This window comes from Calypte anna, chromosome 13 (genome assembly GCF_003957555.1).
Source record: "Calypte anna isolate BGI_N300 chromosome 13, bCalAnn1_v1.p, whole genome shotgun sequence".
Classification (NCBI taxonomy): Eukaryota; Metazoa; Chordata; class Aves; order Apodiformes; family Trochilidae; genus Calypte; species Calypte anna.
In genome coordinates, this window is record NC_044259.1 from 2,160,922 (window position 1) to 2,229,846 (window position 68,925).

General features: G+C 57.7%; 1 protein-coding gene and 1 long non-coding RNA gene across 3 annotated transcripts; one reads left to right on the forward strand and one right to left on the reverse strand.

Moving 5' to 3' along the window:
• Positions 1–3,947: 3,947 nt before the first annotated feature.
• Positions 3,948–8,242, reverse strand: LOC115599066. Its single transcript, XR_003988125.1, has 3 exons — positions 8,191–8,242; positions 6,960–7,102; positions 3,948–4,345 (listed from the first exon to the last, which is right to left on the reverse strand). It is a non-coding gene; the product is annotated as an uncharacterized LOC115599066 (long non-coding RNA).
• A 2,008-nt stretch (positions 8,243–10,250) lies between these two features.
• Positions 10,251–47,995, forward strand: CXXC5 (CXXC finger protein 5). Of its 2 annotated transcripts, XM_030459361.1 has the most exons (3): positions 10,251–10,330; positions 39,420–40,499; positions 46,894–47,995. In XM_030459361.1, exons 2-3 carry the CDS (start codon positions 39,714–39,716, stop codon positions 46,936–46,938), a joined length of 831 nt encoding a protein of 276 aa, XP_030315221.1. In that variant the 5' UTR covers positions 10,251–10,330; positions 39,420–39,713; the 3' UTR covers positions 46,939–47,995. The 2 variants fall into 2 exon arrangements, with proteins under 2 accessions (XP_030315221.1, XP_030315222.1); XM_030459362.1 differs by lacking the exon at positions 10,251–10,330 and having other exon boundaries at positions 39,651–40,499; positions 46,897–47,995.
• The last annotated feature ends 20,930 nt before the right edge of the window (positions 47,996–68,925 follow it).

A 68,925-nucleotide genomic window follows, 5' to 3' on the forward strand; every position in this document is an offset into this window, starting at 1 on the left:
ATGTGCTCACCCCCTGTTTCAGACAGGAATCTGCTATTTTAGTCACTGTGACCTAATGCTCTGGAGGTGCCTTCAAAAATATCCAGAGGGAGGGTGGAGGGGCTGGGTTTCAGTGGGGCTCCCGTGTCTGAGCCACCACGGAGCAGCCCAACAGCCCAGCAAACCAGGGACAGTTTGACAGAGAATTCCAGAGGAACTGAAAGGTGAATGTGGAGCTGGAGGAAAACATTTGATCCAGCTCATTCCCAAACCCCAGGTCTTGGAGCTCCATGAGGGGAGGAAATGATGGCGAAGTCCAAAGGATCTCTGCTGAAGTCACCCGCAGGAAAAATGGCACCAAAATCAACCTTTTCCTGTGAAAAAAAAATTGCCTGGAATGAAACTGTTTTTCCAGTTCCTTCAGGGGTTAATGGTGGCCCTGTCTAGAGAACTGTAAAAGGTGTTTCCGAAATATTTCCACTGCCCCGGTTGTTTTTACAGCCAGGAAAGGCAGGGAAAGGCAGGGCAGGGCTGCCCAGGCAGGGGGGCTGCAGATGGAAACCAGGCTGGAGACAGCAAATGGGAATTTCAGGCCGGGCATTTGGAAACAATGCAGGGAGGGACCCCCCCATGACACCCCAGGGGGTGACAAATGGCCCTGCCTGGCTTGGGGGACAGAGTGAGGCTGCTGAGAGGAAGGGCTTGGGGGGGATCTCTGTCCAAGGGCTTTCAAACAGAGTCATGGAGGAACTGGAGAGCTCATGGTTGGGGTTGGTTTTTTGGGGCTTGGGGAGCCACAGGAAACCACATTTGGGGGTTCAGACAGCCACATTTTCCCACCTTAGCCAGGGATGAGAGCTTCAGGAGCTGCAAACAAGGGAGGGATGGAGAGGTAGCACAGTCTGCTGACGGGGGATTTGAAGTCTAAGAGGGTGAAGACCCAAAGGTTTGAGGCTCTGAAGGCCCCAGAAGGGGATGTGATGCTGCCAGGGTGCTTTCCTCCATGTGGCTTCATCCCTGTGCCCTTGGCTTGGAACACAGAGGGGGCAATAACCTGAGGGTTCTGGCCATTGGGATGCTGGAGACCCCAAAACTCCCCCCCAAAACCATTTGCTGACAGCATGGCCAGCAGCCAAGCTTTACCCTGGCCATCCCAAGCATCCAGGAGGTTCCCTCCTGCCTGATCCCTCCACCCCCTTGCTCTTGCTTCCTCCCTGGTGTTCAGCCCAGAGGAGTTTCCAAGAGCTTTACTCCAAACCTCAGGCCCAGAAATTGGTGTCCAGGTTGCTCCCAAAAGGCACAGCAGCCAAGGTGGATTTGGGCAAGAAGGGGAAGGAGTTCCCTGCCCCGTGCAAGGACCTGAAGTGAAGATGCTCCAAAGCCCCGCGGCTTTTGGGGTGGGGGGAACGAGTGGGACCCTGGGAAGGGGCGTGGGGTAAAGGAAAGGAAGAGGGAAGGTTTTGGGGATGGGATTTCTGCAGCCACGGGGCTACTGGCAGGACTGGGCTTGTAGCCCTGTGATCTGGTGGCCGTGCTCGCCCGGGCGAGTTGAGGGGGATTTTTTAAATTAATTTTTTATTATTATTTTGTTTTCTCTGTGCCATTTTTTTGCCTCGAGGAGTAATGAGATGCAGGAGCCGGCATTAATGCACCATTGAGAGGGCAAATTTCAGCAGGAGGCCGTCAGGAAATGCAAACAGTGGGGTCTGCTCTCAGCTCTGCCTCTGCCGGGGCAGCGCAGGAAGGGGCTGGCTCGGGGGTGACCTTTGCGACCGCGATGAAATCCCCGGGGACTCTCAGCCTCTGCCTCCCGACCCCTTCCCCTTCCCCCCATCCCCTCCCCCCGCCAGCCCTGGGGGGCACAGAGGGAAAGGGGGTGACACAAGGAGGGGGGGATGTGTTGGTGGCATCTGGACCTGTCACCTTGTTTCGAGACTCTGTGTCCGTATCTGTGGCTTTGGGTGCTCCTAGGGGAGTTTGGGGGGGGTCCCGGGGGAGGCAAGTTGGGTGCTGGGGTTATTCAGGGATGTGGCCATCCTCGGGACCCCAAAGAAGAGGAGGGAGGGTGGCAGAGGACGCTGCAGGAATCTTTTCTGCACCCAGCACCTCCTCTTCCCCCTCTCTGCTGCTCTCAGCTGGCAGGGAGCTGCTTTTCCATAAATTTGGGTGGAAGGGAGAGTTTGGCAGAGCCCTGGGCTGCAGGGAAGGATTTATGGCTGCTGTGGCTGCTCTGTGCTCTCTTCTCAGGGCTGGGGCTCCTGCAGAAATGCCCCGTGGGAGGAGGAGATGGAGGAGGAGAAGATGGAGGAGGGAGCTGGTGCTGGCAGCTACCCGGGGAGTGGGGTCCCAGCCCACAGTGGATCAGAGGAGCACGGGGGCTGGAGGAGGCAGGATGAGGAGGCACATCCTTGTCCCACCCGTAGGGCTGTGGGGATCATGGGGCTGGGACCCCCCAGTGCTGTGCTGGAGGTGGGTGATGGCACCCAGCATGGGCACAGCTGGATACTGCCTCTCCCAGCAATGGGAAGTGGTGAGGAGAGATCTCATCTGCCCTTGGGAAGCTGGTGAAATACCTCAGCTCCAGCTTGGCCTCAGGCTGTGGGTGCCTGGAGGATCTCAGGGCACCTGGGACACCTTGGGGCACCTGGAGCACTTCATCCCCTGGAGCACTTCGGGATGCCTAGAGCATCTCATCCCCTGAAGTACCCAGAGCATCTGATCCCCTGAAGCACCTGGAGGAGCACTTCATCCCCTGGAGCACTTCAGGGTACCTTGAGCATCTCATCCCCTGGAACATCTCACCCCCTGGCACACCTCAGGGCACCAGGAGATCCTCATCCCCTGGGGCACCTCATGCCCTGGAGCACCTCGGGCAAACCCAGTGGTTGGTGCAGGTCCCAGCAGCAGGCAGTGTCCTCCTCAAGCAGGCAACCGGATGCTTCTAGGAGCAGCTTTGCTGATAAATGATGGGTTCCCACCAGCAGCCCTTTGCCTCCTGCCTGGCTGGAAACCTCTGGATGGTCCTGGGTGCTCCCTCCAGCGTGGGCCATGCATGTCCAGGCATCCCTCCTGGAAGGCATCGAAGCCCAGGATGCACCCTGGGCTGGGTCATCAAGATGGAATCAGGCTCTGGGCTTCCATCTCATCCCTGGGTATCAGAGGTGACACGTTGGGCTGCCCCAGGCTCCTGGGGAAGGGCGTTTTCCCTCTTTCCACTGAGGTTGGAATTTTCCAGGCAGCCTGAAGCAGTGCTGGAGCTTTCTCAGAGGAGCCTGGTGGCTCTTTCTTCATGCTTCCCCTCTCTCCTCCTTGCTGTTTTTAAGTGGAAAAAAAGAGTCACCTAAGAAGGGAGACACATCTCAGGCATCCGTCCCTCCTCTCTCCTTCACAGCCAGTGTCAGGTAGGTATTGGACACGTTTCCAGATGGAAACGTGAGGCCTGGGGACACAGAAAGAGTTTTTCAAGGCTTTGGAGCAAGGTGTGGACAGCGCTGAGAATAGCATCGTGAAATCTCAACTGCCAAGCCCTTAGCCTCACCAGAAGGTTATTCTTCTTCCCTTCTGCTCATACATATCCATTAGGATGAGACCATATGTGTGAGATGTAGATGAATTTCTTTCCTCTTGACAAGTCCAGTTGGTCTTCCTAGGTAAGGAGATGGTGGTCTGTTCCCATCCAACTCTAGGCTGGCTCTTTGCCTTGATTTCTTGGGTTGTGTTGGCCCTGGAAGAAATGGAGCTTCAAGTTGGAGCTGCAGGCCTAGTTCTTCTTCACCCACCGATGGAGTTGTCTCCGGTGATGCCAGGCATCCCTGGGGAGCTGCAGAGGTCCTTTGTAAGCATGGGAAATAGGTGGGTACCAGGAGACCATCAGAGGAGGGAAGCAGCACAGTGGGGTGGTGGGAAGGGAAGGAGCTGCTGGCTGGGTCCCCAGGAAGGTCCTGTGTTCCCAGGCTGTTCACAGGGGGCTTTGTGGTGCAGAGGTGGCTTCTCTGACAGCAGGAACAACAGGGAAGCATCCCACTGCTCCTTCTTTTCAGGTGGCTTCACAAAGTGTCTCCCAAAACACTCCATTTGGACCTTTGGACATCACAGCTTGCCCAAGAACTTGGTGCAGGAAGGGTCTCTTGAAGCTGAAGCAAGGAGAGGTATCTGGGAGGATTTTTAGGTGGCTGAGGATGTGATGTGAGGGACATGAAGTTGCTGCTCAGCCTTTCAGCTCCCTTTCTGGTGGGAGAGCCATCTGGGTGGCATAATGGGTCCTTTTGACATCTTCCAATCCATTACAGGCTGCAGCTCAGTGCAGGGGTGGCATCAGCCTGGATGATGGATGAGGTGTTTAGGTGACCAAGGGAGGGACAGCTTCCTACACCCAAAGAATCAGAGCTGTCAGCTTCTTTCAATAACATCGATCACACCTTGCTGCTGACACCTTCCAGGGGTGGGAAATGGGAGCAGAGAGGAGTGAGGTGGGGCTGGGGCACTGCTGCAGTGTCACACTCAGGGGATTATTGCTCCTCAGGTCTAAGGCGGTGGGGATGGGCAAAGGAGACCAACACAAGTGGAGAAGGTGGCACCTGAGAATCCTTTCTGCTCATTTCCCTGGCTCCCTGGTCCAGGCCAAGCTGCAGCAGCATTGCTGGGAAGAGGGAATGTGAAATGGGGGGGAGATGTGTCCAGGAGGCATCTCAGAGGCTTTGTGACCATGAGGTCACAACCTACCTCTAGAGGGAAGTGATTGATGGATGATGAGGACTTTAATGGGGAGCCCCATAACCCTTGGGGTTCATCTCTGCTCTGAGGTCATGATATTTCTGGAGCTCCTGAGAGGTTCAGTGCTTCAGAGCTGGAATCCTCACTGGCAAAGGGCTCTGCTCCCAGGGCTCCTGGTGGGCCAGCTCCCCCAAACTGGGCCCTGCCCTGGTGCAAAGAGTTCCCTGAAAAATGGGGATAGGCCCCTGCTTAAGGCAACCCAGAGATCTTCTTCTCCTGTGCCCATGGAGCTCGCTGGCTGCTGGCCCAAGGGATGCTGCCATTAACCAGGTCTTACTCTGCAAGCTCCATGGGCTCTGGTGAAGCACAAACGTGCTCAGATGAGACTCACCATGGTCTTCAGAACCCCAGATCCCAGCTGCCTCTCTGCCAGGAAGGGGTGCAGGCAGGACCTGGGGTGCAGGCAGCCAGGGGGTTGCTGTGCTGGGCAGAAGGTGAGGTCCTGGCTCACCCCCATGGGTGAGGGGGAGGCCAGCGGAGTTTGCATGGTTGGTTGTCCCCAAGTTCTGGCTCAGGCATTCCCAGATTAGCTCTTGCCATAAGTGACTTCTGATATTTCCCAGGGAAATAATCTCATTTGCATGTCTTTTTATACTGGTGGTTGCCCTGACCCATCAGTGTTTGCTTTTTGGCTGGCCAGCTGCTGCAGGCAAGAAGGGGGTTGGGAAACCCTATCCCATGGAGGGGATTTGAGAGGAGGGACCACGCGGAGCAGGTGTCCCCTCAACCCTGAGCCCTCTCAGGCTGAGGGATCCTGTCCCTCCATGGGACAGGGTTTGAGGTGACAGCACAGGAGACAGGACATGAGGAGAGCAGGAATGATTTCCCCACAGAACCTGACTTGCTCCACGTCTCCACACCCACCCAGGGCTGAGAACGGCTGCTTTCGTGTCACTGGTGCCTTCCCAGACCCCAGCAGCTCGGGTTGAGCCAACAATCTGCGGGTGCTGGGAAAGCTCCTGCCTTCACATAACCCAGGATCGGTGTCCCCTGCCTGTCCCTTTCCATTGGTGGGGTTTGGGTGACGCTTCCCCAACTCCCCCCAGGAGCAGACCCCGTCAGCGGGAGCCACCACTGGGGAGGGATCCGAGCCGTGCCCCAGCCCCGCGGCTGCCGGCCCTGCCTGTGCAGGCAGATGGCTTTTCCAGGGCGCTCCGGATGTTGGAGCCAGGCTATTTTGGACCACGTGGGCGTTTGGATTCCAGGCGAATCCCCAGTTTAAAAAAAAAAATTAAAAATTAAAAAAATCCAACCCCCCCCCCCAAAAAAAATACCCCAAAAAACAACCCACACGAAAAAAACAAACAAACAAACAAAAAACCAAAACACAAACCACCCACCCCCCCCAAAAATAAAAAAAAAATAAAAATCCCAACACAGCCCTCAGGGTCTCCGGAGGTGGTAACGCTGCCGGTCCTGGCACCCAGCCCACCCACCCGTTCCCCAGCCCCGTGGCACCCTCTCTCCTTTCTCCCATCAGAAGCTGCGTGGTGGTGGCCGGGACACCTCGCTCCTTGGCACCCCGACAGCATCCCCCAAAAGGGCCGATTTCTGGGGGTCCGGCCCCGCCACCTCTTGCCGAGCCCTGCCGGCTCTCCACGCCGCGCTCCCCCCGCGCCGGGGTGGGAGAGGGCAGAGGGAAAGCCGCTTCCTGCCCTCCTGCCGGCCACGCCACCGCCTCTGTTTGCTTTGAGGCCCGGGTCCCTCCTGCCAGGACATTCCCGGGCAGCTCCTGCTGCCGTCTGCAGAACGCAGGGGACAAACGGGACCGCAGCCCCCCACTCCCCTCACCCCCTCGGGTTCCCCACAAGAGACGCGAATTATCCTGCCACGGGGGCTGTGTCCCCCCCTGCCCCTCGCAGGAAGGGTCCCGGTGTCACCCAGTGGCTGTGGAAGGTCCCCAGGGACGTGGGGGCAGTGCCCGCCGTGTGGGAGACAGCTGGGGTTAAAAATTAACAGGGACAGAGGATCAATTAATGGGTGGTGGGGGCTGGCAAGGGCTATGTGCTGCTCGGGGAGTCTGGTGGCTCTTGTCCCACCTCCTCCAGGGGAAAAGTGGGTGCTGTGTCCTCTGGGCTTGTGGCTCTTGTCCCACCTCATCCGTGGGATAAGTGGGTGCTGTGTCCTCTGGGATTGTGGCTCTTGTCCCACCTCCTCCAGGGGATAAGTGGGTGCTGTGTCCTCTGGGATTGTGGCTCTTGTCCCACCTCATCTGTGGGATAAGTGGGTGCCATGTCCTCTGGGCTCATCTGTGTCCATGGGGCAGCTGGCTGAGCACCCTGGTGGGTGACCCCAACCCTGGGCACGGGGTAGTCAGCACCCAAAAGATGTTGATGGCTCCAGCTGAGCTCTGCAGCACCGGGAAGAGACAAGGGGGAGCAAATTGGGTTCTTAAAAAACAAACAAACAAACAAAAAAAGGTTTTGTGCAAGCATGACCCCAACTTGTCAGGGTCAGGGGGGGTCTCTTGATGGAGCATCTGGAGGAGCTGGTCCAGCTTCCCAGTGCTAGATCCCACCAGGATCCTCCATCCCAGCTCGGGGTGGTTTTGTGGGGAAGCTCATTTCAAGAGCCTTGACATCCAGTCCCCCCCTTCCCCTTCCCCAAATCCTGGATGGCAACAAGGTCTGAGGCTCCTGGCACAGGCTCTGGCTCTCCTGCACCAGAAGCTGCCCCCACCCAAAGTGGAGGAGCTGACAGGCAGGTGCCAGCTCTGTAACCCACTTACATGGCACTGCTGAGGCTGGGGGGGGGTTGGATATTTGGGAGTGCACTGGTGCTCCAGAGGCTGTTTGTTGGGATGCATCTCCCTCTCCTACAGCCCTGGCAGCCCTCCAGCTGCTATCCCACAACACCCAGCTGCCACCCAGGGTGCCCAGCATCACCCTCGTGTCCCATGTCACCCCCCCCAAACCTTCCCACCTTCCCTTCTGTCCCTGTCCCTTTCACCCTCCATCCCTGTCCCCTCGCCCTCTCTCCTTGCCCCATTTTCCTCCACCCTGCAATCCTCCATCCCTGTCCCTGCCCCCTTCCATCCCTGTCCCCTTTGCTCTCCATCCCCCTGTCCCTCCCCCAAGCCCCCAGCACTCTGTAGGAAATGTCTCCAGTAGGATAGAGGGCTCTGTCCCCAGGAGGTCACTCTTGTCCCTTTGCCATGGAGATGTGGCAGTTTGGGGGACCGGGGGGACCTCGTCCTCCCTGGGGTGCAGCTGGGCAAGTGGTACCAGCTTGGGGAGCCTGGGGGTTTGCTGTAGCCCCAGCTTTGCTGTCACCACAAGTCCCTGCTTGGCTCTGTGCCTCAGTTTCCCCTTTCTTAGAGGACATCAGCCCTCAAGAAAGGTGATTTTCCTTCCCCTAAGTTTTTCAATGGTGAAATCCCACCTTGGCCGGGAGAGGAGCTTGGGTGGGTGGCAAACTCCAGGTGCCACCACTGCAGACCTTGCATGGGAGACATCAGCACGTGGAATCTCGTGGTGGCATCAGGGGGTCCATCAGGTCCTTCAAAAATAGGGGAAAAAAAAAAAAAAAAAAAAAGGAAAACAAAACACCCTGGGTGAAGCCCAGCTGGGGGAGAATGTGTCATCTGCTGGGCAGCATGGCTGTGTCACCAGGCTGGGGTAGGATGCTGATGGGATGCTGTCCCTGCTCCTGTGTCACTGGTGACACCCACGAGGGTCTTCCACTGCTTTTCTGGGGGGGTGAGAGGCTGGATGGGGGAGGCAGGAGGTGAGGAGCACACTGCAGAGGGACAGCAGAGCAGCTGAGGGGACTGGTGGCAATGCCAGCCAGGGTGTGGGGACATGGGGTGCCCCAAGGGGACCTGGGCAAGTGTGTGTGTGTGTGTGTGTGTCCCACTGACCCCCAGGAGGGGGATTTTAGGGGGGGCAGCCCATGGTCCCAGTGCCCACCTTTCAAAATCCCAGTGGCTAAATCTGTGAGAGGAGCAGAACCAAGGAGATGTGGAACAAATAAAGAGCCCATCCACACGCCTCACCCCCCCCCCTCCTCAGCCCCAAATCTTACATTTTTTGTTTCATTTCGAGGCGGGAGCAGGGTGGGAAGAGATTTCACATTCCTGTGAAAAAAAAAAAAAAAAAAGGAAAAAAAAAAAAAGGAAGAAAATCAACAGCAACACAAACCCAGTTTCATTTTTGTCAGGGTTGCTGCTTTTCGGGAGGTTTTGGGTATTTTGCTGGCAACGGAAAAGGCTGTGGGAATCAGGGTGGGGGGTGGGTGTTTGGGGTTTTTTTGGTCTGTTTGTCCCTGGAAAGCTGCTCTTGGATGGGGAGTGGGGGTCTAACCCTTTTGTTTTTCCTTAAATAAAAAACTTCTAAGTTTTCAGTGCCCACCCCTCAAAGGCAAGAAAAAAAAGAATCCGCCCCCCTCCTCTCCTTTGCCCCCAAACCAAAATATTCTGCCAAAAAGTTGACCAGGAAACTTCTGGGCCAAGCAAGTTCCCTCCCCTCCCCGTGGGGGACAAACCTCGGGGGAATTTGTCCCCTCCCACAGGGGGACTTGGCGGTGCCATCGATTATTTACTGTTTATTCGAGGGGTTTCATCTCCACACCCCAGCATGGGGACCAGGGAGGTGGTGGTGGCATGGGGGAGGGTCTGAACCCTGGGGGTCCCCTTCTTTGCACCCCAGGCACCCGAGGGTGACCCCTGCATCTGAACCCCCTGCTGCCACACCCCGTGGGAGGGGGACAGAGGGATGGGGAACACTCTGGGGACACCTTTCAGCTGGGGACACAGGGCATGGGGATGCAGACAGGGATGTCACCCCTGGGACAGAGGGGTTTGGGGGGAGACCCTGAAGGGTGACACCCCACAGAGGGATGAAGGGGGACACTAGGGTGACAGCACATTGGGGATGAGTGCATATAGTGGGGTGACATCCGTGGGGGGACTGCAGTGGGATGAGTGGGACATGGGGGGGCATGCCATGCTGACACCCGTGGGGGTAAGATGGGTTTCCCAGCAGGGTGACACCTGTGGAGGGCAGGTAGGACATGGGAGGCAGTGGGGTGTCACACCCCAATACCACCCACGAGGTGGGTGTCACATGGTGGGGCACAGAGTGGTGACACCCGTGGGGTAGGTAGGGTGGTGACGTTTTACTGGTGCTGATGGGACACGGGGGGACCACAGCGGGGTGACGCCCATGGGGTGGACGGGACATATTGCAGGGAGGGGCACACCGCGATGGCAACCCGGGGGGGGACAGATAAGACACGAGGGTCACTGCGTGGTGACCCCGGGGGGGTGGTGAGGGGACGACCCCCCGGTACCACCCGTGGGGGCGGACGGGCGGTCCGTGGGGTGTCACAGAGCGGTGACCCCGGGCTGAGGGGCTGAGGTGCGGGAGCGAGGTGTGCGGGGTTGGGTCGGTCACCCCCCCCCCCGTTGGGGACCGGAGTGTCGCGGCGGGCGGCGCGCGCGCGGGGCGGCGGGGGGCGCGCGCGGGCGGCGCGGGCGGGTCCGGTCCGGTCCGGGTTTTGCCGGCAGCCGCGGGCAGCGGCGGCAGCGCCGTGCAGCGATCGGGGGCCGAGCACTCCCCGAGCGAGCGGCGATGAGGAGGTGGGTGTGCGGCGGCCCTGCGGCGGGACCCCCCCCCTCCCGTCGCCCCGGCACCGGGCAGGTGCTCGACTGCCCCCTCCTCCCCAACTCCCCCGTTCCCCCCCGCTTCCCCCCCCTCCCCTGCCCTTCCTTCCCCTCGCTTCTCCGGGCAGCCCCCGCCGCTCCCCGGTAGCGCTGCCCGCAGCGGCTCCCTGACCGGCGGTAGGTGCCGGCCCGCGGGGGGGGGGGTTGTCGGAGTTGGGGTGGAGGGTGGAAGGTGTGTAGGGGGGTGTCGGTGGAGAAAAGGGAAAGGGGGAGAAGAAAAAGTTTGGCGGGGGGCGGCAGGGGCTGGCCCCGCTGAGCCCGGCGCCGTTACCGGCTGCCCGCGGCGGCGGCGGGGCGCGGAGCTGGCCGCCTGCCCGCCTGCCCGCGCCGGGGCCCGACCGGTGCTGCCTGCGCGGCGCCGACCCCAGCCCCCCCGCGCTGTTTCCCGGGGGGGGGGTGGTGTGTGCGCTGGGGTAACGAGCAAAGTTTTTCTCGGTGCGGCTGAACCCCCTTCTTCCCCTCTCTCCCGTTCGCGTTCCCGGTACCCCGCACCTCGGCGGGGATGCGGTGGGAGCCGAGGAGGAGGGATGAGAGCGATCACACACATACCCCCCCCCAACTCCCTCCAACCCCCCGCCGCCCCGGGCCGCCGCGGCATCGCCCGGTGGTTTCCCGGGTGACAATGGTGGTGGCGGGGGCGGCCGCTGCCCCCCGCCGCGTATCGCGCGTGGGAGGGGTGGGCAGGGGGGGGTGGGCTCGGGGGGGGGGCAGCCCCCTCTCCGCGCCAGCGCCTGCTGCGGCCCCCCCTCCCCCTCGGCTCCCGGGCTCCCCACCGGGGTGCCCGCCTCCCCCCCCCCACCTCGGGCTGCAGCGGCGTTCGGTCTCCTCCGCCGGTGCCCGCGGTGTCCGTGGGAGCGGCGCCGCTCGCCGTCGCCCAGCCATGTGCAACAACTAAACCCAACTTTATTATTCCCCCCCCTCACCTCGGCACTTCCCGAGTAAATTCCCCTCCACCCTCGGCTTGGCCGTCAGATGGGATTCCCAAACCTCCCGCTCCTCAACCCCCCCCCAGTCCCTTCACCTCCAGCGCGCACCCCCGACACCCAAAGATCCAGCTGGATCCCAGCGCGCCGGGCGCGGGTGCTGCCAGCCCCGGAGCCATCGGGGGGAGGGGGTTTGGGAATTGTTCCTACACCCTGCGATTGTGGCACCAAACTCCTCTGAATCGCTACCCCACGGGCTTGTGTGTCGTGTGTGTGTTCCCCCCGCGCCCCCGGTTTGATTTTCATTATTACTAATTTATTTTTTTTTTCCGTCGCATCCCGCAACCGCGGGGCCGCGTTTGTTTCGGGTCGGTTTATTCTTTGCTGGGATGATTGATCGGGGAGAGAGAAGGAGAAGGAAAGGGAGGGGGGGTGTGGGATGGGGATAACAGGGGAGGGGGGCTGAAGGGGGGGGGGGGTTGGTCGCACTGCCCGCCCGCCCCGCTCCGCGTCCCACGCATAAACAAAGCTGCGCACACATCCTGCGATAACGGATCACATGTGTGCGCCTCGGCAGCGCCCTGACCCCGGCCCCGCAACCTTTACCCCCCGCCGCCCGCTCCTGCCAGCGACCCCGGGAAGAGGGGAGGGGGGAAAAGATTAAAGAAAGGGGTGTGTGTGTGTTTGACGGGCTGCGGGGAATGAGGGGGTTTAAGGCAGGTTTTGGAGAAGGCGAAGGCGTGGGGAGGGGGGGGGGGGATGCACAAACCCGGCTACCTGGGGCGCGGGGCCGGAGCCGGCGGAAGTTTTGTTTCTCTGGAAACGGGCCCTTGCTGTGTCAGCAGCCCCTTTGTGCCGCTTTGTCCGTGTGTCCCCCCCACCCCCCCGATTCCGGCCCCTCGGCCGGCGGCGCGGCCGCACCTGGGGCTGCGGAGGGACGGACCCCCCCAACCTTCCTCCCCGCCCCTCCTCCCCTCCCGTCCCCTCGCTGCTCCCCGGGGAGTTGAGCTGCATCCCCAGCGGGGGTGAGAGCCCCAGGGGTCAGACGGGAAGGTGTGTATGGGGGGCGAGGTGGTGACACCCCCCCCCCTCAGACCCCCCAAAGATACCGCTTATCAGGAGGAAGGGGAAACCCTTCTCCCTCCGTCTGTCCGTCCTTCTCTGCTTAAAATTCCTCGCCGGCAAAGCTTTGTACAACCATCTCCGTTAGCAGCACCCAGCGCCGGCGGGGACATCCGCTGTCGCCTCCCCGGCGGTGCCAGCGGCTCCTGCCACCGCATCGAATTCAAAATCGGTCGCGGCGTCACGTGGGCCCAACCTCGAACCCAAAAAAAGTGTCACCGCGCCTGGTGGCTCCCGCTCCCGGCGGGCACCCAGCAAAGGCCCCGGCAAACCCGGGGTACCGGTACCGCCGTCACCCCGCGACAATGCCACCCGGCGAGCTGGCAAATGTCGCGCCCTGACCTCGGGGGGCACTTGTTGGGGGGGGGGGACATACACGACACAGGGACGGGATGACGGTGCCGATGGGGACGCGCTGGCGTGTGACAACAAAAGCAAAGTAACAAAGGACCCGTCGGTGGCGCTCAGAAGTTGGTCCCGGTACCCCCAGCCCGGCGCCGTCCGGAGATTTGGTGGCCTGGTGGGCAGGGAGGGGTTTTCGGCTGGATGCTGGCCAGGGGGGTGCAGGCAGAGGGGTTTTGCTTTTGGGAGCGGGGGCTGTGCCGGGTGTCACGCACGCCTCACCCCCTCCTTTCCTCGGTGGGAAGAAGGCAGGAGGCGGCCGCGTCGTCCTTGACATGGATTTTGTGGCGGGGATGCGGGCAGCTGGCGCCGCGCTGCCAGGCGCCTGCCCGCACCTCCTGCCCGTGGCGTGAGGTGGGCGGGCAGGGGAGAAACTGCGGATGCTGGGCCCCCAGATTCAGCCTCTGCCTCTTCTTCCTCCTCCGCGGCAAAGGCGGGCGTGGGGGGGGGGGGAGGTGCCGTGGGGGCAGGTGGTGGGGTTTTGGGGATCCCCCACCCTGGAAGTCCCTCGCCTAGGGATGTCACCCAGCCTGGTTCCAGGCAGCGCAGGTGCTGCTCACCCAGGATCTGGGGATGCCGTAGGACTTCGGGGTGGTGTCCCCTCCTCAACATTGTCCCCTCTGCCAGATCTCCTGCCTGGGGGGCTGGAAGGAAGGCTGGATCCGAAGCGCACGGATCTCGCAGCCGCCTTCCCCAGCACCTCCTGCCGTGGCTGTTTGTGGCTCAGCCGAGCCTGGATCCGGCCCCGGCTGGTCCCGGCCCCTCCACCTCCAACCCTGTCCCACAGGGACATTCCCCGGGGTGGTGGCAGCGGGTGCCATCTCTCCCCTGCCTTTCCTCGCCCCGCCGGCGCGTTTGTTTTCCCAACCCTCGGCGGCAGGAACAACCTCTTGATTAAGTGTATTAATAGTTAAACTTTCGGCTCATAGCTTAAACTCAGCAGACCACGAAAAGCTCCCTCCTTTACTCATGCTCTATTGCTCAACTAAAATATTGCACTCAAAAGCGTTGGGGTTTTGTGTTGTTGGTGTTTTTTTTTTTTTTTTTTTCCCCTCCTGACTCGACTTTGACTCCTAGGAACGTGGGGGGTCCTGGAGCCCCCAGTTGTCCCCACTGCTCCCGGCAGCTGCAGCTCTGCAAGGAGCTGGGGCAAAGAGGTGGGAGGGGGGTGGCCTGACTGGGTGTCCCCTCCTGAAGGGGATGGGGCTCTTGAAACCCAACCAGGCTGTGGAGGAGGATGGGAAGCACCATCCTGGGGAAACGGTGCCTCCCCACCCTGGTGGGGATATGGGCTGGAGCTGCTGGTGGCAGCTGGTGTGTGGGCTTGGCTGTTTCCCTGCCAGGCAGGCGATGGGGCAGGAGGGATGGTGAGAGGTTGAGCTGTGCCAAGGTCCTGTGGTTATGTGGGGGCACCCCCCAGTCCCAGCACAGCCTGCAGATAGGTGAGTTGGGAACAGCCCTGGGGAGAAGGGTTGGGGGACACTGGTGGGTGACAGATGGGAGATGAGCTGGCACTGTGTGCTTAGCCCAGAAAGCCAACTGCATCCTGGGCTGCTTCACCAGCAGCATGGCCAGCAGGGCAAGGAAAGGGCTGTCCCCCCCTGCTCTGCTCTCCTGAGACCCCTCTGGGGCTCTGTGTCCTGCTCTGGGGTCCCCAGCACGAGACCCCTGGAGCTGTGGGAGGAGATGTCCAGGGGAGATGGACACAGGAATGGTCTGAGGGCTGGGACAGCTCTGTGATGGAGAGAGGCCAAGAGAGCTGGAGGTGCTCAGCCTGGAGAGGAGACAGCTCTGGGGGGGCTGTACTGAGGCACTGCAGTATGGGAAGGGGCTCAGGAGAAAGGGGAGAGAGACTTTTCTGCAAGGTCTGTTGTGATGGGAAAAGGGGCAATGTTTTTTTTTTTTCATCCTGGAGAGGAGAGGGTTAGGTTGGGCATAGGAAGGAAATGTTTTGCCACACTGGGACAGGTTGCCCAGAGAAGCTGTGGCTGCCCCATCCCTGTAAGTGCTCAGGGCCAGGTTGGATGGGGCTTGGAGCACCCTGGTTTAGTGGGAGGTGTCCCAGTGGCAAGGTGGTTGGACTGGGTGGGCTTTGGAGGTCTCTTCCAACCCAAACCCTGCAGGGGTTCAATGGAAGGGGCAGTGGCATAGGATGGGCAGCAAGGAAGAACAAAAGGGTGGCTGGAGGAGGAACCATCTCCAGGAGGAACCAGCCAGGAAAGCCTGGGTCCAGAGCAGTGGGGAGGAAATGTGTTTGCTGCTGCTCAGGATTGGCTCTGCAGTGTGGAGCGGGGCAGGACCAGGCTTGCAGCAGACTTTGCCTTTAGTAGAGGGCCCTGCCCTGGGGAGGAGTTGGGCTGTGACTCCTGGTGCTGGTGAAGCTGCTGGGTGAGCATCAGGGCACGGGGGTAGGAGCATGCCCTGTGTCCCCATCCATGCCCTGTGTCCCTTGGAATGTCTGCGGTGTTGGAGCCCTGTGAGAGCTCCAGGGAGAGTCAGGCAGTGTGAACCCACGGAGTGGCTGAGGATGACCTGTGGGTCCCGTCACCTTTGGGAGAGTCCAAAGGGCCCACTTTACCTTGGAAGAAGAATTTGGGTCCAACAGCATCTCAGAGCTGGTGGTGCAAACATGCCAAGGGGCAGGTCCTCTCCCTGCCCAGTGCTCTCTCCTTCTGGGGCACTGCAGGGCTGGGGGGGTTTCACTGACAACAGCTTTTGGGTGGTTTCATCCTGGCTGGCAAGCAGGCAGAGGGCATTGCTGGTCTGAGATGACAGCCCCTGCCACATGGGTGGCAGCCCTGTTATTATGTGAATAAAAGGGTTTTTAAGGTCACAAGGTTTCCAAGAGGCTGCCTCGGTGTCTCTGGTTTCCACCCATCCATCATTATGGCATGGGAAAGGGACTTGAATAATGGCCTTGCTGTGTCCACCTTGTGGAAGCTTGGCTCCCAGGCCATGGTCTTCCCTTGGGATTTGTGGGTCTGGATCTGTTCTCGGACTCAGCACCACTCATACCAAAGCATCTTCCATCCCCTGAGCTTGGGCACCCTTTGTGCTGGGAGGATGAGGACCTCTCACCTCCACGGCCTGATGCCTGTGGTGTGCTGGCCCAGGTGTGGGAAGGTCTGTGTTGGTCTCAGCCATGGGACTGGTGGCAAAGAGAGAAAATGCCATTTTCTGATTTTCCCAGTGTTCTTTTCCATCCCCGCTCAAAGAGGTGGGAGCTGGAAAAGGGTTTAGGGCTCTGCCCCACACTTCATTGGGGGCAAAACGTGGGGGATGGATGGGACCTGTGCCATGGTGTGAGACACTGCCTGTCACTTCTGGGTCTCTTCTGAAATGGGCTTCATCCCAAGGGTCTGGCTGTAACCTTCATGCCACTGGTCACTGGCTGGTGACAAGGCTGGGAAAGGATGCTGCCCTGGTCTCACAGGCCACTGTGAGGTACTTCTGGGTGACACCAGTGGGTTCTGGGTGGCTGTTGCCCCCCATGAGACTCCAGCTGACCCTGGCTCAGCACTTGTTGGATAACCCAACAAACAAAGGTTGTGTTTGTGGTCTGGTATGATGAGATGGGGCATGGCCACCTCCTGTGCCCACTGGTGCAGCTGAATCTGCTCATGTCTGGGTTTGCTGGTGGTTGTTGATGGTGGGAAGGCAGCTCTGGTCTCTCTGGTGATGGTGACTTGATGGATGTTTCATTTTTGGCTGTGCAAACCCTCCCTGAGTTTGTGCCTCTGTTCCAGCTCTTCCTGGGGATATCTGGGCAGTATCCATCTCCCTCTTTGGCTGTGCCCATACCATTAATGCAGCTCCATCCACTCAGCTTTAGGTGTTCTCGTGGTGTCCCCAAGGGTCGTGGGGTCATCAGTTCTCACTTATTTTTTGCTGGCTCTCACCCATGTAGCTTTGGTGACTCTTTCTGTCCCTCTGGCCAAGAACAGGAGTTTTGGGTCCAGAGCAGTGTACCCCCAGTTTCTCACCTGGACATCCCAATGACTGAGGGGTTTTTACTTTAATATCCTGACCCTGAAGGCTCCCAAACATTTTCAGATCCAGCTCAGCTCTGCTGCCTCCATGTCCCACAGGCTCTTCTCTCTGTGCCTGCTTGCTGGTCAGAGGTTCCTGCTCTCCAGCTTCTCATGGAGGGAGGTCAGGGAGGACCATTTGTGTTTCAGGAGGGTTGACATCTTAGGGATGTCTTGAGACCTTTCAAAGCTGGATGGAGGGAGGGCTGCACCCATGGGAGGTGCAGACCAAGTCTCTCTTTGCAGGAGTCTGTCTTTGGGTTTGGGTCCAGGTCAAGGGAGAGCAAATAAATGTGTCCACAGACATTTCTTGGAGGCTGTGTGGGGTCTTGCCTCTTTTCATAGACTCATAGCATGGTTTGGCTGGGAAAGGGCCTTCAAAGATCATCTAGTCTGACCCCACCTCAGTTCTTGGGATGCCATTCACTAGATCAAGTTCCTCAAAGCCCTGTCCAGCCTGGACCACACCACTTCCCATGATGGAGCATCCACAGCTGGGCATCCTGTCTCACCACCCACATAATGAAACACTTTTTCCCTATGTCCAACCTCACCCTGCCTTCTATCAGGTTAAAACTGTTTCTCCTTGTCCTGTCACAAGAGGCCTTGGTAGGGAGTCTTCCTCCTTCTTTCCTACAGACCCCTTCAGCTGTTGAAAAGCCTTGCAGCAGGTCCAGGTCTTGACTGAGCCATGGGGAGATGAGGGGTGGGAGTAGCTGGTGGCCAGGACATGGCAGTGGCTTTGCAGACAGCCAGGGTGACTGAATTGAGGGGCTGGCTTGTTGTCCCCCACCTTCTCATCCTGCATCCACACCGCGTTCAGCAGGGACCACAGCAGGGAGGTGGAGCCCAGGTACCCAGCGCTCAGGGGGTCCCATCCCTGCAGCCAGCACTCTGCTGGGTGCTTTGCCTTCCCCCCCAGGGTTTTTCAGGGGGTGGGAATGAGAGGGTGAAGATGTCTGCCCCCGGGCACGCTCCCCTTGCCCTCTGCTTTACCTTCTGCATCTCGCTAATCTGATGACCGGAGGTATGCAAAGCATTTCAAATATGGCCTCGTTAGCTGGCTCCGGACGGAGCAGGCAGGAGGCGTTGCTTCACACTCCCGATTCCAGCCGGCTGCTCCCCTTCCCTCCTCCCACGGGCATCCATCCTGCTGCCGGCTGCCCTGCGGGGCCGTGGGATGGATGTGTCCCCGCACAGGTCGGAGGTGGCCGTGGATGGACATGCAGCTCTGCTGGGATTTGAGGGTGTGGGTGAAGGGTGAGAGCTGATGGTGGGGATAGGGGTGTCCCCCTGCCCACAGTCCCCAAGGGTGCCCGAGAGGGGCAGTGGGTGGCCTTGGGATGGGTTCTGGGTGCTGGTCCCAATGGGAAGCACCTGGTGTTGGAGGTGGAGTGTGGTGTAGGTCTCAGGGGAGACCTTCATCCCATGGGTGTCCCTGTTCCAGCTGGTGCTCATTGCGCTGTGGCACCCACCTTGGGATGCTGTGCCCCCACCCAACCTTCCCTGGGAGGGCAAGCAGAGCACTCTGTCCCTCCGTTTCCATCTGTCCCTCCCCATCCATCTGTCCCTCCCTGTCCCCTCCGTGCCCTGATGCCACACTTGGCCCCATGCTGATGGTGCCACCGCGCTTCTGCCCGGCCAGGGCCACCTGCCCACAGTGCCGGAGAGAACCCTCTGCTTTTGGTGTCCCCAGCGTCCCCTCCCTTGCCGCAGCGGGTGCCTGGCAGCCTCTCCCCGCTCTGCCGACAGGAGCTATTTAAAACCGGGGCGGGGAGGAGGCAGAAAACACGAACGTGGAAGATGAAGATGATGAGGGTGGCTCCGGCAGCCGCCTTTGGGGACAGCTGGCCCAGCCTTGGCGTCCCTGGGGAGGGGACGCGGTGGCCCGGCGAGGCCCTGGCAGGGCTGGGAGCTGGGCGCCAGGCGTTTTGCTCTTTAATGCATGAGGACAGCTTGCAAATTCCAGGCTGGCGCGGCGAGGTGCCGGCTGCGGGAGAGCCTGCGCTGTCTGGCGGGTGCGGGGCCGCGCTGCCAGCACGGGTTAGGGCGCTGCCCGACGGGGAAGGGGGGGGGCTGAGGGATGGGGGAGGCTCCGGGACCCCCCCGCTGGGACAGACCCCACATGCCGGGGGCCGCAGTGGGAGTTTGAGGTGATGGGCAGATTAACAGGGACGCTCGGCTGCCTCATCTGCCAGGGCCTCAGTGTCCAGAGCCATCTGGAAGGGCTCCTGGGCCACCCTTCGGCAGGGACCCCTGTTCCCCTTGTCCCCCCCTCCTCTGCAAAACCCTCTGTCCTGCTTCTCCTGAGCCTTCTGCTCCCTCATCCATGGGGACCTCTGTCCCACTCCTTCTGCAGGGACCCCTGTACCCCCTGTCTATAGGGGCCCTGTCCCCACATCTCCAGAGCCTTTTGTCCCCCCATCTATAGGGCCTCTGCCCCCTCATCTCCAGAGCCTTTTGTCCCCCCCATCTAGAGGAGCCCCTGTCCCCCCCTCCACATGGACCCTTGTCCCCCCATCTGCAGACCCCCTCTTTCCCCCTGCCTGCAGAGCCTCAGGGTGGTTCCCAGGGGTCTGTCCCCTCCTCCAGGAGGAGCTGGAGGCAGTTCCTGGATCCCCAGGGACAGCAGGCAACCTGTCACCTCCACACATGGGGAAACTGAGGCAGGGCAGAGCAGCATTCCCATGGGTCCAGCAGACTGGGATACAGCAGAGGTTGTGCTCTTGAGGGTCCCTGTTTGCACCCAACCCAAGAGGAGCCTTCTCATCCTTTCCCAAAATATTTGGGTTGAAGTGAGACCTGCAGGCTTTGCCTCCCCCACCACAGGTGCTGCCACCCATCACCTCCCTTCTCTCCAGCACATTCTGGTTCATTACATAAAAAAAAAAAAAAAAAAAAAAGCTCTTGCAAAACAAAGCTTGGCCACCTTGCTGAGAAAACCAGAGTCACCTTCAGAGCCTGTGGCGCCCGAGGTCTCAGCTCTTGGGGTTCTTGGGGCTCTGGGTACTCCCAGTCTGGCTCCTGCTGGAGGATGGGGCTTTTTTCTTTGCAAAGGCATTGGGGGATTAGTGAGAGGATTAGGAACTAGGACCCCAGGTGAAGATTAAGACACCCCCCGAAAAAAAACCAACACCAAAAAACAAAAACCAGGCTAATAAGATGGTGAGGTTTTGATTTTTAAATTTTCTTTTCTTTCCCTTGCTGGTGCACCGTGGAGATGAAAATGGGATGGATTCATGGTTGGGTTGAGAGTGTGGGGACATGGTGGTGGCGAGGGCTGTGTTTGGGTGTTCAGAGCTGCCAGAATCAGGGGGGAGCAAAGGGGCTGGGGGCAGTGATGGAGCCTGGCAGTGGGTGTTGGAGGTGAGGTTTTTTTTTTGGCAGGGGAAATATCTTGGTAAACCCCAGTCAGCCCAGTCCTGGGGATAACTGGCACTGGCCTGCGGGGTGGTGGGTTCAGCAGCTCTGTCCTAAAGGCCGACAGAAGAGGCTGAGGAGCAATTCCCACCCACAGCCCTCCCACATCAGCCGTGGGACAGGCTCTGAGAATCCTGGGTGGAGTCCTGCAAACCCTCTGGCTGCGTGGTCACCCCCAAGGATTAGCTGGGGACCTGGTGCTGAATATTGAGGTGACAAAGCTCCTTGTCCCCCTCCCTCGGTGGCTTCGAGGCCGTGGCACCAGGAGCGCTCCTGGAAGAGCCCTGTCAATCTCAGCTTCCCCATGGGTGCTGCTCCCCTGGGAAGGGGAGATGGAGGGTCTGGGAAGAATGTCCCCTCCTGCAGCCTTCCCTGCCACCATACTCCCGTGTCCCTTTGGTGATGGAGGAGATGCTGAGACTGAAGGCACAGGACACTGAGGAGACCTCAGCTGTGGAGACCCCCCCCTGCCCAGGCTGTCTTGCCTTTCTGAAGGACCACACAACCAGTATGTGGACTGGGAGGAAACTGGAGAGGCCAAGGCCAGGCAGCAGTGCCCCTGGCTCAGCCTTGTGCCCATCCCCTCTGCAGGGCTGGCCCCAAGGGAATTCTTCTCCCAGGCTCCTAGACCTCATCCCTGGGTCCATGGGTGCTCTGGGGAGAAGTGGAGTCACCCCTGTGCTGGGCACCTCCTGGTGGGGGTGACCCCTCCACTGGGACTGAGCCTTTTTGGGGGGTGCTGAGCTCAGGGGTCAGACACTCTTTTGGGGTACTGAATACCAGCTTGGGGGTCAAACAGCAGATTGGGGGCTGAGCACTGGCTGGGGGTCAGCTGTCATTTTAGGTGGCTGGGGGACAGATTGGGAGCTGAGCACCAGTTTGGGGGCTGAGCACCAGACTGGGTGGGTCAAGCACTGGTCTGGGAGGCTGAGCACTGGTTTGAGGGGCTGAGCACCGGCTTGGGGATCCCACATCATTTGGGGGGGGGGGGGCTCAGCACCAGTATGGGGGTCAAGCAGTGTTTTTGGGGGTGCTGAGCACAAGCTCAGGGGTTCTGTACTAGTTCAGGGGGCTTAGGGGCTAAGCACTGTTTTGGGGGGGCTGTTCTGCCTTGCACCCTGTGGTGTGGTGCTGGGGGCTGTTCCTTTGTTCTTTGCTCCTTGTACCCCCCTGTGCTCACTCCATGGGATGGGGACTGGTGTGAAAAGACAAATCTGGGGCCCTTTGCTGCCACATAGTGCATTGGCACATCTCTATTCTTCCCTGCCTCAGTTTCCCACCAGCATGAAGCCACATTCTTGGCTTCACCACTCACCTTGAATCCTGCTGGCCGTGGCTGTCTTGGGGACCCATCTGTCCCCTGCCTGCCCTGGGATGGCAGCAGCGGCATCCTTTGCCACCCAGGGACAGGGCATGGGGATAGGGATAGGGCTTTATCCTGGTGCCAGGGCCTTGTTGTGTCCCAGGGCTTATCCTTTGTCCCTCCCTCAGCACCTGCTCTGGTAACACCATCCGGCTCCTCGAGGTGTTTCCTCCTTTCCCATACGATGCAGCTCCCCCCCCCTCTCCTCCTTCTCCTCGGGGGTGCCCGCAGCTCCATGCTCAGTGTTTCCATCCCCAGTGCTCCCTGCTGTGGGGCCAAGCCAGTGCCGTGTCCCATAGGGGGGCTATTTGGGACATGGTGGCACTGGTGACACTGGGTGGGGGTGTGATGATAGTAGAAATTCCTCTTGCAGGAGGAGGAGTGAGGCTGCTGGGGACATCAATCTCACAGAGTCCCAACCCTCCTCCCTCTAGGCTGGCTTTGCCCTGGGATGCTGCTGCCGGCTGCATCCCCACCTGCCCCTCAAAAACTCCTGGGAGGTGACCATGGGGTCCTCCCTGCGCCCAGGGGTCCCATCCTGGAACTGGAGTCCACATCCCAGCTGGGGAAGGGGGTGCGGGACCCTGTGGCAAGGGCTCCAGGCCAGGTTCTGTGCTGGGGGGGTCTGCGACGTGTAGGAAATCACATGGCTCGGCCCTGGGGCTTTCCGGGAAGGCCGGGTGGAGGTGAGGGGCGGAGGGACCCGCAGCCCCCAGCCCGCTCGCTCGGGGGGCAGCTTGGGCGCTGTTAAGCTCCAGATAAAGCCCCCAAAGCAGCTGCCCCGCGGCGGCTTCCCGGCAGGCGAAGGGCGACGGAGGAGAGAGGGGGGAGGAGGAGGAGGAGGGGATGGACGATGCTGGAGCCGCCATCACCCACCCCCCCGGAGCAGATGGTCCCTCGGCAGCAAGCTGCCCCTTCCGCATCGATTACCCGGGCTGGCCGTTAACGATTGCTTTCCGGGGTTAATTAAACTCTCCTCGCCGAGGGCGGCTGTGCGGCAGGGCCCTACCTGCCTGCAGCCCTGCTGGAGCCCCCCAGAAAAGGAGTGGGGAGGGGGGGGATGAGCCTGTGGCTGGAGCTGGGGTTTGCATTCAAGCCAAACCTCACCCTTAGTATCCATCCGGCAGTTGTGGCTGTGTCGGGGGCATCGTGAGTGTCAAGAGCAATGTGGGTGCTGGGAGTAAAGTGGGTGCTGGGAGCAGTTTGGGTGCTGGGAGCAATGTGGGTGCCGGCTGCTCTTTTTAGGGCACCCAAAGCAAGGTCGGCTGCAGAGCCCAGCCATGCCCTGCTCCCTTGGGGTGTTGGAGGAGAAGCTGGCTGGCTGGGATCTTCCCCCCACCCCTAAACCCAGCTTTTTGGGAAGTGATCCTTCCCTCCCGTAGGCTTTGCGTCTCTATTTGCGGTGCTTTGGGAGAAAGGCGTCGAGTATTTGGCAGCCGGATGGTGCCCGCGGTTTGCAGGGGGTGGCTGAAAGGGGGTGGTTTAAAGGGGTGGTTTGAGGGGGGATGGTTTGAAGAGGTGGTTTGAAGGGGGTGGTATAAAAGGGGGTGGCTTGAAGGGGTGGTTTGTAGGGGGATGGTTTGCAGGGGATGGTTTGAAGGGGTTGGTTTGAAGGGGTGGTTTGAAAGGGAGTGGTTTGAAGGGGTGGTTTGCAGGAGGTGGTTTGCAGGGGCTGGTTTGAAGGGGTTGGTTTGAAGGGGCTGGTTTGGAGGGGTTGGTTTGGAGGGGGTGGTTTGGAGGGGTTGGTTTGAAGGGGCTGGTTTGGAGGGGTTGGTTTGGAGGGGGTGGTTTGAAGGGGTCGTTTGCAGGGGGTGGCTTGCAGTGGGTCGTTTGCAGGAGGTGGTTTGAAGAGGCTGGTTTGAAGGGGTTGGTTTGAAGGGGCTGGTTTGCAGGAGGTGGTTTGCAGGGGCTGGTTTGAAGGGGTTGGTTTGAAGGGGCTGGTTTGGAGGGGGTGGTTTGGAGGGGTTGGTTTGGAGGGGGTGGTTTGAAGGGGTCGTTTGCAGGGGGTGGCTTGCAGTGGGTCGTTTGCAGGAGGTGGTTTGAAGAGGCTGGTTTAAAGGGGTGGTTTATAGGGCGGGTCGCCAGCCCTGCAAATCGCTGGGAGTTGCTGGTTCTTGCATATCTAAACGTGCCCTTTCAGCGGGCGCTCTCGGTCGAAACTGCCATCTTTTCGCCTCATTGTCAACCTCGACGAGGTTACGCATCGTTTGCTGACTCACAGCCTCCTGCTCTAATTACTCGGCTCCACTCCCTCCCCGCAGCCACCCAGCCCAGTCCCAGAGCACTTTGCCGGGGGGCAGCACCCCATGGACACCCCCCCCCCCCTTCCTGACCCTCGGGCATTGCTCCAAGTCTCCCAACGCTGCTCCCATGGGCGCAGCTCTGTCTTCTCGCCCCTCGCCACCCCCCGGGATGGTTTTGGGGTGCAGCCGGGGGATGCCAGCAGTATCCCTCCCTGGCTATTGCCCTGCCAAGGGGGATGCTCGGCCCTGGAAGCACCCTGGGTGTGCAGCCCTCCCCCCGAGGAAGTGGGGCCCGCCTCCCCCCTCCCCCCCCACCCCCCGGCGGCAGCACCGTCTGGGCCGAGCCGAGCCGAGCCACACACTAAACCCGTTAGCTGAGCCTCTTTGATCCCCGTCTGATGTGGGCAGCCGGCCGGTAAGCTCTGTGCTGCCGGGCCCAGCGTGATTCCCAGCCCTGCAGTGATCCCAACAGACGCTGCAATTACTGCCAGGCTCGGGCTGCTCCCTCCCCTGCTCCTGCCCCTGCTCCTGCTCCTTGCCCTGCTCCTGCCCCTGCTCCTGCCCCTGCTCCTGCCCCTGCTCCTGCTCCTTGCCCTGCTCCTGCTCCTGCTCCTGCTCCTGCTCCTGCTCCTTGTCCTGTTCCTGGTCTTGTTCCTGGTCTTGCTGCTGCTCCTGCCCCTGCTCCTTGTCTTGTTCCTGCTCCTGCTCCTAATCCTGGTCCTGCTCCTAGTCTCACTTGTGATCCCATTCCTGGTCTCACTCCTGGTCCCACTCCTGATCCTAGTCCTGGTCCTCCTAGTCCTGGTCCTACTTCTGGTTCCACTCCTGGTCCTGCTCCTAGTCCCACTCCTGATCCTCTCCACCCGGTGAGGTGGTAGATTCTCCGTCCCTGGAGACATTTAAAAAAAGACTGGATGTGGCACTCAGTGCCATGGTCTAGCAACTGCTCCGGTGGGTCAAGGGTTGGACTAGATGATCTCTGAGGTCCCTTCCAACCCGGCTAATTCTATGATTCTATGATTCTATGATTCTATGATTCTATGATTCTATTCCTGGTCTCACTCCTGGTCTTGCTCCAAATCCTGCTCCTATTCCTGCTCCTCCTCCTAGTCCTGTCCTGGTCCTGCTTCCTCTCCTACTTCTGGTTCCACTTCTGATCCTGTTCCTGGTCCCATTTCCGATCCTGTTCCTGGTCCTGTTTCCGGTCCTTTTCCTCCACGCTGTCTTTGGGTCCTGTCCACTCAGAACCAAAGCTTCAAAGGAAAGCATTGCCTCTTCCCTTAATTATTTTTATGTTTATATTATTCCCCATCCCCAACCTGCCAGCACGGTGTTGTGCAGGTGGGAAGAGCCTGCTCCAACATCTTGGATGCTTCCATCTTCCAAGGAGAAAGGGACCCAAACCCTCCCATCCCAGCAAGGTAGATGGGTGCAGGGTTTTCCAGTTGGCTTCCATTAATTTAATTTTTATCTCCTCATGTGTGTGGGGGTGGTAATATTGGGGTTGGTCCCTTCCAATCCATCTTGCTAGCAGAGGTGAAACCAAGCCGGGTAATCCGGGGGGAATGACAGCTCTCTAAGATGGGTAACACAGCCACGCTCACCTTTGGAAAAGGAGATAGTTTATTTATTTATGGATTTAAAAAAAAAAAAAAGCAAAAAAAAAAGCACCCATGTGTGTGTTTGCACAGGCTCCAGTCTGTCACAGAACGACACAGCCACACATCTTATCTCCTAAAGCCATATTTTGGCCCTTTTTCTCCCCCAAGAAAGTGAATTTTAAGCACCAGGAGACAGCGATGGTTTCTTTGGAGCTGTTACGAGCTGCCATGTACAATAAATCCCTCTTAGTTTGTGGATTATTGGCCCAATAGACCGTAACAGCTCTGTCAGCCCCTCCTGGCGTGCTTGTGTCCGGCGAGCTCAGCCTTCTCCGGGTTTGCCTTTAGTTTTTTAGGGTTTTGGTTTTTTTTTTTTTCATATTTATTTTTAGCAGAAATTTCCGAAGGATTTTTCCATGCCCTGTGTGTGTACTGCAGCTGATAGGGAAATCACAGGGGCTCGGTGGTGTGCCCAGGGTTTGGGGAGGGGATGTTTTATTTCTTTTATTTTGCTGTTGTTTTTTAAAATACGTTTTCCCTCTGAAAATACCCAGAGGAACAAACCTTCACCTTTTGAGTCCAAACCCCCCCAGATTTATTGAGGCAGGAAGGCAGAGCTGTCACTGCTGGAGTGTGACTGGGGATGTGAGGGTTGTGAGGGGCTTTGGAGGAGCTGTGAGGGGTTTTGGGGGGGCTATGAGGGGTTTTGAGGGGGCTGTGAGTGGTTTTGGGGGAGCTGTGAGGGGTTTTGAGGGGGCTATGAGGGGTTTTGAGGGGCTGTGAGGGGTTTTGAGGGGGCTGTGAAGGGTTTTGAGGGGGATGTGAGGGGTTTTGGGGGGCTGTGAGGGGTTTTGGGGGAGCTGTGAAGGGTTTTGGGGGGTTGTGAGGGGTTTTGGGGGGGCTGTGAGGGGTTGGCTTTTCCTGCTTTCCCAGTCCCCTGTGCTTGATCCAGACCTGGGATGTCCCCAGGATGGTGTGGGACATGTCCCTGTCACCTCCTGAGTGTGAGGGGGGGTCTGAGCCCCTGGAAAGGGAGGGGTCCCATGGCTGCACCCCCACTGGGTGGGCTCTGCAGGGCCCTGGGTGAAGCAGTGGGGTGCAGCCATGGGTGTATGGGTGCCAGCAGAGGCAGGAGCTGGTGAACTGGCTGTCCCTCTGTCACCTGCACCCCCTCTGTCCCCAGGACCTTCCTCACTCCCTGTTGTCCCTGCTGTCCCCTGGGGATGCCTGTGGCACAGGGTGGAGGGGGATTAGAGCTGAGGGCAGCTGGGGGGGGGACATACACACATACACACACGTCCTCTTTTGTCCCCAAGCAGGGGATGCCAATCCAGAGGAGGGCACATGGGGTTTGGGAGCAGGCTGAGAGCTCGGTGCCATGGGGACAACTGGCACGGGTGGGACGGGTGGTGGGTGGGGGGCTGTGGTTGGCAGCACCTTTAAGTCCCCCCCAGCTCCGGTCCCAGCAGCTCCCTAAGCCCATTAAGAGCTCAGGGAGCCTTTGTGCCTCGGGGGGCTGCAGGGGGGACTTGCACTACTTTAGCTTAAACCCCTTGAGCCACAGCAGGGCCACCCAGTTGAGGACAGGGGGACAGCCACTGCCACCTCCCGGGGATGCCCATTGTGGGTGTCTGGTTCTCCTGTGGGTGCTTCCCTTGGCCGTGCCCTGGGAGCACCCTGGTCCAGGGATCCAGGGATCCAGGGGTTTGGCTTTGATGCTGTGTTAAAATGTCCTGGTGAGTTTAAGAAGTGCCTCGTTCTCTGCAAAATGCTCTCAGGAGGAAGAGAAGTGGAAGCCCTCTGGGTGCTGTGGTTTGGGCTCAGGGTACCTTGGGGAAAGGTGCAGGGAGGGCAGGGTGGGTGCATCCAGAGTTCAGGTGGCTGGGGAAACCACGTTGGTCAGAAGGAACCTGGTCAGGAATTGCTGGGGAAGTGTTCTCTACCCTTAGCCTGGCTGTGCCCTATGTGAAAGGTGTCACAAATGACCCCAAGAGGGAAAAAAATCAGTAGCAGGCCAAGTGCTTTCTGCAGCCAAACTGGAATCCTATCAAAACCAGAACCTGGATCTTGTTGGGATAACCCCTCCTCAATGCCACCACTTCCCTGAGGCAGCACTTCTTGTCCCTGCTGTGTCCTGGGAATGATTTTTCTAATGAGCTCCAATCAGGTTGCCCAGGACTGCTGTTCTTCCATCCCTCCTAACGTGATTCAGGGAAGGAGGACACCTTTCCTCTGGGATAATCCTTGGGGAAGTGTCAAGACCCAAGAGAGCTGTTTGGTATCTCAGGAGATACTTGGAGGAGAACCTGGCTTGGGCAGGTTCAGTGCCTCTGCTCCTCTGGCCTCAGACACCTCTGCCCACCCAAGACCATGACGTGTGTTGGGTGGGGGTCTCCTTCTCACCTGTTTCCACTTGAAGGTGGAACTTCCAGCTGGTGACCTGACACTTGGTCACCATCAAATGGCATCACAGTGTCCCACCACCACCACAGCCAGGACAGAGCCCACTGATCCCCAAAACGTTGGTGCAAACCTTTCCTTTGGCTCTGCTCTCCTGGAAGATGAGGAGCTGCTTGCTCCCTGGGCTCCAGAGTGTCCAAAAGGCAGGAGCATCATCTCCTCCCTCTTTATTCTGGGATGCTCCAGCTCCCCCATTGCCCTGGGCACTGCACCAGCATGGTTTCCTTGGCTGCCCTGGCCCATCAGTGCACAGATGGCTTGGGAGATCTGGGGTGTCTGCTCTGACACCCTCCTATTGGAAGGCCAAAGGGCAGGAGGAGGTCAGTGAGGGTCTCAGGAGACCTGAGGACCAGTGAAACCAGTAGCTGAGGTGTTCCCCAGGAAGAACTGAAGTGGTGGAGCACCTGCAGAGAGAGCATCACAGGTCCTGGAGGTGACAGCAGTGTCCCTGTCCTCTGCTACAGACTGGCCTTGCAGCCTCCTTCTTTCTGCCCAGCTCTCCAGCACCATCCTCTTGCTCAACATAGAATCATATCACAGGGTTTGGGTTGACAGGGACGTTCAAGACCATCTAGTTCCCATCCTCTGCCATGGGCAGGGACACCTCCCACCAGCCCAGGTTGCTGGTGTGTAGAGCAGAAGGATCCCCAGGGGATCCTCCCCAGGGGGGTTTGAACCCCAAACCCACCTGTTTGCCCCCCTGCAGAGGGTTGTGTCCCCCCAGTCCCAGAGTGCCTGGATTCTGGGGGTCCCAGCTGGTGGTGGTCACATCCTGATCAGGTGTTGGAGGTTTGAAGAGGGTCTGAAGTGGGGAAGAATCATAGAATGTTTTTTGTTGGAAGGGACCTTAAAGTTCATCCAGTTCCAACTCCCCTGTCATGGTCAGGGACAGCACCAGGTCAGAGCAGCACCAGGAGATGGTTCTACCCCTTGCAGACATCAGCTCTGGGGTTTGTGTTGAGCAGAAGGATCCCCAGGACCTCCCCGGGGGGGGTCTGAACCCCAAACCCTCCTGTTTGCTCCTGTGCAGAGGGTTGTGTCCCCCCAGTCCCAGAGTGCCCGGATTCTGGGGGTGGTCACATCCTGATCAGGTGGGGGTCTGAAATGGGGAAGAATCATAGAATGTTTTTTGTTGTAAGGGACCTTAAAGTTCATTCAGTTCCAACCCCCCTGCCATGGTCAGGGACACCTCCCCCAGCCCAGGGTGCTCCAAGCCCCATCCAGCCTTCAGCCCTGCCAGGGATGGGGCAGCCACAGCTTCTGGGGGCAACCTGGGCAACCTCAGCATCCTCACACTGAAGAATTTCTTCCTACACATCTCTAGAAACTCTTCCACCCCAAGCAGGCAGAGCCCAGCGGGTCACATTCAGCTCATCCTGAGTTCTCCTGGGCTCTCCCATTCCATCCCCAGCTCTTCCAGCAGGATCTGCCTCAATGCTGGGCTCCCCCATCACCTCCCAGCCGTGTCGGGGAGCAGGAAGCTCCTGGGGGTGCACGGCACTGAGCCGGGGTGAGCACTTGGAGTCTGAGCTGCAGGGCGCCGGGGTTTGCTGCTTTTATTCTGGATTTCAAAGGGCGCAAAAAATAAAGCAGGGGAAAAAAAAAAAAAAAGCAGCAAACCTCGGGGATTGCTCTTTCCCAGTTCCTGCGTTTCCTGAGAGCAGCCCAGCTCCGAGCTTATCTTCAGACAGCCTCAGGGGTATTCCCGGGGAGTTAGGGAGTTGAATCAGGCAGTGCTGGGGCATGTGAACTCCGCCTCGCTCCGCCGTTCCCATGGAGGGGGAGCGCCCCTTGCAGATATTTGGGTTGGCGAGGTTGGGTTTGGGGGCTGGGCTGGCTGGGAACGCTGCTCCTTTTCCTGGGGATGCGACTGGGAACGGCGTGGGGAGGGGGCGACCCGCCTGGCCGGGGGTGGCTGGAGGGCAGAGGGTGGCAGCAGGGTGGGCAGGGGGCTTCCCCCTGCCTCTGGGTGGGTGCCCTGCTCCCCTCCAGCCACCTCCAGCTCCCCTCCCCTTACCACCTGCTGCCTTTTTCCCCAGTTTGTGGGTTTTCCTCCTGCTGCCCTTTTCCCCACTCCCTGGGTTTTCCTCTTGCTGCCTTTTTTCCCCAGCCCGTGGGTTTTCCACAGAGCATCCCAGGTGGCCCCATCCTTCCAGCCCCTCTGGCCCTGACCCCACTCCACTGCTTGGTGTATTTTGGGTGATTTGGAATCCGACAGCAACCCAGGAGCTGGGTAGAACTGCCCGATGCTGGGCTCTGCTTCGTCGGTGAAGCTGAGAGCTTTTGTTGCTGGCTCTGTAGCAGGCAGGATTTCTTTTTTTGGGGGCTGGATATATTCCTGGCAAGTCGACTGATGGATGCTGGGTTCTGTTTCCAGTGGCAGCATTTCAGATTCCTTGCTCCAGGGCAGGAGCTGAAGGAACTGATTCCGGAGCAGCTCTGGTACCCTGGCAAGTTAAAGGCCACGGAGTTTGCTTGGAGGACAAATGGTGCAGAGATGCTGGGAGGTGGTTTGTGCTCTGTGCCCCCCGTCTCTTGCAGGAGTGCAAACCCACTGAGTGTGGAGGAGGCTTTTTATTGTCTTGATGCTTGGCAGGCAGAGCAGGGCTGGTGGAGAGGCCACATGCTGAAGGATGCTGAGCCCAGCATCCCCACGTCACTGCCAGGTGGATGGGGAGAAGGAGAAGTCTGGGGACGTGGCTCTGCTCTATTCCCCAGGAGCTCTTGGAGCCCTCTTAGCCCAGCTCTGCTCCTGCCTCCTCTTGTTCTCAGCCCTGGGAGACAGCTGGAGGGGGAACAGATCTTGACCACCATGTCCCTTGGCAAACCCGAGGCACTGGGACCTACTGGTGGGGCTGGCTGCTGCCCAGGGTGCCCAGCGTTGGAGGTGATGTGAGAGGGATGGGGGCCCACAGCCCACGGAGGTCAGAGCAGGTTGGAGACCTCCTCCCATGGGCTTCCCGGCCTTTTGGGGCCCATCCAGATGGACCTTAGGCACATGGGGGGCTGCAGGCAGGGCTTGGGGGGTGCTGGCAGCAGGCAGGGTTTGCCTGGCCCTGCCTGAGCTGCCTTGGACTTTCTTTTGTTGCTGGAGACATTCCTGGCTGCTGCCTGTGTGGGAACTGGGCAGCAAAACGTCCCCCCCAAACCCTTCAGAACTCTCTGGTCCACTGGTAGGGCTTACTGGGAACAGTTCCCCCCAGAAACCAGTGCTCAGCCAGGCTGTGGGGTTGGGAGGAGACTGGCTGGAGTCCCCTTGGGCTGTGGGGTGCCCCAGTGCCCCCTCCCAGAGCTGAACTGGTTTTCTTCCCCTCCACCAAGTCCTGGCCAAGCCGTTTTCCTCCCCCTTTCTTTCTCTTCTTCCTCCTCCTATTTCCCTCCTGCCAGGCCAAGCAAAACGAGGTTCTGACCAAAAATAACAACCTCCAGCAGATCCAGACAATGGATAAACCCCTGGTGAGGGTGAGGGCGACCTGAATCCTCCCAGAGGAAAACGGGATTATTCCCTGTCCTCTTAGACATCTGTCCAGGGCTGCTCTTGGTGGATCTGTGCTGCTGCCTTCCAGGCTGGAAAGGTGATTCCTTTTGGGATCGGGCACACCAGGTCCCCAGCACCCATTAATGACCAAATTCCGGTGCCTTGAGGTGCCCCCCCAGTTCTCACTTGCTGGTGGTGATGGTGTCACTGGTGCTGTACCAGCTCCTCTGGAGCAGTTCCTTGGGTTGTGCTCTGCCACCACGGAGCTGCCTGGTGGGACTTGGAGGGATGAAGTTTTGGGAGAGCTGGGAGAACAAGGTGACCTCTCCAGACTGGGGCTGCTCTCAGAGGTGGCACTAATGGATTTAGACACCTTTGGGGGTGGCATTTTACTGTGTGTGGCACCTTTAATGGATCGTGGCATCTTTGGAGGTGGCAGTTTGTGGTGGCACTAATGGTTTTGGGCACCTTTGGTGGTGGCATTTTACTGGGGCACCTAATGTTTTTGGGCATCTTTGGAGGTGGCAGTTTGTGGTGGCACTGATGGTTTTGGGCACCTTTGAAGTGTCTCTTGTAGGTGGCACTGATGGATTTGGGCACCACTGGAGGTGCCACTCATGGATTTGGGGCTCTTTGCCATCAAACGCTCTCAGGTGGCTGGGCCCACAACGTTTTTTTTTTCTTATTTTTAATTAACTTCTCTGAGCTCTGAGCCTGATGAGACCTCGGGTCTCTCCATGACCTGGTTATCAGTTAGACCCCAAGTGATTTAAGCTGTAATCACCCCATCTGTTAATGGGAACAATTCACACATCTTGGCTTGGTCTTGGTGAGGCTGCACATGGGTGTCCCCAGGGCCCCTCTGTGGTGGCGCTCAGGGCTCTTGTCACCATGTCCCCCTGGCCCCAGCACCCTTGGGGTGTTCAACCATCTTTGGGTGGCTCACCCTGGTCTGCTGAACATCCCAGCCCAGGAATCACCTTGGGGATCTCCCTTGGTGTGGGGGGCTTGCTGGCCCAAAGAGCTGGGACCCCCTCCAAATGGGTCAGGGAGGGGAGGTTTGGAGAGGGCAGGTGGTTCTGTTGGGCCAGGGATGGTGGGCAGGAGGTTCTGTTGTACTGGGCATAGTGGGAAGGATTTCTGCTGGACTGGAGATGGTGGGCAGGAGGTTCTGTTGGACTGGGGATGGTGGGCAGGAGGTTCTGCTGGACTGGGGATGGTGGGCAGAGAGTTCTGCTGGACTGGGGATGGTGGGCAGGATTTCTGCTGAACTGGGGATGGTGTCAGGGGTTTGTGCTGGAGTGGGGGTGGGGGGCAGCATCAGGCAGGGTGATGCCAAGGTGGGGAGTGGGTGGGTGATGCAGAGCTGTGGCACAGCGCGTGGATGTCAGCTGCTGCTGCCTGGCTGGGAGCAGGGCTCGTGTGAGCACAGATCTGTTCAATCCCATTTGGAGAAAGGGGAGGAGGGGGGGGAAAGAGAAGCAGGGAGGGGGGGGGGGGGGCCCTTCCCCAGGCTCAATCTGGTGGGTTTTAGTTACAGTCGTTTTAGGATTTGGGCAGCGAATTGGCGCAGCTTTGGCAGGGGAAGGGGGGATGGCAGCGTGCCGGGGAGGTGAGGCTGCCAAGCCCCCCTCCCGTCCCCCTCCCTACCCCTGCCTCGATTTGGGGGCAGGAGGGGGTGGGCGCAGGTGGGTGCCGTCCCCGGGCTGTCACCCGGCTCTCTGGGCGGCAGCTGGGGAAGGGGAGGAGGTGCCTGGAGTTGTCCGCAGGGCACCCGCAGCCTGCAGGGCTGGGCTGGACGCTTCCAATCGCGTTATCTCCGGCCCCGCCCGGCGCTGCCGCTCCGAGTGGCCGGGCAGATAAGTGGATTTCCAGGGAGCGCCTGCTCGTCTGACATTCAAGACTCCTTAATCCGTGACCAGCACCCCGCCCAGCAGGACGTGGCCACGTTTCCCAGCAGGATGTGGCCCTGGTTCCCAGCGGGGCAGCCCCGGGTGCCCAGCGGTCCCCGCAGTGGTGGCTCCATAGGGGAGGTTCAGGGATGGAGGCTGTCCCTGGGGTCCCTGGGGACATCCTTGTCCTGCCCACGGCTCTTGGATGAATTGGGTGTCCCTGTGTGGCTGTGCCATAGCGGTGGGTTGGGAAGGTGCAGTGGCCGTGGGGATGGGTGGGGAAAGCCACCACTAGCGGGGGAAAAAAAAAGGTCTTCTTGGGAACCCTGGAGTTAGGGAGGTGGCATCAGGTCCTGACTGCTCCACTCGGCAGCTGTGTGGCCTCAGTCACCATCCCTGCAGGATGTGCCTGGCAGGACACATCTTCTGCTGGACAGAGCTGCTTCCTGGGAGCCTGCAAGGAGGAGACGGGTGAAAGCCACTCTGTGCACCATGATGATTTGCCATCTGCTTCCAGGCCTAACTCCAGATGCTGGATTTAATCTTCCATAGCCTTTTTAATTCAGGAGTTGGCTTCTTAAAGTCCCCCAGTGCCACCTCGGCAGCAGAGATGAGCAGAGTGGCTGCCACAACTCTCCCTTCCGAGGATGTTCTGGAGCATGGGATATCAACTATCTCCATGGAAGCTGCCCAGCTGGCCACCCCTCATACCTCTGCTTCATTTACCTGCAAGCTCCCCTTTACAACACTGCCCAAACCTCCCCCAGGGCCTGGGTGTCCTCTTTTGATGTCTGGAGAAAATGAAGTGGGTGATGGTAAGTTCCATGGCACCTCAAGGAGTCGATCTTCTGGCTGGACCAGTTTTGGAGAGTACAAATGTGAAGAGCAGAGCTTGGGGGCTCTTGGGTTGACAAAGGGGGTGGCTTGCAAAGAACACAGGTGAAGGACCTCTCTGGGTGTGCCTCAGGGTGCCTGTGCCTGCTTATCAGGCCCCATCTTCTCCCTCAATGGGTGCCCTGCAGGGACATTCAGCCTTGGGAAATGGCAGTTTGCTTTCTCTCTGGGTACACCTCATTTTCCCACGTGGCTTTGGCAAAAGCAACAGCCCAGAGGTGACAGTGTCCTGCCAGCAGTGCCCGTGGCTGGCTCTCACCTGGCTGAGTCCCCAGCAGGTCAAGACTTGAGGTGTTTCCTGGTGTGGTTGGAGATGTCAGGTAGCCCTGGCACTTGCTGCCTGGCTTCTGGTCAATGGTGCTGTGAAGAGGGATCACTGCCAGCTTGCAGTTGAGCTCTGTCACCCGAGGGAGGGAGCTGTTCAGAAGTTCAGCTGTGCTGTGGGAACTGGGTAAGCTGGGAGCTGAGCTGGGTGCAGTGGTGCTGGAGTTGGAGCTGCTTTGAGCCTTGTTCTGGTGGTGCTTGTTCTTTCTCCTGAGCCTTGGAGCTTGGCTGCAGCTGGGCCCTCAGACCCAGGATGGTTCTAGAGGTTGGGGTCTTGTTTTACCTTTTCTCATCCCAAGGGGTGTTTCAGGGTGTCTTAAGGGTATCTTGGGACTCCCACCACCCATAATCCCACAATCCCACCATCCTTAAGTCCTGTCCATGTTGGTCAGGGGGGGTTGAGGAGCATGGGACCCACCTCTGGAGCTGCCTGTAGTACCCCCAGCTGGGAAGGTCCCTCCAGCTGGAGCCTCCCTTGAACTCCACCATTCCCAGGCTGCCTCGGAGAGGGGCAAGTGGTGGGCACCATCCTTTGGTCTTCCCTTGGCATGGCTGCATCCCTCTGCCCATCCATCCATCCATCCATCCCCAGGGCTCTGCTAGGGCAGTGGAGGCCACGCTGGGCGGGCGGCTGCGTGGCGAGGGGGGAGGAAGCAGGGACAAAAACCCAGCAGAGGGGACAATTACTGCCTTTCTCCTGGCTGAAAAGACGCCGGGGTCCCTTCCGTCCTCGTCCTCCCTCTGCTCCGGCGGACAAAGCCGCAGCTCCGGTGCCCACCCAGCGCCCAGGGATTAGGGAAAAAAAAACAACTTTTATTTTCATCCTTTGTCTCCGGCTCCCAGGAGCAGCTCAGCTTCTACTTTGCTGCTTTCTTCTCCCTTTATGGCCCTGTCCGCGCACGGCTGACCGCCCGGCGCCTTTCCGGGAGGAGGTTGATTTATTCAGAATTAAAGGGAAGCAGAAGTTCTTTCCAGAAGATGAGACTCTCTGCCTCAGCAGGAGCTGATGGCTTTCCAGTGGCACAGGGAAACAACAGGGAAGAGGGCTGGAAATCGTGGCTGCTCAGGTTTTTTAGGGGAAGTGAAGCTCCTGCTCCCCACTGAGGTGCCTGAGCCAGGGAGACTCTGAGTCCATCAGCTGGACGTGGTTTTCTCCGTGGAGACCATGGGACATCCTTTCCCAATTCTTTTTGGAGTTGTTAGGGGTGTTGCAGTCAGTGTGGAGGGTGCTGGGAGTCCTGGGAAGGAGGGAACTGCCTCCTCCCTCCCAGACCATGGGAGAACGGGAGAATGCTGCTGCTTTGCCCAGCTGAGCATCCTGGGCTGAGGGGTAGATTTTTGGGATGACCCATGGAAATGGGGCTTCCTAGGAGCAGGGAGGGCAAAGTGGGTGTCACCCAAGTGATGGCCTCACCTGGGTGCTCAGCAGTCACTTGAGACCTGGGGGATTTCAGACCAGGGGGGTGACAGGGGGGGTGGCAGGGTGCTGCAAAGGGCTGGGCAGTCTCTAGGGGTGGGCTGGGGTCCCCTGACCTTGGTGGCATCCCCTTGAACCCTGGCATCCCTCCAGGCTGCTAAGCTGCCCGGTGCAAAGATGTGGGTGAGGGAGCCCATCACGTGCCCCTTAATGCCACGGCCGGGACTAAGCACCTTCTGACAGGGACCCAGATGCTGCTGCCCAGCACCTTCCCCAGGGGAGAGGGGCCTGAAAAGGGGTAGAAATGAGATGGGATTGTTAGGAGGGGGCTCTCTTGCTCGTTACTTAATCATAAAGAAGAGATTAACGTCATTAATTCCTCCCCCCACTGCAATTAGCAGCCTGGCTGGGCAGGGGCTGGCAAGGAGCAGCTGAGATGTTTGCTGTGCTGGGGGGTCCTGCAGTGCTGGGCAGGGGGACAGCTTCCAGTGCTTGAGGGGACACCAGGGAAGCTGGGGAGGGACTTTGGACGGGGGCCTGGAGGGATGGGATGAGAGGGAAAGGTTTTAAACTGGAAGAGTGGAGATTGAGATGAGGTTTTAGGAAGAAATTCTCTGGTGTAAGGGTGCTGAGCCCCTGGATGCCCAGGTTGCCCCCAGAAGCTGTGGCTGCCCCATCCCTGGCAGTCTTGAAGGTTGGATGAGGCTTGGAGCACCCTGGGCTGGTGGGAGGTGTCCCTGCCCATGGCAGGTGGGAAGAACTCAATATTTAAGGTCCCTCCCAGTCCAAACCGGTCTGGGATTCTATGCCACCCCCTTTGTCCAAATTACACCCCCCAGGGAGCAGGTCCTGGGGTCCTTGTGGGTGAGGGACACCACGGGGACAGCCCTGTCCCTCTTGACATGGCAGCTGTGCCCGATGCTTGCTGCCAAGGAAGGGGTTGGGGGACAGCATCGGGCAGCTGGTTGAAGATGTTGGGGTCTGGTGGAGGCCGAGTGGTTGGAGGAACACTGGTGGCATTGTGTGGTGGCACCTCTTGGCACGGCCTGGCATGGGCTGGCATGGCTGGGTGCAGCACCCTCACCAGGAGCTGGGCACCACCTTGCACCCCTGGGGCTGAGGGGGGGACACGGTGGTGTGTCCCTTGTCCCTGTGTGTGACAGGGGAGCTGCATCGAAGGTGGCCTTGTCCCAGCAGTGCCACCTGTCCCTGCAGTCTGGGGGGCTGTGCTCTGGGTTCTGCAGCCCCACTCAAGGATGCTGTCACACGTGGGAGGCTCGGGGCTGCCGGTGGGTGTAGGTGTGGGTGTAGGGGGGCATGGTTAGGGGTGCAGAGGAGGAGGAGATCACCTGATGGCCACGGTGACCCTGAGGCGCCTCCAGTCCCTCTCGTCCCCGCGCTGCGCCGTGGGTCTGGGGGAACCCCTAGGAAGCCCCCCACGGGTATAAGTCACTCTCCCGGCCCTGGTGGCGGCCCGGTGACCCCGGCTGGTTACAAGGGGTGTGTAAATCCCGGGCTGGTGCAGCCGGCGCTGGGCTCCGCAGGGAGGAAGAGGCTGAGGAGCGCAGGAAAGGCAGCGGGGGGGGGGGCGGCTGATAACACCCGGGGCGGCTTTTATCTCACATCCTCCCGGCCGGGGCTTTTCCTGCCGCGCTCCCCGCTCCGGCCCCAGCGCCCGTTGCTCTCGGTTAAGGTGTGACCCATCCTAACGCCTCCTGGGATGGGTCCCCTCCACTCCTGACACCCATTTCGGGTGTCGCACCCCCACCCCACCCCAGCACCCACCGCCCAGCACCGGGCGCCGTGCCTGGGGGATGCACGGTGGGTGCTGGTGGGGTTGCTGTGGTGGGGTTGTTGGGGTCCTATGTGACAAAAGGACACGAAGGGTGATGGGTGAGAGGGGTGTAGGTGTTGCTCTGTTACAGGGGTCCCAACAGAGCTTTCTGCATGTGGCCACGTTCTTGCCCAGTCTCTGGGGGTGGAGGGTGCTGGGCTGGCTGGGCTGGAAGGCTGAGGAGCTGGGATGCAGGGATGGGGTAGGCAGGGGGCCTCCTCCCAGCATTGCTGCCGGGGTGGGGATGTGGGTTCCTGCTCCACTAAGCCCTGAAGCTTTTCTCCTCTAAAGCCTGATTACTCTGGCGGTGCCTGTGCGTGCGAGCGTGCTCGGGAGGGGAGGAGGAGGAAGAATTTCACAACAACAAGTGTTTGCAACCATGCTGGGCCCAGCTGCCCCAGAGCTGCCCCAGAGATGGCAGCATCACCCCCCCCCCCACACCAGGGAATGACCCTGAGGGTGGGGGTCTTGCCATCCCCCCCAACCCCCTGACTCTGCTGGAGCAGCCAGGCAGCTCTGGTGGGCACATGGGCAAGGGCATGGGAGCACTGGGGCTTGGGGGGGGATGCTGTGGTTTCTGGTGGGGTGTGAAGTTGGACACTGATGTCTCATGGGGCTTGGGAATGGGCGCTGCAGCTCCCTGTGGGGTTTGGAAGGGAGCACCGTGGCTGCCCCTGGGGTTTGGAGATGGATGCTGCAGCTCCCCAGAGGATTTGGAGGTGAAGACTGGAGCTCTTGGGGTTTGGAGGTAGATGTTATGGCTCTATATGTGGCTTGAAAGTGGACACTGTGGATGCTTGTAGGACTTTGAGGTGGACACTGAAGCCTTTAGGGGTTGGAGGTGGATGCTGTAGCTCCCTGTGAGGTTTGAAGGTGGATAACATGGCTGACCATGGGGTTTGGAGAATCCTTGTGGGACTTCAAGGCCAGGTTGGATAAAGCCTTGTGCAACCTGGTCTGGTGGGGGAGGTGTCCCTGCCCATACTAGGAGTTGGGTCTTGATGATCTTTAAGGTCCCTTCCCACCCAAACCATTCTGTGATTCTATGATTTTATGATTCTATGATTCTGTGATTCTATGACTTGGGGGTGGCCACTGAAGGTCCCCATGTAGCTGGTGTGTGGTGCTGGCCTGAGGACAAGGGTCCAGGAGGAGGAGGAGGGTGAGCAGCATCATCCAGGGGGTTGGAGGAGCTGGGGTGCAGCCCCACACCTCATGACCCCCAGCTGGGGGGACATGGATGGGGACCATGGCACCCCTGGCAGGAGCTCCAGCTGCCAGCTTGGGGACAACCCACGGGCACCCGGGGTCCCATGCAGCATGGGAGCAGGAGATGAGCCCCAGGGGGAGGCGAGTTGGGCACAGAGAACCTTTAAACCTCAGAGTGCCATTGCCACTGGGCCAGGACTGCCCCTGTCACCCCCTGTTTCTGTCTGTGTGGTGACCCCTTGAGAGAGCAGCGGGATGGATCTCCACCGAGGTCCCTTCCCTGGGGTTTCTTTGTTGGCGGCACGGAGACTTTGATGGCAGGGGGAGGAAGAGCAGCTTTGAAGAGCCCCTTGGCTCTCTCACCACCTCTAACTGGCTTTTTTTTCTGCTTCCAGAGCCGCGTGGTGTGCAGCAGAGCCGCAGAGAGGGTTTGTGCTGAGCTTGGACTGAAAGCCCCTGGTGCTGGGGGAGGCACCCGCTTGATGAGCGTTCCCATCTGATTTCTCCCCCGTGGCTGGCAGACCTGGTGCTACCAGAAGGGCTTTGGGGTTCTTTCACTTTGGTGTTGTTGGGGGTGGGTTTGGTTTTTTTTTTTTTTTTTTGGGGGGGGGGATTTTTTTTTTTTAATTTTTTTTTTTTAGTTTTTTAATTTTGGGTTGGGTTTTGTTTGCTGGGTTGCGGGCAGCACCATGTCCAATTCGGGCTCCCATCAAGACACTGGGAACAAGGCAGAGACGGAAAAAAGCAACCAAGATGACTCTCAACCCCCTGTCAGCTCCGAGAGGAGGAACAAAAGTGGAATAATAAGCGAACCTTTGAACAAAAGTCTTAAGAAGTCCCGTCCACTCTCCCACTATTCCACCTTTGGTAGCAGCAGCTCGGTAAGCGAACATTCAGAGAAAGGCAACCCCTTAGCTAATGGCAACGAAGCGACTGTGGATAAAAGTCATTCTACCTCAAAGCACAAAAACATCTCTAGTATGCTGAGCAAATTAGACCGGGTGTCGGAGATCTCCGCAGAAGGACAGCTCGCCCTCCAACAGTTTGCTCAGTCGACAGAAATGCTCAAAAGGGTGGTCCAGGAGCACCTTCCCCTGGCCGGCGACCACGGGACTGGGATCTCTGACATGGAGGCGGTCTCAGCCGCAGAGACAATGAACGGCCCCTCAGATTTCCCTTACCTGGGGGCTTTTCCCATCAACCCGGGCCTTTTCATCATGACCCCCGCCGGCGTCTTCCTGGCAGAGAGCGCGCTCCATATGGCCGGCTTGGCAGAGTACCCCATGCAGAATGAGTTGGCATCTGCCATCAATTCGGGGAAAAAGAAACGGAAAAGATGCGGCATGTGCCCGCCCTGCCGAAGACGGATAAACTGCGAGCAGTGCAGCAGTTGTAGGAATCGCAAAACTGGCCACCAGATTTGCAAATTCCGGAAATGTGAAGAACTCAAAAAGAAGCCTTCTGCAGCACTGGAGGTAACCGGCCCCTCTCAGGCACCCTAACCCCTCCTCGGGCTGCGCTCCTGGGTTCGGATCTTACCCTAGATAAAAAACACCTGGTACTTCTTGCTTTTTTTTTTTTTTTTTAATTATTTCCCCCTTTCTGTTGTTCTCACCACTAAGTTGTGCCCTCTGCTCAGTCCTCTGTCTCCTCCTTCCTTTATGTACTGGGACTGACTGGGCTGGGGCTTCTCCCTGGGGGTGCAGGTTTTTCTCTCCCCTCCGTGGGCACAGGCAGCAGCAGGTCTGACATCTCAACGTGTCCTGGGTGGGCCACAGCCCCCCCGGGGCCATCTGGGGAGGCAGGAGGCTGCTTCTGGGGGCAGAGCTTGGTGTGTGTGTGTGTGACAGTGATGGTGAACCCTGTGGCACCAGTGCAAGCAGAGCCCAACCCTGTGGGTCACTCTTCATTCTGATTTGGGGAGCAAACTGCTTGCAGTGGGTGCTGGGCAGCAGCCTCTCTGCAGATCTCCCCGAGTCAGTGTCAGTCTGGGGGAGTCAGGATGAGTCCACAAGGCAGCAGGCAGATTTCCCAGGAGCTGTGTGCCAGCATCCTGCTGAGCTGGGAGCACCCCTGTGATTCCTGGGGTGAGCACAGCTCACCACCCATGGGTGCTGCCATGGCCTCCTCAGAGGAGAGCCACTGCAGGGCACCATTGGGTTGGGGTGCCTCCCTCCTGAGCCCACCAGGGAGTGCAGGAACAGTCTGGTGACTCAGGTTGTCCTGCGGGGCTGAAATTCAGGCACAGCCATGGGCAGATGCTGGGGTTGTGGTATGGAACAGGCAGCCCAGGGAGGTGGGGGAGTCACCAGCACTGGAGGTGTTCAAAAAACGTGTGGCTTGATGGCACTTAGGGACATGGCTTATTTGGCTGCTGGTGGTGGGGTGATGGTTGGATTTGATAATCTTAGAGGTGCTTTGCAACCTTCATGGTTCTGTGATTCTGTGCCACGGTGTGGTGTGGCATGTCACAGCGTGCTGTCATGTGCCACGGTGTCACGTGCCATGGTGTGATGTGCCATGGCATGTCATGATGTGCCATGGTGTGGCTTGATGTGCCATGCCATGCCATGCCATGCTGTGGTGTCATGTGCCATGGTGTGGTGTGGCATGGCATGGTGTGGCATGGCATGGCATGATGTGCCATGGTGTGGCTTGGTGTGCCATGTCATGCCATGGTGTAGTGTCATGTGCCATGGTGTGGTGTGGTGTGGCATGGCATGGTGTGCCATGTCATGATGTGCCATGGTGTGGTATGGCACGGCCTGGTCTGCCATGGCATGGCATGATGTGGCATGGTGTGGCTTGATGTGCCATGTCATGGTATGGCATGGTGTGATGTGCCATGGTGTGGTGTGGTGTGCCATGGTGTGATGTGCCATGGTGTAGTGTCATGTGCTATGGTGTGGTGTGCTATGGCCTGGTCTGCCATGGCATGGCGTGATGTGGCATGGTGTGGCTTGATGTGTCATGTTGTGATGTGCCATGGTATGGTATGGTATGGCATGGTGTGGCACGGTGAGGGTTGGGTCCTGGTGGTGCTGGCTGCAGTGCACAGGTAGCACAACAGAGGTGCTCTGAGCCATGACCTGGCTGCTGGATCCCATGTGTGATATTCTCAGGATGGGTTTGGTTTTCCTGGGTGCTGCTGCCACCATGGGCTGTGCCTGTGTCCTGCCCATGAGTGCATCCCCAGAGCCAGAAAAAGCTAAAAAGTCACTTGGGCATCAGCTGGATCCTGCAGCCATCCATCCTCTGGACTGCCCATCCTCTGGTGGTCCCAAAGAGACAACCCACTGGTTTTCAGCCCCATTCTCCGTTTTTCAATTAGCATCAGCTCTGAATGAATAGTGAAGGGGAAAAAAGAAAAAAAAATCTGTTTGGGCGGTGGGGATGAGGAGAGGGGGAACTGTGTCTTTCAAAAACCGCTGTATTGCTAAATTATATTCTTGTTCTAATTTGCTGAGTCAGTGATCTGGAAAAAGGGAGAAAGGGAAAGAAAAAAAAAAAAAGTTCATCTCTTCCAAAGAGTCCTAAAGCGGGTCAATAGACTCGGAGCTCGCAGCAGCCAGAGGAGTAGCTCCCTTCTCCCAGCTCTGTGTTGGGGCTGGGGATGATAAATAGCACCAAGAACCCATGAAACAGTCCCCCCTTGATGGGTTTCCCCATCCTTTGGCTTGCTGGGAAATTGGAGCCACTGAAATAGGGCTTTGCATGTGATAGAGTTCAGCTCCACAGCAAATGGGGCCTTGGCTCTCCTGTGCCCCGGGAATGCTGGGGCTGAAAGGGGATGTGGTGTGGTGGGGATGGATCCCTGGGCAGATACTGGTTGTGGTGGCGATGGATGATTGGGCAGATACTGGTCCTGGTGGGGATGGATGATTGGGCAGATACTGGTCCTGGTGGGGATAGATGCTTTGCAGATACTGGTCCTGGTGGGGATGGATCCCTGGGCAGGTACTGGTCCTGGTGGGGATGGATGATTGCGCATATACTGGTTCTGGTGGAGGTGGGTCCCTGGCAGATGCTGGTCCTGATGGGGATGGATGCCTGGAAGATACTGGTCCTGGTGGGGCTGGATCCCTGGGCAGATACTGGTCCTTCCAGGGCATCTCTGTCTGTAGCGGGAGCCTTTCTTGCTCCTGAGGCTCAACGAGCTGCTGACCTCTCCATTGCCTCACACCAGAGTGAGCTTCTCTCTGTGGGTGTGTGTCCCACCTTTATTGGCCCCCTGGTAATAGGGGGCCTGCCCTAACCAGGCACAGGTGGACTCACACCCACTCTGGCAACTCGAGGCACCTGGTTTATCTTGTTTCTCTACATCTGTCCCCTTTTCAGAGCAGATCCTCCCCTCTCTCGGGATATCCTCTTGTGCTGTGTGCTGACCTTGGTAGGGCTGAGCAAAGTTTGTGGCAGTGTGTGGCTGAGATAAGGATGCTGCAACCTCTTCTGATGTCCCAGGGTCCCCTGGGTCAATGGTTGGGTTGTTGAACCTGGCACTAAGTCAAGCAAAGCAGCCTTGGTGGTGTGGTGTGTTCAGCCATCCCTAGGGCGACCACCAGCACCTGCCTTGTGGTGGACACCCAGCTGAAGGTGGCTGTGGCCAGGATGCAGCAGGGCAGCTCCATGGATCATTGGTGATGGTGATCCCAGGATGGGAGAGGCCATTGGTGGCCCTTTATCTGGGGCTGTAACTCCGTGGGGTCTTGGGGAGCACCATTTCCATCAGGGGAAGCATTGCCTGGGAGAAGATCAATGGACAGGGGCTGCAGCTGTGATTACACTAAACATTGTGTCCTAGTTTGAGTAGGAGGACACATTGGTTGGAAATCAAGAAGTAAAAACCAGATTTTTGTCTGCACATCTACAAAGCCCCAGTACCTGGTCACTGCTGGTGTCCCCATGTGATGGTGGCTGAGATGCAATGAAGCAGGTTGGATGCTTGGTGTGGGCAGCAGGACATCCCTGCACTGACCAGGCTCTGCCAGTCCCAGGTGATGCCAGAGGCACTGGTGGCCAGCCCTGGGCACATCACTCAGGGCACATCACCCTGGTCACATCACCCAGGGCACATCACCCTGGACACATCACCCTGGACACATCACCCTGGTCACATCACCCTGGTCACATCACTCTGGGCACATCACCTTGGCCACATCACCCTGGGCTTGTCTCCAGGGCTGTGGATCCCATAAAGACCATGAATAGTTGGGATTTGACTCAGCAAATCCATCTGGAAAAGCCCTGATCAAGAGCCCTTGTGGCCCAGCTCTTGTGCTGGTGAGAGGGTCACTGTCACCCTCACGTGGGGACACTTGTGACCAAGGTCTGTCGTGACAGGACAAGGGGCAATGGTGTTAAAATGAAAGAGGGCTGGTTTAGGTTGGACACAGGGAAGGAATGTTTCATGATGAGGATGGTGAGAGACTGGCACAGGTTTCTCAGAGAAGTTGTGGCTGCTGAAGGTCAGGTTGGATGGGGCTTTGAGGAACCTGCTCTAAAGATGTCCCTATGCAGAGCTGGGGGTGGGTCTGGGGATGCTCTGGAAGGACCCTCACAGACTGGGTGGTCCCTTCCAACTCAAACAATTTTGAGCTTCTGTGGCCATGGGGACAAGGTAGGATCTATCCTGGGCATCCCTGTTGGAGCTAATTGTCCCTCTTCCTTTAATAATGGAAGGGCACAGGCCCCTTCATTTAAAGGGTCATTTAAAGTGACCTCTGTGAGTCCCAGAGACCTCCCAGACCCCTCAGGAGCCCTCAGTTCTCTCTTCTGAGGTGATGGATCTGGACCCTTGGTGTGAGCCCACCACACACTGGTTGTGAACCCAGCATGGATGCTGTGCTGTGCCCCAACCAGGAGCACTTGAGTCTTCCCAGATCCCAACTTACACCTTGGGAAGGTGACCTGTGGAGATCCCTGTGACTCCTTGACTCCCCCAGCTCAGTTTGCCCTGGTGTAGGCATGGAGCAGGAGCTTGAAAAGGTGCAACCTGTCAGCATCCTCCTTGGGCACCTCTGCTTCTTGCCCATTCTTGGCTTTTTGGGTCCTGGTTCTGGTGGAAGTGAGTAGGTTGAGATCCCTCCCTCAGAGGTTTTGGGGAGGAGATGCTGCTCAGATTGCTCCTTGAGGCCTGGATGGGGGTCTTGGTGCCACCTGATGGCAGCCAGATGGCTCCTGGGTGGCCTCAGGGACCCCAACATGGCTTTGGGTTGACTCTTGGGACATCAGGTGCCCTCAGCCCTGCGCTGTGGGCTCAACATCAGGAGCTGGTCCTGGGGTGGTTGTGGCTCCCTGCTGCCCTGTGCCTGTCCCTGTAGTTTCAGGTTGGGTTTCCATTGGTGTCTCCGGGTTGTTTGGAGATACAGGAACCAAAGGTCCCTCTGTGCCAAGTGCTCTTGGAGGTTGTGTGGTCCTCTTGGCTAACATGGCGTGGCCTTCTTTGTGGGAGATGTTGTGGTCCTTGCATCCTCCACCCATGGTCTCATGGACATCATGCTGCCTTCCCACCCCATCCAGCTGGGAAGTATCCCAGGTGCTCCTTCCGGAGGCCACACAGAGCTGGTGGGGCCATTGTCACCTACACAGCTCTGTTAGGGCTGTTGTCACCCACACAGAGCTGTTGGGGCCATTGTCACCTACACTTTTCCTGAGGGTGGCTTTGAGGAGGTCTTGTCTGTTGTTGGGTGCTTTGTCCCGATGGGACTCAACCCTCTTCTCTAGAAGATTCCAAGAGATCCCTGGTTGTCCCCACATGCTGGGGACAAGCCCGTTCATTGACATTGGCGTTAGGGTGATGTCTCCATGTTGGGAGGTGATGTCCCCCATGTCCTCAGCAGCTCCTGGGCCTTGTGGCCCCAGACTTCTGCCTCAGTTTCCCCCCCAGATATCCTCCCGAACCCATCCATAGGTTGGGCTGCTGTCTGCCAGGTCCCTGTGGGCCTGGGAGGGGAGGTGGGGCCTGCAGTGCGGGTGCCGCCATTGTGTGTGTGGGCCAGAGGGGAAGGGGGGCGGCCATGGTGCAGGCTGGGGCCTGGGGAGGGGGGACCAAGGGGGGAGCTGCGGGGGGATGAGGGGAACCCTGCTCCATCTGGTCAGCATCCTAGAACCCAAATCCTTGGGGTGGATCCGTCCTGAAGCCAATGAGGGGGATAACGGGATGGGAGTGCTGGGATGGGGATATCAGGATGGAGGTACCAGGATGGGGATATTGGGATGGGGTTACTGGGATGGGGCTACAGAGATGGGGTACTGGGATGGGGGAACTGGGATGGGGATATTGGGATAGGGGTACTGGGATGGGGATATCAGGATGGGGAGATGGATAGGGATACTGGGATGGGGTTACTCAGATGGGGATACTGGGATGGGGATGCCAGGATGGGGATACCAAGGTGGGGGTAGCAGGATGGAGATACCATGATGGGGATACTGGGATGGGGATAGCAGAATGGGGATGCCAGGATGGGGATACCAGGATGGAGTTAGTGGGATGAGAGTACCAGCATGGGGATAACAGGATGGGGGTACTGGGATGGGGGCACTGAGATGGGGATACTGGGATGGGGATACCATGATGGGGATACTGGGATTGGGATAGCAGAATGGGGATGCCAGGATGGGGATACTGGGATGGGGATACCAGGATGGAGTTAGTGGGATGAGAGTACCGGCATGGGGATAACAGGATGGGGGTACTGGGATGGGGGCACTGGGATGGGGATACTGGGATGGGGATACCAGGATGGGGATACCGGGATGGGGCTGATGGGGATAGAGGGGATGTGGGTGCAGAACCCTGGTGCTGGACCCAGCCTAATGTCTTGTCAATTCCTCTCCCATCCCCTCCCTGTCTCTCTTCCTTTCCAGAAGGTGATGCTTCCCACAGGAGCCGCCTTCAGATGGTTCCAGTAGGAACGGGAATCCCAAAGCTCTGTCATCCAAGTGCAATGTCACTGCTTGCTTGTGTTGTCTCAGGCAAGGGATTTTTTGGCTGAAATGAATGGATGCACCTGTGTCTCTTTAGAACCAAAAATATTTTCTCGCAAATCTCATTCCTGTTTTTATAATTTTTTTCCTTTTTTTTTTTTCTTTTTCTTCTTTTTTTTTCTTTTTTTTTTGTTCGTTTTAACATCTTCGAGTCCTAGTCAGGCATTTAACTGCTTTTCAAATAATAATAATAATTAAAAAAAAAATAATTAAAAGAAAAAAACAATGGATCTGTAAAGTACCAAGACTTAATAGACAGAGTATGGACAATCAGTTTCTTTCTGTGTTTTGGTGTTGATGTTGTTTATGTGTGAAAGATGCAGTACTTGTGTAGGGAATGTAAATCTACAGTAACCTTTTAAAATCTAGTTACTAATAAGCACTACTGTAATTTAGCACAGTTGTTTAATTGCACCCTCATTTATACTTTTTATTTGATTCTTTCCCATCATACAATAGAGTGGATAGTTTCTAGAATGCCTCAACTTCATGTTTATAAATGAGAATATGTTTAAAGCGATGTAGTATCCCTTTTCCTAGCCATTCACCTATGTGAGTTTAACCTGCAAGAGGTTGGGTATAAAAGGTGGAAGAAAAAACAATTGCTGCACAACTGGTGGTCATCAAAAAAAAAAAAAAGAAAAAAGATTGAAAAAATTAAAAAGAGAAAAAAAATAAGGTCACTGTTAGTTCATTAACATAGAACAAGAAACACTGAGTACAGAAAAAACCAAACCCAACAACAAACCAATTCTAATTGCAAGGGTTTAATCCTAGAAGTAATTTTTGTAAACTTACTGAAGTTCAAATCAAAAATAAAAATACTATTGCAGGACCTGTGCTGAAGCAGTTCTGAAAAGTGATATTTCTCTTCTGTTCAACTCCAGCTCTCTCTCCATCATTAAATTGAAATGCTGTTTGTAATGTTTTAGCAATCCAGGCTGTTTTTGTGAATAAAATGAATGCATGTTTTGTGTCATGATTTACAGCTTGGTTATTTCTCTCCCAGTCCCTCTTTGCCAGTCGGACGGGTCCCCTGATGGGGGAGATGTCCCTGTGGCTCTGTCACCATCACTGCCAGACCCATTCCTGCTGCTGCTGGGGACCTCATGGGTGCTGGGGACCTCATGGGTGCTGGGGACAGGATGGGGTGAGGGGGATAGGTTGGGGTGATGGGGACAGGATGGGGTTGGGGTGATGGGGAAGGACAGGGTGATGGGGACAGGTTGGGGTGATGGGGACAGGATGGGGTGGTGGGGAAGGACAGGGTGATGGGGACAGGTTGGAGTGATGGGGACAGGATGGGGTGGTGGGGAAGGACAGGGTGATGGGGACAGGACTGGGTGATGGGGATAGGTTGGGGTGATGAGGAAGGACAGGGTGATGGGGGCAGGTTGGGGTGATGAGGACAGGATGGGGTGATGGGGACAGGATGGGGTGATGGGGAAGGACAGGGTGATGGGGACAGGACTGGGTGATGGGGATAGGTTGGGGTGATGGGGAAGGACAGGGTGATGAGGACAGGATGGGGTGCTGGGGGACAGGTTGGGGTGATGGGGACAGGATGGGGTGCTTGGGACAGGTTGGGGTGATGGGGAAGGACAGGGTGATGGGGACAGGATGGGGTGATGGGGACAGGATGGGATGATGGGGACAGGACAGGGTGCTGGGAACAGGATGGGATGCTGGGGACAGGATGGTGTGATGGGGACAGGACAGGGTGATGGGAACAGGTTGGAGTGATCGGGAAGGGCAGGGTGATGGGGACAGGTTGGGGTGATGAGCTGAGCTGGTGTCACCCTGGGTGACAAATCCCCAGGGTTAATCCTGGCAGTGGTTGGGCTAAGCCAGCCCTGGCTCCTCCCAGGGATATTCCTGGCTCCACCTGCCTGGAGTTTTCTCCAGTAGCCCAACTCCTGCCCTGGGGAATCTCCTGCCAGGCTCCTTTTGTGAGGACAATTCCAAACTGAGCTCCCAAAGGTGAGTGAGCTCCTGAGGCTGTGCCAGGGGGGGTTTCCCAGGAACTGGGGCAGTGAATGGATGGATGGAGGGATGGATGGATGGATGGATGGATGGAGGGATGGATGGATGGAGGGATGGATAGGGCCTCAGGCATCCCCTCAGGGTGAAGCCCACCCTTTCCACCACCCTCATCCCTCTCCTCTCCACCCCCTTCAACCGCATCCTTTCCATCACCCTCATCCTTTCCACCACCCTCAGTGGCAGTGTCACCATCAGGCACAAGCTGCTGAGGGGGGATGTGGCATGGAGTGATGATGATGATGATGATGAGCCCCACACAGCACCAAGGGAAAACCTTGGTGGCTGCCACAAGGGCTGGCTTGGGGTGTGTCCCACCCTGCCACAAGGACGCCCAGCACCTTGGGGCTTAGCCCTGGGGTATCAGCCATCCCTCCTTTGGCTTGGGTGACAGCCTGGCAGCCTCCATGTCCCTGTCCCCCTACCCCCCAGGCGGCAATTAGTGGCCTGGCCCAGGGCTGACCCCCCCAGGTCAATCCCCCCCAGTGTGGGGCTGGGGCAGGATGCAGGAAGCACCAAACCAAATGTGGCTGAGCTGAGCCGGATGGCCCTGACCTCCTGCTGCCACCCTCCCTGCAGGGACACTGAGCAGTGGGCAGGGGGCTGGCTGGGGGCTGGGCAAGGGAGACCACCAGAGCCTGGCTGGTGGGATGGAAATGACCACCAGTATCAAGTCCTGGGGGCTGCTGGGTGACCCAGTGCATGAGTGGGTGGTGGGATGGGTTCAGGCTCTCTTTTAGGGGAACAGTCACCCCCCAGGCCAAGTGTAGGGATGTTCAGTGCCTCCTGCATCTCTGGATGCTCCACAGCACGTCCTGACACCCAGCTGACACCAGTTTGGGGGGGGGTATGGGCAGCCCCACTTCATCTGGCCAAGAACAAGGTGACCACCATCACCAGCAGCATCTTGGCCCAGCATGGGCAGCCCTGGGGGATCTCCCCACAGCTTTGTCCAGGCTGCCTGAGCATCTGCAGGGCTGGGGCACAAGCCTTGCTGCACCAGCATCCCAATGAACCTCCCCCAGTCCAGTTCCCCAGAGGTGACCTCCTCTGTGTCATACAGCTCCTGGCAGCTTCTGGCCCAGTTTTCAGCCCTCGCCGAGTTCTCTGGAGTGGTTGCACTTTTTTCAAACCTGAGCTAAGGATCCCTCATCTCTGAAGCTTCTCCAATGGGAGTGAGCAGCAGGAACCTCCCAAGGTGTGGGATGGGCTGACAGGAGGGTCCCACAAGGCCTCTGGGATGCTCTGCTCAGCTCTGCCTCCAGTTCAGAGCAAGCCTGAGAAGGGTTTGAGTCATGGAAGAGGAACCATTGGAGATCCTTCATCACCTGATCCACATCACTTCATCCCTGGGACCTCTAGAGCCGCCACCACCACGTGCTGAGGGCTCCCTGCAGGTGACCAGGAGGATATTCACCCAAGAGCATCCTTGGAAAGGATCCCATAGGTGGGAGCTAACACCCATTCCTGCACCCCAGCAGCTCCCCCTGGGATGAGCTGTGTTCCCAGCAAGGCAAAGCTGCTGCTCCAGCTGGCCCAAAGCCCTGGCTGCCAGCCCTGCTGCAGCTCTGCGACAGGCTGGGGACTGCTGCAGCCAGCACAGGAACTGCCCAAGGTCTCCCTGCCCTGGGCATCCAGGTGCCACCAGACCTGGCACCCTGCACTGCTGCCTCTGTGGAGGAAAATGGCCTGGTCTGTGTGTGCGTGTGTGTGTATCAGTTCCCATCCCTGCACCCTATAATCTGAGTGCTGGGGTTGTGCTGATTTTACTGGAATAAAGGAGAAACTCCTCTCACCTCCCCATCTCCTCACCCCCAGCATCCTGTAGACAACACCCACCCAGCCTGGGTGTCCTTCCTTTGACTCAAGAACACCACCTGGTTGGTCCTGGTGATCCCATGGGTGCCCCCCACCCAACCCCAGCCACCCCGCAGCCTCTGGCCAAGCCCTGGCAGCTCCTGCTCCATCAGGGCCTCTCTCAGAGCTGTGCCAGGGCTGGTCCCAGCACTGTGTCAGGATGGTTTAAGGCCAGAGCAGTCAGGGCTGGTGAGAAATAGGTCGGGCTGTGACAGCAGGAGGAGGCTGCTCGGAGCAAGACGTCGTGTTAAAGGGTGATGGGGGTGGCACAGCCTTTGGGGGATGCTGGCTGAGTAGCAGGAGGGAAGAGGTCCCAGTCCAGGCTGGGGAGGGGGGATCTCCAGAGCCTGGCTGGTGGGATGGGAATGGTCACCAGTATCAAGTCCTGGGGGCCTGGAACCTGCCCACCCCATTGGTACCAACAGCCCTGGTGAGGATTCAGTCTGTGGTGTTCCATCTCTCCCCACCACACCTCTGGGAGTGCTCCTGAAGGTGTTGGTGGGGCCATGGGGAGTGGGGACAGGAGGCTGCCCTGTCCTTGTCCCCACGGTCACTCACACACATCCCCTTGCAGCTCTGACCCAGGGCAGGAAGGGTTCTCTGCTCTCCTGCCTTACCTGTGGATGCTTGGGGTGGCTTCTCCTGCAGCTGCCCCTGACTGGACAGGATGTTCCAGGCTGTCCCATCACCCAACCCCATCTCTCTGAGCTGGACTGAGCCTGGGGGAGGCCTCCTGGGGCTGGAGGAGCTGCTGACCCACATCTCATGGGAAAACCCATTAACCAACAAATGTGTAGAACAGTTTATAGCAAACCCAGGAAGGATACGAGAACGGGGCAAGTATGGATGAGACCTCCCAAGTTATTCAGCTCCTTTTTCCTTATTGTGCCCACTACACCTCCTTTCAGACCTTGCCTCTTGTCCTCCTCCTGGTGGAAGGGGAAAAATGCCCACGGTGTTTTCCCAAGCCCATCCTTCTGCCATGAGGGTTCTTCATGGGCAGGAAGAAGGCAGTGACAATACCTCCCCCTCTCTCACCCACACCCTGGGTTTCTGCATCTCCTTCTCCTTTGGGGGGACCCTGAGGGACATGGGTGCAGGTAGGTGGGTGATGCCAGTGCCTGTGTGCCTTCTGGCCACTCCGATTGGGACTGCAGCATCTGAGGTCAGCCAAGCTCCCTTCCAGGAGCCAAGGACTGGGGTCTGGATGAGTACATCCTGCTTGACCTTTACAGTCATTAATTTCTGCATTTTCCCTCACTTGCTGGCCTTGTTCTTTCTAAAGCTCCATCTGTTGTGGGTAATGATACCTGCAGCAGTGGCATGGCCATGAGCTGCCCCACCTCCAGCAGGTTTAGTTTTCCAGCTTCAGGAGCAGCTCAGCCTGGAGATGGGAGCCCATGGAGGACTGGCAGGTCATGCACCTTCCTTCTGCACCTCTCAGCTGCTGCCACCTCATCCCTGACACCCTCAGGATGCTCCCACATGGGTGGTGGGGGCATCACCACCACTGCCACCCTTCCCCCTTTCCACTGGGTGCCATTCCAGTGGGAGATGCTCCTCCAGCAAGGCTCTGGGCCCTTCCTGGCTGCCTGAGCAAGAGATGCACTGCCAGGGCAAGGCCAGGAATGCCAGAGGCTTTGCTCCAGGTTTTTCCTGGAGCTTTTATCCTGGAGCAGGTGGGGTGAAGGCAGCTCTGAGGCCCAGCTCCTGCCTGCTCTGCTTGATTCTGCCTGGATCCCCAGGGCTCCCACCCACTGCCCTGTGCTGAGTCCTGACATTTCTGTGCCCAGGCAGCTTCTGGGGGGAGGCAGAAATCGGCTCTGCTGTCACAGGGGCTCCCAGCCTCCCAGCTCTGGCCCATCAAGTGCCCAAGCTGGCTGGTAGCCCCTGATTGCCCTCTCGGAGCCCGATTTGGCCCAATTTGGTCCCTTGCAGAAGAAGCAGGAACGTGGCAGGGGGTGAGCTGAGGTGTTGCTGCTCCTGAGGGCTTGGGGGAGACCCAGCTGGGGGAAGGGACCAGGACAGGGCAGGATGTGAGTAGAAAGCAAACCCACTTGTCTTTCAGGCAGAGGGAAGAGGGAAAAAGGCAGGAGAAAAGGCAGAAGCTGGGGTGAAGAAGGGACACGGTGGGGATGGGAAAACCTTGGATAAAAAATGAGCTGCTGGGTGTGGGACCCGGTGGAGGTCTCAGTGTCCCCCAGCCTGCCCTGTCCCAGCATGAGATGGGTCATTAGGGACCCAGGACAGCAGAGGGACAGCAGGATGGAGCTTGGGGATGTCCCTGCTGGGGTCTGACCCCCCGGCAACCCCGGCAGGGTTCAGCTCCCCGGCTCGGTGCAGAGCTCCTGGCTCCATCCTCCCAGCTCCCTTTGCTTCCATCTCCAGACAAAGTGACCCTTCAGCTGCCCGGATTTCAAGCTGTGTGCACAGCCCCGTGCTCAGCCCTTGGGCCGGACACGGGAAAGGGGAGGAATGTGCCCGGGCTGGTTTGTGCAAACACAGGAGCTGCGAGGTCCCCCTCCGTCTTTAGTCTGGTAAGCAAAATCAGCATCTAATCCAGATCAAACAGGACTTTAGCTCCTGTCAAAGGACTGATCCCCTATTCTGCCCAGGCTGTGGTATTTAAAGGGACACGGCCAGGTTAAGCAGAGCTGGAAACAAAGGGTTTGTGAAACATAATCGTAATAAAAATAAGAGAAAAAGCTGGGAAGGATTAGCAGGAAGAGAGACTGTAATGAAATGTAACTGTCAAAGAAAATTGTGGTTAATGAACACATCTCCCCGGAGCATTTGAAACCTCAGGTAGCAGAGGAGGAAAGAGATAAGCAAAACCACTCAGAGACCAGCAGCAAAACAGACCAGATCCTTCCTGGATCGGAGCAAGATCTCTCTCCTCTCCTGGAACACAATTCCATGCACAATTGGTTTATTTGATGTCCAGCCCATGGTGGGAGCAGCTCCTCAGCTGCTCTGGCTGCCAGGGAGGGGACCAGGGTCATGTCCCCCGGGAATGCCTGGATGCTCCTGAGGGCTGGCACAGCCTCACCCTCCTGCAGCCCCCAGATAGGATTTAGCCACCCGACTTCTCCTGACCTTAATAACTGGTGCTGACTTATCTGGGAGTCTGGTGGCTAAATCCTGCATCAGGCTGGAAGTGTAGGAGTCGGTGTCACAAGTAATTTATTCCACGCATCTCTCAGCCTCCTCAGCTTGGGCAAGCCAGTTTGGAGCAGAGATCCCAGTGCTGCCACAGCTCTGGCTGAGCAGATCTGCAGCAACATCTTTTCATAGCCACTTTTCTCCTTCTCCCCCTTCCCTGGCAGCTGCTGGTTTGCCCAGGCTGAAGGGGAAGCCCAGGAACAGGCACCCATTGAGACCCAGGCAAAGCCCCCACTGCCAACAGCACCATGGAACATCCTCCCAGCTGTTTGCCAGCCACCTCCAAAGAGAGGAAAGATGCCCCCAAAACCTATGACTGGAAGAGGTGCAGCCCCTGGGAGTCAGGTCTGGCTCAGGTGTGGGTGCTACACGTGGGTGCTGCATCCCAGGTCTTGCTCCATGGGCCTGATGCAGCTCTTCTGCCTCATTCCTCAGGTGCTGAGGTTGGAATATCAGAGTGGGTAAATGCAGGATGCCCATGCCCTGCAAAGGGAGCCAAGGGAGAGGTGAGCAAGGCTGGACATGACTTGTGACAGCCTTGCCTGAGCCTTTCCTGGGGCTTTTGATCCTCCCCCAGATCCAAATCACTGGAGGCAGCTCCTGCAGGGGTGTCCATCCCAGCACCATCACAGCCTGAGCCTGGAGGTGCAGCCCCCATCCTGGGGGTGCAGGGGTTTCTCCCATCCATATCCCACCTCTCCATGGCTGCTGCTCCCTGTGCCTCTCCCAGACCAACCCAACCCACCTGGGCTTCTCCCACCATTCTGGAGCCACCACCTCTCCATCAGCACCTGCTGGGGTGGGCTCTGTGTCCCGTCTGTGTCTCTGCTGTGTCCCCACGGTGCTGGTGGCCTCAGGGACTGACAGCTCTGTGGGCAGGGGAGCAACTGGCTGGTGGTTGCCAATGGGCTAGTGATGGAGGGCTGGGAATGGAGGGATTTGGCAGCCTGGGCTGGTCAGTGTCCCTGCTGCCCACACCAGGCTGGACCTTTGTGGCTGGAGGGTTGAAGCTGGGTTAGAGACACTGCCACAGCCTGGACAGCAGATTTATGTTCCAGCCACATTTTTTTGGTCATCTTTCCCCTCTTCAGAGCTCCAGGAGGGGAGGGTAAGGAAGGAAACCCAGAAATCATTGCCAGTTGTCCTGAGTGGTGTCTGAGCTGAGCAGAGCTGAGCTGACACCAGCACAACCTGGGCTGCTGTGTTGCTGCCTGGGAGCCTTTTTCTTCCTCCCACTCCAGAGGAATCAGGTCACAGTATGTCCCCCCATGGCCAGGCAAGTTCAGCTGGCCCGGGCAGGGGTGGATGTGTCCTTCTGAGGTGGTTGGAAGCCCAGCAGTGGCTCCAGGGAGCAGGAGATGTGTTCTGGGGCCATCCCAGCAGAGCCCGCACCAGGGACAGTTTGAGGGGACAGCTCAGAAAACATCGTGGCCATCTCATCCAGGGCAAACACTTGTCAGGACACAAGCCCTTGAGTTTGTCACCTTTGTCTCATTGCTCCTGCTGTGTCCTGCAGATCCACCTGGTCCCAGGGAGCCCCTGCCTCCTCCTCCCCTTGCCCATGGAGCTCTGCTGGGCAATGAAAACTCTTCTGATGGCAGAAGGTCCTGGAGGAATCTGTCCTCATGGAGCACAGTGCTGCAAAGGGCCAGCATCCCCTCCATTTGCCCCCAGGAGTATGGGCCAGCCCAGGACTTTCCATGGCTAGATGTGAAGCACTTGGTTGTCCTGCACCTGCACCCAGCCTGGTACAGAGAGATCAGAGCAGAAGCAGCAAGAAAGAGGAGACAGCACAAACATTCATCTTGCAAGATCCTTGAGCCACAAACTGCCAGGGCTGGGAGCAGCTTCCACCTCCTTGCCCTGCTTCCCATCAGCTGCCAGGCATGGGGATGCTCAGACATCCTGTTCCCTGCAGCCTGCTCTGTTGTTTTTCCAGAGGTTGAGTGGATTCTGTGGCACTGGGAGTCTGCAAAATAATCTGCAGACAACCACTTCCAGAGCTTGTGTGTGCATATCCTTGGGAAATGGAGCAGCCCCATCTAGGCCAAGCAGAGCCATCTCATTCCCAGTCTGAGGGGTCCTGTGTAGCAGGAGGAGCCATTCTTGCTCCTGAAGCTCGACGAGCTGCTGGTCTCTTCCAGGACTCCAGCCACCACACAGCGCTTCCAGGGTAGAAGTGTAGCAGCAGGAGCCTTTCTTGCTCCTGAGGCTCGATGAGCTGCTGGCCTCTCCATTGCCTCACACCAGAGTGAGCTTCCTCTGTGGGTGTGTGTCCCACCTTTATTGGCCCCCTGGTAATAGGGGGCCTGTCCTAACCAGGCACAGGTGGACTCACACCCACTCTTTGGCAACTCGAGGCACCTGGTTTATCTTGTTTCTCTACAGTCCTGCTTGGTGGGTAAAATGGTGTTCTCAGAAATGGCCATGCAGCTTTTGCTTAAATTTTGGAGAGAAAAATGGAGTCTGCCTCGGCCCCAAGAGAATGGACAATTTCAAGCAGGCAGCTGATATATAGCAAAAAAATATACTTGGGGTTGCTGTTAAATCAGAAACCCAGGGGAATGAAATCCCTTTGGGTCACCCCAAAATGAACTGTTCTAGATAATCTTTCTGGAACAAAGAAGTGTTGCTTGGACAGGCATTTGGCCTTGTCTTGTGCTGATAATGTTTCTTGATGAATTACAAGTGAAAAGTTGCAAAGTTCTTCTAAAACCACGAAACCCCCCCACTTTGCTTGTTCCAAGGTAACAGACGTTCCTTGGCCTCTCATATGGAGCCCAAATAATGATGGTACCTCTGAAATCAGAGATTCTGGTGGCTATTGATTGACACTAAGAGTGTGAACAATTCCAGCCTGGCCACCTGAGCTGGGGGTCATGGGGATGGATCCACGACAGGATCTGCTGGGATGGATCCACGACAGGATCTGCCCTTCCCACAGCATCACCCCAGACAAATGGGGGGTGGGACAGTGCAGCCATGGTCCTCTGCCCAGACCAGTGTCTTGGCTTGCTGGTGTAGAGTAATTCACACTTCCACCTTTACTGATCTGGTTCTGGAGCTGGGAAGTAGAGGCAGGGCCAGTTATTGACCCACAGCACTGGCTGTGACCCTGGCTAAAGGGAGTAAATGTGTAGGATTCCCACCGGGAATGAGTTGGGGTGTTCAGGTACTGATATCCCTGCTTCTTTCACCTGGAACATGTATTTCCATGGTGGCACAGGTCCCATCAGAGCCACCCTGTGCCTTTGCATGCCCAGGCCTCCTGCTCCTGCCAAGGCAGGCAGGACCCTGAGCAAGTCACCAGCCTCAGGGGCCACAAACACTCCATGTCACAGAATCCCAGAATGCCAGACTGGTTTGGATTGGGAGGGACATGAAAACCCATCCAGTTCCAGCCCCCTGCCATGGTCAGGGATACCTCCCCCAGCCCAGGGTGCTCCAAGCCCCATCCAACCTTCAACACTGCCAGGGATGGGGCAGCCACAGCTTCTGGGGGCAACCAGGGGCTCAGCACCCTCACACCAAAGAATTTCTTCCTAAGATCTCCTCTAAATCTCCTCTCTTCCAGTTGAAAGCCATCACCCCTTGTCCTGTCACTTCAGGCCCTTTTCCAAAGTCATTTCCTGGAGCCCTTTCAAGCACTGGAAGGTGCTCTAAGGCATCCCTGGAGCCTTCTCCAGTCTGAACATCCCCAACTCTCCCATCCTCTCCCTTTTCCCCATGGGCGTTTCAGCCTCATTTCTGTCCCCCTTTTGGAGCTCCCCAGGGAGAACCTCCTTCCCCCCCTCTCCCCATCCTCCTGGCTCAGCCTTACAGGCTTCCAGACTGCTTCCCTTCCCTGGGAAGCAGGGGGAGAGAGCAGGGGGAGACCCTTAGGAAGCTCCAGAGCTGCTCGGCATGAACTCCAGGCTGGGAAAACCTGGGACAACCTGGGGGAGCTCTTGGAGCTGCCCTGCCTTGTGCTCTGCTTCCTGGGCACAGGTTACACAAGTGGCTTTGGAAGGCAGACAAAATTCCAGGGAAGAAATAAAACCATCGTAGGGCTCCGGTGGGAAATGAACTATTCCCCTGGCGTTACCAGCGAGCCTGTGTGCGGACAGGTAGGGCTGGGGCAGAGGCCGATGGTTGATAAGGAGACAGCGGCTCCTGCTCCGATGGCCTCGGGGACAGGAAGCGCCGGGCTGTGGGAGCTATGGAAACGGGCACGGAGCCCGAACCGGGCCAGCGGCAGGTACCGGCGGAGTGCCGGGCAGACCGGGCCGAGGAGAGGCTGCAGTAAAAGCCGTCGCTCTGCTGGCAGCTGCCCCTGTCCCTGTCCCCCTCCCCGGGCCCCCGCTCTTGCCTTTGAGTCACCTCAGCAGCGTGACGGCCCCACGCCAAGGTCACGCTTAAAAGCATTGGACATGGCCGTGCGCGGAGGTGGGAGGAGGTGCGGGCAGCGCCGACCTCCCCGACGTGACCCCCAAGGAAAAAAAAAAAAGGGGGGGGTTGGAGGGGGGGAGGCTCCAGCCTTGCCTTGTTCTCCACGAACCGTAAGCCCAGAGGTCCGTGAAATCGTCGGGGTTGTGTGAAATCAGGCACCGCCGGGCAGCTCTCCCGCCCGCCCCTTTGAAATATTTAACACGTTTGATTATACAACATCGGGCTCGAAACGCCCGCCTGGCCCCAGACCTGGGGGTTGGGATGGTTTGGGGGTTTGGTTGCCCTGGCAAGGGTTGCTGGTAGCCCCCCCTGTGCTGTGCTGGGGGTGGGGGGGACACGCAGCGTGGGGGAGTGCGGGGGGATGCGGTGCGGGAGGCGCTGGGGCGGGGAGATGCTCCTGCTCGGGAGTGACAAACGCGCTCAGGAGCTGGAATTCATTCCTGTAAATATGTTTGCATTATTTATTTTAAGCATTTTTATAAATCATAATAGGAGAGACATCTGCTGTTAAAACTGCAAACTGCATTCCTGCCTAGGGCAAGGCGGGAAGAGGCTTCTCCCCGGGAAAGCTCGGCAAAGTTTGGGGAGCAGAGAGGGATGGGGGGGTGCAGGGGGGTAAAGGAGCAGGAGAGGGGACTTTGCCCTGGCCTGAGTTCAACACATTCCATCCCCTCCTTCCCCATGGCTTTTACTGGAAGCCCCGCAGCCCCCCCGCCTCTGCTGGCTTTTGACACCTCTTTATGTGTCACTTTATCATGAGGATGGCATCTTGCTCTCAACTTCCCCGTGGCAGAAGAAGCTGGGACTAAACCACCCTGCTCCTCTGCTGAGATCTGTCAGGGGATGCTGGTGGGTCTGGTTTCCAGTGGATGTTGGTGGGTCCCATTCCCAGGGTCTTTCACTCCCAGTGAGTGTTGGTAGGTCCCATTCCCAAGGCTCTCATTCCCAGTGGATGCTGGTGGGTCTGGTTTCCAGTGGACATTGGTGGGTCTCACTCCCAGGGAGTCTCACTCCCAGTGGATGTTGGTGGGTCTGGTTTCCAGTGGAAGTCAGTGAGTCCCATTCCCAGGGTCTCTCACTCCCAGTGGATGCTGGTGGGTCTGGTTTCCAGTGGATGTTGGTGGGTCTCATGTCCCTGAGGTGTGGCAGAGGATCTGGAGGGAGGGGACAAGCCCCTCTCTGCAGCCAGGGCTCTGTGGGTGGTGGCACTGCACAACCCCCCTGTCCCCGAGCCTTGGTGGCATTTGCAGGTCCTGCAAAGAGCCAAGAGCTGCTGGAGATGGAGGAAGCTCGGGGTGACTCTGACTCACTGCTTGGCAAGATTAATTGCAGCCATTGCAGGAGGTTTATCACTGCCACCCGTGCTCCCTGCACCTCCTCTCCTCCCGCTGCTGCTGGATCTCTGTCTGTGGGGAATCGGGCATGGAGCATCCCACGGGAGCTTCCTCCACCCGTGGAGCTGTGTGGAATTATCTCCCTTCAGCACAGGCTGGGGCAGCCCCTTCCATCAGCTTGGGCCATGGATCTAATGCTTGCAGAAGGACATCACCTTCTGTCTCAGTTCCTGGCCCCCTCAAGACAAGATTTATGTGAGTTGAGCTCCAGCTTCCGTGCTTGGCTCCTCATTTCAAGCTTACCATGGAAAGTGGGTGGGAAAACCCACTCTCCAGGGCTCATCCAGACGTTCTCTCCATCCTGATGTCCTCTCCAGTCTGGCATCCTCAGCCCTCTGGTCCCCCAGCACTGATGAGCTCAGCAACTGTGATGAACAAAATCTTTTGCATAATCAATAATTAACGTCTGGGGTTTCCAAGCAGCTAATTAATCTCTTGGTGAATCATGAAAAAAAATAAATCTCTAGGATAAATGCAGGAGGTTTCAAGCCAGGTGAGCAGAGGTTCAGGCTCAACTTAGGCTCTTCTCTCAGCTCACCTCCTTTCTAACCAGCCCCACAGAGCTGCTTGCTCCAAGTGATGCCATTCATTGCCAGGGAGGGGGCAATATTGATCAGAAATCTTTGCCTAATGAGCTGATATCTGCAATGAGTGACCTCAAAAGGCCTGGTGTCCTTTGGGTGAGCTTCATTGTCTGGCTGAGCCTCTCAGCTTTGGAGGGGAGCAGCACTGGTGGGGTCAGGTCAGCCCCAACCATCCTGTCCTGGGGCAGAATGGGAATACTGGAGGCAGGGAACAGATCTTCACTGGGACACCTCAGAGCATCCACCCTCAGTGCTCCCACCCAAAAGCTGGGAAATGCAGCACAGAAAAGATTCAGGCTCCAGGTCTGGGCAAAGATTTTTTCAGAGGGTTTCCCTGGGTCACTGGTTCCATATTCAGGGAACCTCAGGGGCATCCTCAAGAAAAACCTGTTTGAAAACCTCCCACCAAGTTCACTACAAGCTTCAGCAGCAGCTGAGCTGAGGTCCACCAGCCCTGGGACAAGGTTCTGACCCAGTTTCAGTTATCTGGAGGGGTTGCAAAGTCCTTGAAGAACCTATTTCTGCTGTCGTGGACCTGTGATACCTGGCAGATAAATCCCAGGTCAGATATGCAGCCACAGCTCCCCACTGGTGACAAGAGCTCTGTGGGTCTCTGATCAGGTCTCCAACAACCTCGGATCTGTTCTGGCTCCGTGCTGGGTGTTGCTCAGCTCAGGTTTGCTGCAGTCCATTTCTGTGCTAGCAGGCAATGGATTTGCTCTCCCCAGCACTGGCTTCTCAGCTCGTCCCAGAATAGCCAAGTCACTGACTCGTGGCTCATTCTGAATGCTTGCCAAGCAGCTGCCGCTGTCCTTGACTTTATCTCTGCTCCAGTGTGGCTTTGCCCAGCTCCACAAGTTCACACTAGGAGACTCCACTCCCCCTTCCCAGAATAGAAGACATCCAGGGCCCGGCGTCAGCAAGTTTAGCAGCTGTGGGAAGTGCTGTCCTCTGAGCAATCAGTAATTAGGCTGATTGAAAGGCCAGAGTCCTTGTGGCTAATGAGTAGCTCAAGATGAGACCTGGGATCTTCTCACCCTCTTTTAAGTCTTCTGGTGACTCCCAAAGCCTTCCTGGTGTGGTCTCACCTTGTGCCAGCTCAAAAAATGGCTTTTTGTCATGGAAGTTGGTGCTTTCCAGCAGACCCAAGGCAGCTGGGGCAGCTCTTGCTCATCAGCTCTGGTCCCCTCCTGTTCCTCCTGACACTCCCTGTTCTCCACACTGCTTTCCACCACCTCTTTCCATCACACCTCCTGTGTCCCTGCTGATCTACAGCCTCCTCTCTGCCTCTCCAGTGTCACATCTGGCACTGATTTCTCCAGCAGCCTTGGTCAGCCCTTGCTGAGGGGCAGCTGAAGGCAGGAGAAGGGACTCAGGGTTGGTGGTGTGGATGCCTGGATTTTCTTCTGATTTCTGTAACTAACACCTCCTGTCTCCAGTGTCTCCAAGCCCTCTTCGTGTTATTTTCATCCTGGAAAAAATGACAGCTCACCTTCCAAAGAGGCTGAACTCTGGGACTTCTGGCACTGCCTGAGGGGCTGTGAGTGAAATCAGGAAACTCAGCAGCCATGGGAAGAGGTTGCTTGGGTGTTACCTGTGGGTGCAGGGGCTGCATTCAGGCACTGGTTCCTGCAGGAGCAACACAGGCATGGGGGGATTAAGGGATTTACCTGAGACCTACCAAGCCACCTTGTCCATATTTATAACTTCTCCTACAGAAAGTTGAGCTCTTACAGACAGTGCCTTTTTTTTTTTTTTTTTTTTTCTTTCCTACAGAGCTGTTCCAGGCTCAGAGTATTCATGGCCCCAGGCATCAGCAGAGGGACAGGAATGTCTGGGACTGAGCTCATCCAGTTGATTTGTTGTCTCCAGTCTTTGGAGCAATCCAGAGTATGGTGGGATGGGATCTGCTCATCTGATTTCATCTTGAGCAGGCCTAGGCTGAAGGAGGTCAGCAGGGCTGAGGCCAGGGAGGGAGGAATATTGCCTCCTCTCAGCTGGCAAGGATGGGGAAGCTTTATCCTGGGAATGGCAAGGACTCAGGGGGTACCTATGAGGAGGTTCCTGAGAGGATGGAGCCAGAGCCCTGTACAGTGAGAGCCAGGGGGTATAAGTTGAATTTAAAGAAGTTTGGGCTGGTGATAAACACACTTTTTGTCCTCTGGGAAAGCAGCAAGCATCAGCCCAGAGCTGCTGGGCAGTCTCCATCCTCTGAGGTTTTCAAGCTCCTGCTGGACACTGGGATCTTAGGGCTGACATTGCTTGGTGGAGCAGAGACCTCCCGAGGTCCCTTCCAAGCTGGAGGATTCTGTGACACCGTGACAGGGTCACCATGGCTGAGCCTGTAGGCAGGGACACCCTCCAGGTCTGCTCCTCCTCCAGGCATGATCAACTCCAGCAAGCAGCTCTGGAGTTCCTGAGGGCTGGAAGTTGGTGGCTGAGCCATGCCTGAGACCATGGATCACCTTGCACTGGCTTCCTCTGCTCTGGAATTGCTGTTTAGTCTCAGTCATCTCACAGGGATGCTCCCAGCAGGGCAGGATGAAGCAGGTGGTGCAGCCACAGGTTCAGTAACCTCAGAGCAGCATCAGGAGGAGGTCAGGCAGAGGCTCAGCTTGGGCAGCAGCTGCTGCAGAACCTGGTGGCATCACCATGGCCTGAAGAGCAATGGGTCCTACAGTGGATCTGAGGGATTCCTGGCTGCTGCTGAGTCCCTGAAGTCATGGTCAAGGCTAGAAGGGGTTAAACTAAGACACAGAGCTCACAGGGCCTGCAGAGGCAGTGCTCAATCCAAGGGGTCTCTTTTATCTCCCCATCTCTGCCTGAGAATATCCCTCTTCTCTGCTAGGACATGGGATTGGATAAAGCCATCCATGCTACCTCCTGGACTTGAGTCCCACCCCAGGATCTTCTCAAATATTGGGGTGAAGCAGGAGGAGACTTAACAAGTTCTGGCAGCCCAGCCCAGTGGGATGCTCAGAGCTGCAGTCACATCAACCCCTGCTTTGCTTCAAGCCCAGCTTGGAGAGCTCAGGGACCTTGTGGGGCTTAAGTCAGAGCCTCCCACTCACCAAAACCCTGGAGAGGCAGGGCATGGGGTTGGGTTCCTCTCTCTCTGGTTGCTTCTCTCTTTGCCAGCCAGCTTCTGGCACTGAGGTTTGCATCCTCCCTAGTTCTGCTGGCTACCTCAAACCCAAACTGGGTCCCACCACCCCTCCCCCAGCTCCACATCCACGTGCTGAGGGGACAGAGAGGTCCCAGATCTCTGTGTAGTGCTGCCCTGTAGGGCAGATGCCTGCCAGCAAGTCAGACCTCAGCTTGGGGATGCTCAGGATTGCTCCAGCTCCATGGCCTCCCCACCTCCAGCTTCAAACCCCCCCTCTGGGACCTCTGCAGCTTGGGTTGGGGAGTGCCAGCTCTTTAGCAACTCGAGGTCCAGCAAAACCTGCAGTCAGGCAACTATATATAGGCTGAGAGAGGCCATGAATCCGGTGACGCAGCCTGGAAGTGGTCCCTGGATGCTCTCCAGCTCTGGGAAGCAGGGAGAGTGGATTTGGGCTGTTCAGGGCACAGAGGGGGGGATTGGAGGTTGGCTGTGGGGGTGGCAGAGTCTTCATCCTCACCTGGTTCCAGGTGCAGGGAGATGTGATGCCCTTCGTGGTGTCTGGGGCTTGGAAGGCTGGGGTAAGGACTGGCCCAGAACTTCACCCAGGGGAAGCTTCCTGGTGGATGGGGCTGGGGAGCAAGGAGAAGGTCTGGAGAGAGCTGGAGATGCTGATCCTGGAGCAGCGGAGGCTGAGGGGAGACCTTGTGGCTCTCTGCAAGCCCCTGAGAGGAGGTTGGAGCCAGGGGGGGTCGGGCTCTGCTCCCCAGGAACAAGGGATGGGACAAGAGGAACTTTTGGCACAAGTCAAGTTGTGCCAGGGGAGGTTTAGGTTGGAGCTGGGGAACAATTTCTCCCTGGAAAGGGTCTCAGAGCCTGGCCCAGGGGGACTCCCCATCCCTGGGAGAGGTTTCCAAGCTCTGGAGATGTGGAGCAGAGGGACAGTCAGACATGGGAATAATCTGCCCAGGGAATTGGTGAATTTCCCAACTCCGGACACTTTTAAGACTCAGCTTGGCAGGGTTCCACCTAGAAATCTTGGACTAGGTGATCCTTGAGGTCCCTTCTAACTTGGCATCCTCTAATTCTCTGATTCCATGGGTTAGTGGTGGCCCTAGCAGTACTGAGCTAATGGATTTAATGCTCTTAAAGGTCTTTTCCAACCCAATGACTCTGTGGTTCTGTGAATGATTCTCCTGCCCACAGATTCTGCATGAGGCTGGAGAGAGCAGCAGTAATCCTGGAAGGATGTCACAGAATCCCAGACTGGTTTGGGTTGGGAAGGACCTTAAAGACCATCCCATTCCCAACCCCCTTGCCATGGGCAGGGACACCTCCCCCAGCCCAGGGGGCTCCAAGCCCCATCCAACCTTCAGCACTGCCAGGGATGGGGCAGCCACAGCTTCTGGGGACACCCAGGGGCTCAGCACCCTCACACCAAAGAATTTTTACCTAAACATCTAACATGTCCTGAGTGGTCACAGTCACAGAGTTACACCCCGTAGTGTAACCACATCCCATTGGCTGCCTGCAGGCACAGTGCTGCTCCTCCTTACCAGTGTCTGCACATCTGTGGTCAGAATCATGGGAGAAGGGATGGGAGAGGTGGGTGGCCAGCACCCATCTGCAGCCTGTCCCCATGTCCCTTCCCTCTCAGCCCCATGGCCATGGTGACTGAGGCTGGAAACCGAACTCCTGTGCCTTGACAGGAATGTGGGGGGATTCTGGGCATGAAGTTTGGGGGGACCAGCCCTGCCTTGGTGTGTTCTTAGTCCTGGCAGTGCCTGAAGGTCAGAGCTGGCTCAGCCAAGAGCCAGCAGAGAAGCTTGCACCATTGGAGTGTTTGTTGGTTTGGCTCAAAAGCAGAGCTTGCTGGGCTTAGCACCACACACAATATTCCCATTTAACTCTTTTTCTCTCTTCCTACCATCTCTGCAGCTTAGTTTTTCTTTCCAGTGCATCACCTGGCAGCTGCTCTGTGGAAGATGCTGTCGTTGGCCAAGGATGTCACTTTGGTCAATGCCACCTGAGAGAGCAGGAGACAGGATCAGGGGGGGAGAAACTTCAAACCTCTGCTCTTCTGAGACTTACCAAGGGTTCCCAGGCAGCAGGGTCACCTTCCTCTGCCCCAGCACACCCTTGTCCCCACAGTGTCAGCCACCCCCCACCACAAGGGCAACCAAGACTGCAGGAGAGGTCAGAGATCTCCGGGAGGTCCCAAGCTGTGATGCCTTCCTGGGGTGAGCAGCTTGGGGGTGGTGTTAGGTGGCCCAGGTGGCTTGCACTGGCTGCAGGGTGGCTTCATAGAATCATAGAACTGGCTGGGTTGGGAGGGAGCTCAGAGATCATCAAGTCCAACCCTTGATCCACTCCCACTGCAGTTCCCAGCCCATGGCACTCAGTGCCACATCCAGGCTCTTTGGAAAGATCTCCAGACACGGAGAATCCACTACTTCCCTGGGCAGCCCATTCCAATGCCTGATCACCCTCTCCAGAAAGAAATTCTTTCTCATCTCCAACCTAAACCTCCCCTGGCACAACTTGAGACCCTGCCCTCTTGTCTTGCTGAGAGTTGCCTGGGAAAAGAGCCCAACCCCCCCCTGGCTCCAACCTCCTTTCAGGGAGTTGTAGAGAGTGATGAGGTCTCCCCTGAGCCTCCTCTTCTCCAGCCTCAACACCCCCAGCTCCCTCAGCCTCTCCTCACAGGATCTGTGCTCGAGTCCCTTCCCCAGCCCAGTTGCCTCCTTTGGACCTGCTCCAGCACCTCAATCTCCTTCCTGAGCTGAGGGGCCCAGAACTGGACACAGGACTCAAGCTGTGGCCTCCCCAGAGCTGAGCACAGGGGCAGAATCCCTTCCCTGGACCCTCAAGAGTGGTGTGAATTGCTGTGTGACCTACCCCAGGGTATCTGGGCTACCCCTGGCTCTCTGCTGTCTCTCCAGGTGCTCTCAGAAGGCACTACAAGCCCTGGGCATGCCCCAGGTCTGGGAGTCATGTGGAGCTCAGTCTGGCCAGGGAGAGGGGAACCTCATCCCAGCTTCCCCCTGCACATCCCCAGCAGGGTCAGGAGCTGCATCCCCAAACCCCCTCCCTGCAGCATCATCTCCTGGCCCTCCCTGTACAGTCTGGAGTGGCTGGGCTCTCCCTGGCCCTTATTTTCTTCCAGAAACCAGGTGAAACCTGGTAGATTTTAGGATCTGTGTTGGCAGAGAAGAGGGAGCAGATGGTGCCCTGCAATCCCCGTGTCCCAGAGCCCTTGCTCACCGGCAGTTTTGAAGCTCCTGAGATATTTTTGTTATTATTATTTTTATATTTCCCTCCCTCCTCCCAGATCCTGCTGAGTCTGGCAGGGACTGTAATTGCAGCTTGGACTGGCTGGAGAGGGCAATACCCGGATGGGTTCCCTGCCTTTGGGGCTGTAACTGGGCCCTGCCATACAAAGCACAAAGCTCTTTCCTTTTCCTTCCTGTTTGCTGTGCTCCTTTCTGTGAAACCTTCCCCTGCCTGCTCTGTGCATGCTGGAAAATATGTAAATACCCAGGGCACAGGAGAATTCCTCCCTGGTGCCAGCTGGGCATCTGAAATCCCCATTACAAATCTATGTTCCAAAAAGTGCCCCTCTGCACCCAGCCCAAACCCTCCAGGTGCTGGGGGAGGTTTGAAGCGGATCAGAGGGTTTCTCCAACACCCATCACCAGGAGGGGTGTGCCAGGGCTGTCCCAGCTCAAGGAGCAGCAGGAGAGGGGGTTTGGGTAGGACCTGCTGGATGTGGCTGCTGCTCCTGCAGGAGAATTGGGATTCAGTGGTGGGGCTGCCAGTGCTCTGCCCTGGGGAGCCCAGGGAGGGCTGAAGCCTCTGGAGCTGCACCAGGGGGAGGAGAGGATGGAGCAGGGGGTGGGAAAGGGGGTGCTGGGCACCAGGAATAAACAGATCTAGTAAGGAACCTTGAAAACTCCCCTCAGCCTGGCTGTGTTAGCCCGTCAGCAGCAGGATGGGCTCTGGTGGCATCATCTCCCTGCTCCTTTCCCATGAGGTCACAGGCTCAGAGAATCCCAGACTGGTTTGAGTAGGAAGATCACCCAGTTCCAACCCCCCTGCCATGGTCAGGGACACCTCCCCCAGCCCAGGGTGCTCCAAGCCCCATCCAACCTTCAACACTGCCAGGGATGGGGCAGCCACAGCTTCTGGGGGCAACCTGGGCACCCAGGGGCTCAGCACCCTCACCTCAAATAATTCCTTCCTAATACTTCATCTCAGCCCCCCCTCTTCCTGCTTGAAACTGTTCCCCTTTATCCTATCACTCCCATCACACTCCTCTTGCAGCTGGAATCCCTTCCCCCTCATCCCATCCCTCCAGGCCCTTGTCCCAAGTCCATCCCCAGCTTTCCTGCAGCCCCTTCAGGCACTGGGAGATGCTTTGAGGTCTCCCCATTGCTCCCTTCTCTTCTCCAGCCTGAGCATCCTCAGCTCCTGTGCCAGCTGGGGATTCAGGCTGTTCAGGAGAGCAGGGATCCCATTGCCACCTGCATCCTCCTGGCCCTTTCCATGGCACTGGGCTCCTGGGGAGTTAATAACCCAGGAATCTGCAGGAAAATCTCCCCTCCAGCTCAGCAGGGGATGGATGCTGTCTCATAGGACCCAAGTCATGTAGGAGCACAACCTGGTGGGTTTTTTTGGTTTTTTTTGGGTTTTTTTGGTTTTTTTTTTCTGGGAAACCTGTCAGTGGGGTTGGAGGGTCAGGGCTATGAAGGTTGGTGGTGCCTCGGGTCTTGGTGTCCTCCAGAAACCCCCCCAGGGATGTGGCTGGGGCCAGGGGAGCTGCTGGGCACCAGTCCCTCTCCAGGCTGGGCACTGGGATGTCTCACAGCTCCAGCTGGTGAGAAAGGGCAACCCACAGAGAGGTTTTCTTCTTCTTCAAAGGAATCCAGTGTTTGGGCTGGAGCTTTCAAAGGAGCTTTCAAAAGAGAAGATAAAAAAGAAAGTTAAAAGCTGCCCAGGCAGGGGTGGAAACGGGAACGTGGGGAGAGATCAGGGGCAGTGCTGGCAGCAAAGCATCAGCAGGACATGGACCAGCCAGGAGAAGAGGAGGAGAACCTTCATCCCATGGCCAGGGCATCACTTCCCATCCTCCGGCTGCCGTGGGCTGGGTCTCAGAACCCCGACCCAATGAGAGGAGTGGGGCTGGAAGTGCTGGGAGCTGCTCCCGGGGGAGCAGAACCGATGGGGTGGGGATGGGATGGGATGGGATGGGATGGGATGGGATGGGATGGGATGGGGGGGTTTGGATGGATGGATCGACACCGGGAGGGAAAATGTTAATCAGCTGCAGTGCTTCCCTGAAAGG

Excerpts from the sequence above, each read along its gene's own strand:
- CXXC5 (XM_030459361.1), top strand. The coding sequence starts at position 39,714 with ATGTCCAATTCGGGCTCCCATCAAGACACTGGGAACAAGGCAGAGACG. Across the intron at positions 40,500-46,893 it reads AGCCTTCTGCAGCACTGGAG|AAGGTGATGCTTCCCACAGG; the intron begins GTAACCGGCCCC and ends CTTCCTTTCCAG.